This window comes from Chiloscyllium punctatum, chromosome 36, assembly GCF_047496795.1.
Source record: "Chiloscyllium punctatum isolate Juve2018m chromosome 36, sChiPun1.3, whole genome shotgun sequence".
NCBI lineage: Eukaryota > Metazoa > Chordata > Chondrichthyes > Orectolobiformes > Hemiscylliidae > Chiloscyllium > Chiloscyllium punctatum.
The window spans coordinates 2,895,561-2,967,649 of record NC_092774.1 but is presented as its reverse complement, the minus strand read 5'-3'; the positions used below and the strand labels follow the sequence as shown (position 1 = coordinate 2,967,649).

Here is a 72,089-nt window from a genome sequence, read left to right as displayed (position 1 = left end):
ACACTTGTTCCTCCTGTTTACATGTGGAGGTACGTCATCTCTAGGAGCTCCTCTTCCCGAGGGGTATCGTGGAGTACCAATTTCATTGGGGGTCTTCCGTGGTGACACTCGCTGCTGACACAGTCAGTAGCACCTTACAGCAGAGCTTTAAACACCCAAGGCCCACACAGAATACCAGTAAGTGTGCAATGAGGAGAACTATCCCGTGTGCCAAATTGGGTACCCAAGATTTACCTATCAACCAATTTAGCCAGCTGTCTGTAATTGTGGCTCCCTGTCGAAAATGTTCGAGCTGGAGTCGGATATTCTTGATGGTTTCTGTAATGTTCTAAGAGGCATCAATAACATGGGTGATACATTGTCACCAATAATTGTACAAGCTCTCCCTTGCTGTGCTAGTTGATAATCCAGCGTGTGACTTGTCTGCTGTGTGTAGATCTGAGTTCAGCCAGCTCTGTATTAATTGTTACCAGAATGTTTGAGCTATTATTGCCTAAGATAATGAGGCCACATACAAGGTAATTTCGGTTTTTAGCGCTGACGACCCCTGTTGTGCCCCCAAAGATAGAGATCCCAACAATCAATATCCCAATGATGACCCCAAAGTGGTGGGGACCTGCCAGTCAGCACAGAAATCCTTCTCCGAACATGTCCCCTCTGGGGAATGGTACAGTAAGGGGTGCAATTGTCCCCATCGTGAACAGGTTTGGGAGGTGTGGGGTGTCTGTCGCATAAGTCCCCTTAAATAGAAAAGCAAAACCCTTCACCGTTCGGTAACATACATTGTCCTGTCTTTCCGTCTGTCTGTCCAACATATCGCCCCTGGTTCCTTGGGTGCCCCCCCCAGCTGGTGAGTGTCGAACGGGTATGTCCATGTGGCAGAGCTGACATGGGTGCCATTGCACCGACCACATACGAATAGTCTGACCACGGTCACAATCAAGCATGCCTGCTCACTGCAGGTGCAGGCAAACTGTCCCCTGGTGACTGTACAGTGCTGATAAGTGCACTGTGTCTGGACACATGAGTTATCTTTAGGAACCGGGGCATAAACACATCCTCATCCCTGCCCTATGAAACAGAGTGGGTAATCACCGGATTTTAAACTGGCTCTTCCCTTCCCTAGGCTGGGGGACCCAGTCCCATGGGCCAGTAGTCCTGCCCAGCTGCACACATCTACCCTGGAGTCCCCTTACTGCCCCTTACACAGCGCTCCTGATGTGTCTACTGTATACAGGTCACAAGGGGTCCACACTGGGGTGGCCACAAACAGGGATTCTACTGATCGCACCAGTGGGTAGCAGACAGTTCAGTTCCCATGTAAACTTAGGTGGGTTTTCTACAAGAGGTTATCTTCAAATCCTGACAGGCTCCCGACAGTCGCGACACTTAAACACATTAAAATATGTACAGGTATTAATATTTAGCAGTAAAACGAAAATTATCAGTCAAAGTCTTTGTTTTTGTCAGGAGGTGCAGTCGTGCTTCTGTGTGGTTTGTTCTATTGTGTTTTCGGTATTCCCCCAGGAATGACCGTCTTGTCCGCCATTCCTGTCTGTACCTGGGGAATGGTCAATGACATTACTTTGGTCGTAGGAATCTTTAACGGTTTTAGTTGGGTCCAGTGCTTCCATGTGCCTTTTCCTTTAATACCTACACAGATACAGGTGTCCCCACTTATTACCACGTTTCCGTTTTGGTGCAAAGCTTGGTTTGTCGAGCAGTACCCAGGACACAGCTTCCTGCTGCTGGGACCTCAGGGAAGATTTGAAATTCCCCCGCCTTGTTCTTTTTATCCTGTTTATCAATTACAGATTTCCACATCCCTTTCAAGTGGGCACTTAATTCTATTACATACGGCTGAATTTTGTCTTTTAGTGGACGCACACCAGTGCCACCTGTTATTATTGTCTCTGGGAATTGTGTTGCTTGCCCGGTCATTAATTCATTTGGTGTTGGCCCGGTTGCCTGATTTGTGGTGGCTCTTAATTTCATTAGTCTGGCTGGCAGGACATCAGCCCATGTTCTGTCTGAGGTTTGCATAGTCTTAGCTGAAGTATTTTTGAGCGTTTTATTCATTCTCTCCACCTTCCCTGAGCTCTGGGGGTGATAGGGAATGTGAAATTATTGTCTAATGCCAAGTAATTTGCAGACAGTCTTCATGACCTTGCCTGTAAAATGCATCCCTTGGTCGGAGATGCTCTTGAGGGATACCTCCTACCTCCTACCTCGGGATTACCCCTTCCGCTAATATTCTGGTTACATTGGTCAATTTGCAGCTTTTGGTCAGGAATACCTCTACCCACCGGGTAAATTGGTCTGTGATGACCAGGCAGTATGTTTTTCCACGGGCATGTGGTTGTGGCCCTATCTGAAGGTCTCCCCAGGGTCCCCAAGGTCTGGGCTGGTGTCCCATCTTAACGTTTATGGGTCTCCCTGAGTTTCCATTGCTCGCTCTCTTTCTGCGGGGTGTCCTCCTGTAGCTGCTGAATTTGGATAGCGTCTTTTGCTAATTCAGTAGTGAGTATTGCAGCCTTGACAATGGCTTCTTGTTTTAGGGCTTTCTGAGCTTCTCAGTCTGCTGCCTGGTTTCCTTTGAATTTTAGCCAACCAGGACTCGCTTTTGCTGGCTCCTTTTGTTGGGCTTTTATTTTTATAACTGCAGCCTCTTCAGGTTGTTCACTGGCACGTAATAGTGCCTGAATTCTGAACTGGTGTCTGATAGGGGTTCTCCTACGGTGGTGAACCCTCTGCTACCTCATGCCACCATGTAGTCATGGGCTACACAGAAGGCACATTGATTGTCCATATGTATATTCACGATTTTTCCTTTTGCTAGTTCCAGTGCTTTGGTGAGTGCTATCAGTTCTGCTACCTGCGCTGACTGACTTCCATCAATCCTTCTGGAAATAACTGTTTCTAACTTACCATTTACCACAGCCCATCCTATTTGGGGCGACCCTGCTACATATTTTCATGACCTGTCCACAAAGAGGGTCTCCCCCACTCTGTCTCGGGGGGTGGGGGGGTATCCTTTATTCTCCCCCTATCTTCATCCCCATCTATATCCCCACAGTTGTGCAGTTTCCCGATGTCGAGAATTCCCTCAGCTGGGTTTTCTCCCATATCCCTAAGTGTTACCACGGACTGACTTGGGGATAAAAGAACTGCCTCCCACTTTGCCCCTCTCATATTGGAGACGGCCCTCAGTTTCCCTGTGTTCAGCATCTCTACTAGGGTGTGTTTGGTGTGGAGGATGACATTCCCTGTCATTACGATGGGCTCACTTACCCTAATGGCCCAAGCAGCACAGTCGAAGGCTGCTATGCATCTGGGCAACTCGGTGACTGCTGGCCCTTCTGTATTTGAGTAATACCTGTTGTATGTATTGTTTATTTCTACGAGGGTAGTGTTACTTAGGTAAGCTGGTGTTTTATCCCCTCCTACCCCATTTTATTTGTGTGGGGTAAGGGTAAATTTGTGATGGATGCATCCGCTCCTGTGTCTTCTAGCATTTCATATTTCCTCCCTCCTATTACTGCAGGTACGTAAATATTCCCCTCTCCCTTCTCCTCACAAATAGGGGCAGCTGGTTGTCAGCTCTGCTGACCTCGGAATCCCCATGGTTCTGCAGTGTTTTGGATGGTGTTTGGGGGTGTCCCATTCTTTTCCTAGCACATTGCTGCTATGTGTCCTTTTCTGTTGCAGTGGCTGCAGTATTTTACATTATTCCCTGCTCTATTCCCTACTCGTGCGACCCTACATTCTTGAGCAAAGTGACCCTGTTGACCACAGTTGTGGCAGGATAGTTTTATTCTGCTCTTGCCTCCATTCCTGTCAGCTGCTTTGTCAGGTGTTGCCTTTATCATGAGCTTCTGCCTCCTGCACCCTGCTCGCCCACTCAACTAGATCGTCATAATCCTAGGACATTATTACTCCCATTTTCAGGGAGTGGGGTGGACGTCGAGACCCTATCTCTAAAAGCTTCGATGAATACCTGGGCCCCCCGATCTGAGTTTGCTTGCCCTGAGCATTCCTGATAGACCTTAAATAATCATTCCTCATATTCAGAGACTCCTTCCCCTTTAAATTGCTCAGTGTTCGTGATCTTGCTCCAGTTTGTGGGAGCATTTCCTCGCACCCTCTGGATTTCTTTATTAAAATTGGCGAAGAGGCCTGCTGGGCATCTACATCAGCTGTAAGGGAAGTGGCATGTGCCCACCATCTTCCCCTAAAGTCTCAGGCTGCTGTGGCATCAGGTCCAACAGTTACCTGACTCCACTTGTCTGCTGGGCAAGTTGTCCAGACCTGTTGGTGTATTTCTCTCAGTTGTAGTTGGTGCCCTACCCATACACTATCCAGCTCATCTCAGAACCTGGTGTTTGTGCTCCAGGGTTGTAAGTTGCCTTGGGAGGCCATAATTTGCTGCCTCTCCCCTGGAGTGAAGGGTTTATAATTCGCTTTGGGCTGTGAGTCTGTTCATCCTCTGGTAACGGGCACTAAGTTATACTCTTGCATGGTTCACCCAAAAGAGGGAGCAGTTGGTCCCTGCTGGATGGTTTTGTAGGAGGGGATAGAGTCAATCTCCCTTTCCTCCCGTACTCTTTCTAATCTTTGTTCTAGCTCCTTTATCCTGTCCTCCAGATCCTCAATTCGTTCTTGGCCTTTTCTCCACCTGCGAGTGAAGGCATCTACTTGTTCAATTAGGCCTGGAATTGGTACACTAACATTTCCTCTATCTTTTTAGTTTTATTTCGTTTCTGTTTATCTATCTATCCACTCTCTCTGTTATCCTAATGTTTGGGATGGATCCCAAACCCTTTTCTTCATTTGCTCTGTCAAACCCTTGTCTCTCTGCCTTGTATTTCTCAATAAGTGAAACTGCAGTATCCCCCTTAAAACTTTGATCTGCCATTTAGCAGATTGTGTAGCCCAGATAACACCAACAGTGAAGTGTTCCTAACCAGTGGGGACTTCTCTACCCCGTGGCCGATAATACTGTCCCAGTGCCGTCCGTACGCCTGTAACAGCCTCCTAACAAGGTGTGCTCCCTATTGGTGGGACTCTTTACCCTCCCAGGCACCGTCACTATTCAAGCTCTGTTGTTCTACCATGGACTGACAGAGTATCATAGTTACTCAGAGTATCCATGTTCCTCAGCTTGGTAACATGGGCTCCACTGAGATTTGGCTCTTGGTCAGAGTGATCAGCTCCTCTTCCTCACCACATTAGAAATTGCAAATATAAACAGCACCCAACTTTTAACTTAAACTCTAACTGGACTCTGCGTTGTTCGCCCCTACAGAGTCCAATGTTACCTGGATTTGCCACTTCTGCTTCACAACTCTGAGTACCTTTGACGCTACAATTCCCACTTCAAATCCCAAACTTCGTGTGGGGGAGGCTAGCCCTCTTAACTGGTTTAGGACGGGGTTTTTGAGACAGGCACTACCTTGTCCTCTGGCTGTTTCAGCACAAGCAGCAGGTTCTTATAACAGTTAATACAGTTACCACTTATTCTCCACAGACATGCACTTAATTTTGTTTTAACTCAATACTGTAGCAAGATAGACATTGCAGTTGGTATACGTTTTAAACTGTGTCCTTGGCCCGGTCAGACTCTTCCTGTTTGCAGGTACAAATTGGTTCTTACCCTGGCTCCCTGATCATGGCCTTTGACCAAGGCACCTGCTTGCAGCGCCCATTATTGTGGGGAAAATCACCAGCCTCAGAGTCAGAGTCAGGGTTCAACGACAGAGTTTATTGTACAAGGAAATACAGGAGCTCTGGGGATAGAAAGACACCAACAGCACAGTGGTCAGCTGTGAGTCTTCTCTCAACCTGGAGTACATGTCAAGATACTTTTATATATTTTGTAAGATAATAGGTCAGTGATGAGGTCCTTGTCTCTGGAACATAGTTTGTTTATTGTAAACATTGCAGAATCGTTGTCAGTTTCAGTACAGACATTGTCAGTTTCAATGTCCGAGCAGAAGTCCATTGCTGTAGTAATTGACACTAATTGCTCTTCCTGAGAAGGACAATTACTGCAGCCCTGGCTATTAGCACTTTGTCTTGAGTCTGTATCAAGCTGTTAGCATTTCCGTCAAAGATGTTGGTGGACCCAGACACTTTGGCGGGCACTATGCGCTACTCATGTGTATTCTGTCCCCCACCTGCCTTAAACTAATCAGAGAGGTTGTGAGTGCATTGTGCTGGCATTCTGGTGGCTCCAGGCAGTGTCTGTGTTTGCTCTGCTGCCTCTCGCCATATTGTGGTTTAGCGGCCATCTTGTGTGTCAAGTGGCCAATTTATGGCTCAGCGGCCATCTTGTGTGTCCGTGTGCCTATTGTCACACTGCACCATGCCACCTCCCACTTCACTTTTTATCCTGTTCCCAATGATAATCCCATTTCAGAATGTTTGTGTAACATAACCAATTCTTCTTCATATGATCAGGATTATTTATCCAATCAATTACTTTCCTAATCCTCTGAACATTTTTATATGAACCACAGAATTTTGTTTTCAGTTGTTCATTTTGTAACAGCATCAATGCTAAGCCTTCGCTATCCTTGAAACATTCCAATTGCTGAATGTTTCCTTGGCCATTCTTTCATTTTCACCTGTCAAACATTCAAATGCCTTTGTGCTACCCTACATGCTCTTGGGAGTCTTCCTTGAACCATAGACACATTAACCATTACTGAGGAATCATCTTATTTGTTCAAGAATTTCTCCCAATTAACTTCAATGGACCTCTAATCTCATGACCAGAAACCAACCCAAACCAATTCAAAACCAGTGGATTGATCTGTGACCCTCTGGGAGCAAATAGCAAGAATCTAATTCTTTATCCTACTCCTGTGGGTATCCATGACAGTATGCCTTGATTATGCTTTTGAGGGTCTGATGATCCCTCTCCAGAGCTCACTGTGTTTACAGATAATACACAAATGACTTCAATTATTTTATTCCCAAACTGTTCATGATTTGCTGGAAAGGTTGAGACAGAGAGTCATAGAGTCGTTGAGATGAACAGCACGGAAACAGACCCTTTGATCCAGCTCGTCCATGTCAACCAGTTATCTGAACGTAACTTAGTCCCATTTGCCAACACTTGGCCCATATCTATCTAAACCTTTCCTATTCATATGCCCGTCCAGATGCCTTTCAAATGCTGCATTTGTACCAGCCTCCATCACTTCCTTTGGCAGCTCATTCCATACACGCACATTGATCTGCCGGAAAAAGTTGCCCATCTTGGTCCTTTTTATATCTTTTTCCTCTCACCCTAAACCTATGCCCTTTAGTTCTGGACTCCCCCACTCCAGGGAAAAGACTTTGTCTATTTACCCTATCCATACCCCTCATGAATTTATGAACCTCTATACGGTCACCCCTCAGCCTCCAGGGAAAACAGCCCCAGCCTACTCAGCCTCTCCTCATAGCTCAAATCTTCCAACCCTGGCAACATCCTTGTAAATCTTTTCTGACCCCTTTCAAGTTTCACAACATCCTTCGCATAGGAAGGAGACAAGAATTAACTCAGAACCTTGACTAGACTATGATAGTAATCATCCTACACAATCTATTGACACTTTATTGAAGTTCATCAAAATTGGTACAGGTATCAAAGGCACTGCTGAGATTTTCCTACCGTCTGACATATGAGACATGTTTTACAAAACTGCATTATGTCTTTCTGAAGTCCTGGTCATGTAAAATACCTGATTATTGATACCTGTGCTTTCCATATTCCTCTATGCCATGCCATAAGAACTCCATGTACTATTCACAATATCTCCTCGTGATACCTGGGCAGTGCCATTATTTGATGAAGAACCATCAATTCTTCATCTGCAGGTCTGGTCATCAAACCTCTACTTTTAATACAATAATTCTCTTGAACTTCTTCAGCCTCAGCTACAGCAACAGCAGTGGAATATCTGTTTACATTTCCATCGGCATCTCAATCTTCTTATATATCTCTTTCTTTGCCCTTTTCTGTCATCTCTCGTTTCTTCATTCTGTTCTGATGCTCCAGCCACTGTAACTGAATATGTCCTGATACCAGTGTTTGATTGTGCAAAATACCCCACCTCCTCTGTATTTCCTTTCAACCTAAGAGCTTTTTGAGTACCTGAATTTTTCTGCCATTCTTGCTCTGTCAAGTATTACGACCTCCAACGGATCCATCAGGTCAATCAACCTGGCTTTTGAAAGTCCCACAGACACTGCCGGGGCATGTCTGCCACCTGCTGGACATTCTTTGCCATTTCCAGTGCCCTGTCTGAAACACAGGCACAGAAACTGCTGTTTTCCTTCATCTTTCTATCTACCGATATCACACCCAAATCCTCATTGCACAGTTTTAATTCCAGTCATGGCCAAGAGCCCTCAAACTTTATCACAACTCACTGTAGTGATGTACTAGAAACCAACGCCCCGCCATTTTCAGAAATCGCTGCTGCAACAGTTGTTAAAGAGAAGATAAACTAGGTTTCTTGATGTTTCAAGTGGTTTACTGCACAGAAATGAGAGAAGGAACTCCTGATTGCTACAGACCTGGTAGTTTTCCTCCTGATCTGAACCAACTTCTCTCTGTCTTGTTCATAGTCCCAGTATGTTCAGCTAACGGACAACCAATCACATTGAGTCACAGTGAGTCATAGAGATGTACAGCATCGAAACAGATACTTTAGTCCAACATGTCTGTGCTGACCAGATATGCGAAATTAATCTTGTCCCATTTGCCAACACTTGGCCCATACCCCTCTAAAACTTCCTATTCATATATCCATTCAAGTGCATTTTAAATGTCATCTTTCTCAATTGATTCACTAACCATGTGGTTTCTGACTTTCCCTCTCTCTTCCTCCTTTTTAAAAAGCTGCTGTTTGATCTTTTTTGCCCCAAAGTTCCAAAGCAACACAACAGCTTATAGAATTGTAATTACTGCTCCTGGAATGTGAGGAAATCAGCTCCAACACTGAAAATACCTGAAAAAATGAACAGCTTCTGCAGCCACAATTTTTTTTCCCATCCTCCATCTTGGATTACCCAGAATCTGAAATTGGCTGGCAGAGGGCCTTTGTTACTCATCCATAATCCAGTCAGCTTCACTTGGGAACAAGTCCCTGGCTCCAGTTCATCTACACATTCCTGTAACCCACAGCTGCACAAACATGGTTCACAACTGATAGCAAATTACTTGCTTTCAAAACATGCAGCTTCCTCGTGGATGCCCTTATTAGATCTCAGCTGAAGTATTGTGTGCATCTTTGAGCACAATATTAGCATATACCATATGTTTTCAATGGAAACTCATTTTATGGAATGACGTTTCATTGTCTTCAGGGTTGAAACCTGGAAGCCTGTAAAGACCATGTCTATTTTAATTTGTGTCTCTTTAATAACCATGGAGTGAAATGATCAAGAATTGTTCCAAAAACTAGGAATCACAGAATCAGAGATATGTTACTGTGCAGAACGAGGTCATTCAGTCCTTCATGCCTGCACCAGCTCACAAAATGATGATCATGCTCAAGTGCCAATCTCCTGCTATTTTTCCCATTCCTTCCACATTATATCTTTCCAATAAGTTACTCATTTCTCCCTTCAATGCCTCAATTTTCCCACACATGCAGCAAGTACATTCTATTCCCCAACTACTTCCTGAGCGAAAGAAACTTCTCCTCACTTCACTTTTGCCTCGTTTGCAGATCTTTTTAATCTGTGCCCTTTCCCTTTTCTTGTCCCTTTTGCAAACTGGAACTTGTTCTCCCTATCTACTCTGTTAAGCTCATTCATGATTTTGAAATGCTCGACCTGATTTCCTCTAAACTTTCTTCTCTCGAAGGAGAACAGTCTCCTGAATCTATCCCCATAACTGAAGTTCCTCATCCCTGGAACCATTCTTGTAAAGATGCATTCTCTCCAATGTGCTCACATCTGTCCACACATGTGGCACACAGATCTGCATGTAGATCTCCAGCTGAGCTTTAAGAAGTGTCTTATACACTTTGAAGATCACTTCCTTCCTCATGTACACAATATCCCTATTAATAAAGCGAAGGATGATGCCTCCTGTCCTTTCTACTCTCTCCACCTGAGCTGCACTTTCAGTCTTCAGTGCATACATATACGCTGAGGTAATCCTGCTTCTGCACCCCCACAGAACTGTATCCCCGATTTTGTGTTGTCTTTTAATGTTCTTGCTTCAGCTTACACTTCTCTGCATTGAAAGTCATCTGCCACCCATCTGCCCACTCCACTGACCTTTCCACGTCCTTTTCAAGTTCTACACTGTCCCCTTCACAGTTTATAATTCTTTCAGGTTTTGTGTTCTCTACAACCTTTGAAATTGCCCCCTGCACACCAAGATCTAGATCATTAATATATGTCAGGGAAAGCAAGTGTTCAAAATCAGACCCCTGGAAGATTCTATTACAAACATCCTCCAGCCTGAAACACATCTATTGACCATGACTCTCAGTTCCCTGTCACTCAGGCAAACATTGTCTCCGTGTTGTTCCTGACAATTTTATTGCATGACCTATAACTTTACTCATAGATCTGTCGTGTGTCACTGTATGAACTATCTTCCGAAAGAAAAATATAGAAATTGTTGGGAAAGCTCAGAAGGTCTGGCAGCATTTGTGGAGAGAAATCAGAGCTAATGTTTCAGGTTGAGTGTCCCTTCCACAGAAGTGATAGTCGCGAGGAAAATGTTGGTTTATATGGCAAGGATAGAGTGGAGGGAGGGGGTAAGGAGTGTGCAATAAGTGGGTAGAGCGCCCAAAGAGAGAGAAGAACTGTAAGCCAGACAAAGGAGTTGATAATGATCTGGCTCGGAGGGTTTGTTCGTGGTTAACAATGGGTGGTGTGTAATAACAGGCTGTGTGATAAGGACATGGGAGAGTTAAAGCTGTAAATTTATTGAACACAATATTGAGTCGAGAAGGCTGCTGGGTCCCCATGTTCTTCTAACTTGCAGTGAGTTTAGCTGGAGCACTGCAGCAAGCCTGAGACAGAAATGTTGGCAATGCTACAGGGTGGTGTGTTGAAGTGGTTGGGTCTTTTTTGCAAGTAAAACGCCAGTATTCTTCAAAGCAGTCAGCTAGTCTATGCTTCACTCCCCCAAGACAGAGGAGACCACATTGTGATCAGTGAATGCAGTAGACTAGATTGTGTGAACTGCTGGTAAAGTGCTGCTTCAGCTGGAAGGTGTGTTTGAGCCTTTGGATACTGAGGAGGGAGGAAGTAAACCGACAGATATTACAGCTTCTGTGGATGCAGCAGAAGATGCCATGAGGCTGTGGAGGTGTGGTGGGAGTTTAAGAAGAGTAAACCAGGGTATCCCAGAGGGAACAGTCCCTGCAGAAAGCTGACAAGGGAGGGGAGGTGTGTATGTGTCTAAAACTCTCTTCTAAAAGTCTACGTACATCACATCAACAGCATTACCCTTATCAAATCTTTCTGTTCCCTTTCCAAAACCTTTCCCTTCAGCAAGATAGTTAAACAGGATTTTCCCTATGGGAATCCATGTTGACTGTTCTGGTCAACCCATGTTTTTCCATGTTTATTCCATTTTCCCAAATATCTCTCTTTTGGGAAATTAGCTCTTTCATTTAACCAACTTGTCCATGCTGCCCAGTTTTCACATTTCAACAAGTCCCATTTACTTGCTTTTGGTCCACATCCCTCCTTGCCTATCCCTTCCATGTCCTTGTCTAAATGTTTCTTAAATGATGAAATTGTATTCACTTCCACCACTATCTCTGGCAGCCCATTCCAAACACTCACCACCCTCCCTGTGAAAAAACTGTCCCTCTGGAGCCATGTGTATCCCTCCTCTCTCAGCTTAAACCTTAGCTCTCTAGTTTTAGACTCATGTATCCTGGGGAAATGCTGCTAGCTCTCTACCTTATCTGTGCATCTCATGATTTTCTCGACCACTACAAGGTCAGCCATCAGTCTTCTATGCCCCAGGGAAAATGTGTCCCAGACTATCCAACCTGTCCTTTTAACTCAAACCTTCCAGTCCAGGTAGCATCTGTGTAAATCTTATCTTCACTCTTTCGAGTTCAATAATATCCTTTCAATAGTAAGGTGACCAGAACTGCATGCAGTACTCCAAATGTGGCCTCACCAATGTTTGTACAGCTGCAACAAGATGTCCCAACCCCTACACTCAGTGCTCTGACCAATGAAAGCAAGCATACTGAGAGACTTCTTCACCACCCTATCTGCTTGTGACTCCACCATCAAGGAGTTATGAACCTGTACCCCAGATCTCTTTGTGCTATAATACGGCCCATGATATCTATTTCTTGATTATGTTCCTCCTGTCACACATAGATGAGATTTTCCCAGATTTTCTTCTGTTCCATAATGCCTACCAATACATGGCCTTGAATTGGGTGCCACAGACATCCAGATCTTGAGTCTAACTATCTGGACCAGACTAACTATCAGGACTCCATACAATCTAGTCGACTGTATTCGCTACTCACAATGTGGTCTACTCTACACTGGGGAAACAAAGCATAGACTGGGTGACTGCTTTGCAATACACCTGAGTCCTGTTGGTGAAAAACACCCTGATACTGGATTCTTTTTCCCTGAGTTCATAGCTTTCCTGGTTCTCATTCTACCCTTAATTCTAGTGCCTGCCATGATAGGATTCAAACCCATATCCTCAGATATGGATTCTGGCTTAATACTCCAACGATAATACCACCGGGACAATACCTTCCCTCCTCATCAGCCATCTTCAACCTTCACTCCCTTCAGAACCAACACACAGTGGCAGCAGTGTGTCCCATCTACAAGAACCATTGTGGCAACCCACCAAGGCTCCTTTGACAGTTCCTTGTAAACTCACAACCTCTACCAGCTATAGGTAAAAAGGCAGCAGAAGCATGGCAGCGTCATCACCTGCAATGCAGTGACCAAGGTGCACACCATCCTGATTTGGAGTCAAAGCACCTTTCCTTTACCGTCACTTTGTCCAAAACCTGGAACCGACTTACGAACAGCCCTGATACTCAAAGAATTGCAGTGATTCAAGACGATAATTCTCCAGAGCAATTAGTTCGGCAAAAAACACCGACCGAGTCAGCATCACACATACCCCATTAACAAATGAATGAAGAATTCACCAAATATCTATTTCTGGGATATAACACTCCTGTGGTTATAAAGCTGTGGTATTCCCATAGCTTTTCTTAATAGGGGTTTCCCGCCAATATCTTGCCCTGGTTGTGTGAGCTTGTTTACTGCATTAGACACAAACCCTCAGTCTGTCACCTACACTGTAGAATATTCACTCCTTCATCAGTTTGTGGATCTCCGATATCTGGTTCTGGGGACTGTGTCCCTCAATAACTGGGGTATTTGCTCATACACGGGGTTTCAGTTCTCCTCCAACATCAAGTCCTTGGATATATTTGCCCAGTGACTGTAGTCATTCAGTCCAGTACTTATTTCATTTCACCTTTCATTTTTATTGATTTCATTTCACATCAAAACTTTTACATCAATGAAAAGACTTTTTAAAAAGCTGCAGGCCGTAATCTGAATAACTTTTATTTCTACAATATTTTTCACAGGACCCAAGGGATCAGTCCTCCACCATCCATCCCATTCTTCCACTCCATCCTGATTCACCTTCCACTCTTCCCCCATTCCTCATTCCATGCTCCCAATCCCCATTCCCTCACCTTATCGTCAACTCTCCTATTTTCTCCCAATTCCCCTTTCAATTCTCCTGAGTCCATTGAAGTTTTATCTCCCTGAATGAGCTGTTGCAGTGCAGTAGCTGAGTATTTTCCATTGAAAGTTGGAAAGCACCATTCTCAGACATGACAATGACATTTCTGGACTATTCACATCTTGAATTTGTCTGAATGTGAGTCTTATCCATCTGTTGGTCATTGCTGAACCTGTAATACAGACAGTAGGGTAAGGTACAATTGTATTACACAGGCAGTCTGAGCCAAAAATACAGATAGACACAAAAACACAGGTGGACTTTCCTTACTGTGGGACACAGACCCCAAAAGTGAGATAGTCATTCCTTATTCTGGGAGATTGTCCCTAAAGGGACAGGTGGTCTTTCCTTATTCTGGGAGATGGACAAATTAGCCCACAAAAGGTTAGGTCATAAAATAAGTGCCCATCATGTTGGAGATAGTTGTGCTGGGACCACAACTGTTGACAATATATATTCATGACTTGGAGGGAGAAAGCAAATGTAATGTCGCAAAATTTGCAGGTGACACAAAAATGGGGAGAAAGGCAGGTTGCAAGGGGGTTACAAATAGTTTAAAGAAAAGTATTGATCAGTTAGGTAAATGGGCAAATAGAGTATGATCTGACAAAATGTGAAGTTATTGTTTTGGAAGGGACAACAAAAGATCAAGCAAATGGAGAAAAACTGCAGAAAGCTGCAACAGTGAGGGACTTGGGGATATTTATGCATGAAACACAGAAAGCTAACACAGTCACTCCTGATGAAAGATCCCAACCCGAAACATCATCTCCCCTGCTCCTCCAATGCTGCCTGACCTGCTGTGCCTTTCCAACTCCACATTTCATTGACTCTGACTTCCAGCATCTGCAGTCCTTACTATCTCCAAACCACCACATAGGGTTCAGCAGGTAATCAGGATGGCAAATGAAATATTGGCCCTTATTTCAGGAGGGGGGGGGTTAAAGTGTAAGGGTAGGGGCGTCTTACTGCAACTGTACATGGTGCTGCTGAGGTCGCATCGGGAGTAGTTTGAATGGTTTTACTCTCCTTATTGAAGTAAAGAGATTATTTCATTGGAGGCCGTTCAGAGAAGGTTCACTTGGATGATTCTCTTCTGAGTAAAGTTTAAACAGTTGGGACTCTACTCGCAGGAGTTTAGAAGATTCAGAGGTGATCTTATTGAAACATGTCGCATTCTTCCGGGGCTTGACAGGGTAAATACTAAGAAGATATTTCCCCTTATGGGACAGTCTGGAAGCAGTGGACACAGTCTCAGATTAAAGTAATGCCAATTCAAGACTGAGATGAAGAGTAAATTCTTCTGTCAGAGGGTTGTATGTCTTTGGAACTCCTTACTGCAGACAGCTATGGGGCCAGAGTCCATGTATGTACTTAAGGCTGAGACCGATAGATTCTTGATCAATTGGGGAATTGAGGATTACGAGGAAAGGGCAGGAAAGTCAATGTGAGGGGTGTTGGATCAACTGTGATCATGTTGAACGGCAGAGCAGGTTTGAGGGACCAAATCTCTCGAGTTCACTAATGCTCTTTAGGAAAAGAAACTAGTATCCTGACCGGGTCTGGTATTAAAGTGAGTACAGGCCCACAGCATTGTGGTTGATATTTAAGTGCCCTCTGGGCATTTAGGAATAGTCTAGCCAGCGATGATCGGATCCATGAATTTTTTTAAAAATGTCTGTCATTTCAAGAATTTGATGGATAAATTTGAGGCCATCTGCCCTTATCCGAAGAGATGATGGCTACAGATTAAGTTCTTGGTTGTGATCAGGGCCATAGTTATGCAGGACTCTGTTGTTCAGGTACATAACTGCTGACTTATCTTTCAGATGATGGAATATGCTGTGTAACCCAACAGAACAAGCTGTCCTTATTCTCAGAGATGGGTTCTTTAGGTCAGATCATCTGACCTTATTGTGGGAGATAGACTTAAGTGCTTTGATGTCTGAGCTTATTCTGGAACACAAGACCTATGGGCCTGACCCCCTTCTATGGGGGGATGAAGACCCACAGACCCAGTGATGAGAAAAACTTCAAAGTATGAAAGGATCAACATTCAACTCTGAGTTTGTTTCTAATGTGTGAGCTCGAATCTCAGAGTCAGGTGAGATATTATGGTGATAAACTGAACATAAACCTTACACATATAGGCAGGATATGTTATTGTTCATTTGGTAGTGAAAGTTCCAATTACCTTAACAACAGTAACAAAGGTGCTGTAGAGAAAACTTAGAATAAAGAGAATGGCAAAGGCAGCAACTGTTAGTGCGTTGTCATCTCCCTCCATATCTTCCACTTCTTCCTTCCCTTCTTCTCCTTTCACATCGGGAGGGACTGCTAAAACAGAGAGATATTGTGGCTGTTAAAGTTGACTGTGAACATTTCATTAAGGTCACCAGCATCTCAATAATCTGAGGATAATACAATTAAGGAGGAAACCATGGTAGAGCTACACTAGGAGCAGGAAACTTTTAGAAAAGCTTTCTCTCATTCTCAATCTGTCTGATTTTGTCTCGACCATTGCCCCTATCTTCCTCCCTCTTTCACTGCCTTCCAACTGGCCTTCGCTGATTCTCTCCCTTCTTTGTTTCATTGTCACTCTCATTGTTTCTCTCTCTCTCTCTTCATCACATTCATTGTTTGTCCCAAAGGAATGCAGAAACAAACAACATGAACATTAAATTGTTTCCAAAATCTTAATCTTTCCAACTCTGTCAGTTCTCGGTTTCTCTGGTGCATTATCTAATCTACAGGCTGTAACACTCAAGTTTCTGCCTCCTTGGCACTAATAACACACAATGACCAGCAAACAAACAAGTCTCTTGTGCAGCACTCTGAGATTATCCCCACAGTCAGGATGATATCCTTTATAACTTCAAATACGTCTTTCTTTTTGATTCGAGAGAATGTTTTATTTGACCTAATATTATACGAGACACAAAACTACCTTGTAATATCAATTGTAGAATAGAACATCTGCTCAATGACACAAAGACTTGTCGGTGGTGATGTGAGGGATGAAATGAGTCTGAAAGCCTACAATTCATGAATCACCGTGATGTGGTTTGGTCGTGAGCACTTTTGCTTGTGGGTGACAGGACCGTGGGTTCAAGTTTCATCACTGATCCTTGTGATCCTCAGCTAAGTTGACACTCCAATGTAAGATTGAGAAAGTGTTGCGAGTGGAGAAGAAGGTACCTCCTGATGAGGTTGATGTCTATGATCTCATGGCCATTTCAAAAGAGTTGGGCGATTCTCTTCAGTGTCTCAGCCAGTCATCATTTATCTCTCAGCCAACAGCAAAAAGCAGATGATCTGGTTATTATCAAGCTTTTATTGTAGAAACTTACTGTCTGCAATTTGAAATGGAGAAATCAAGAGACCAAAGGCAAGTACTGCTATGACATGATGATAATCAAAGTGTGGACGAATCACAGCAATTGATCACATCAATTTGTCTAAAATCAACCAAGATGGAAGGCAAGGAAATCACAGTGGAGTGGGAGAGCTTTGTCAAGTAAAGATTCAAAAATACCTTTCACTCTGAACATGCTGCATTCACCACAGCTCATGTCCCAAGTTATTGATTTATTTTCTCCCAAACCCATCAACAATGATCACTCTAAACTAACACTGAAACTTTTCATGTCAGGTTTATTGAAATTTGATCAGTACATTGACATACAATTAACATTCTGCGGAGTTTCACACATATTTCATACATAATCAGGGCAGCACACAAAACATTTCAAAAAACCTGAGGATCTCAGGTATTTGGAGAAAACAATGTTGGCTGATTTAAAGATTTATTTTTACTCTCAAGTTCTGAGCAATGTTGGAATTTGTTCATGTTTGAAGCACATTGCTCCCAGAAGAGAGGTTTCAAAGTGCTCACAACAGTTTTCTGGTTGTGTTAACCATCCATTTACAGGGATTATATAAATGGGTGATTGTATAAATCAGCAGATGTTATGAACAGGAGTTATAGCTATCAGTTAGAACAAGTGAGACATTAACCAGGTTGGGTTTACTGTGAGATTTATTAATGCTTCTGAACACATTTGCTGTAACTGACTCGTGTCCCACCACACAGGAATACGTGGTGCCGCTGTTCCACTCCTCTGCAGAGACCGTCAAGTGACTGCCTGAATTCCAGCCACCTCTGCCGTCCTCAGTCACTGGCTGATGCATGAACCCTGTCTTCAGAAGGGTATCATTGGCCATCCAAACCAGGTCGATCTCTGCGGGAGAGAATCCAGTGACCAGGCAAACCAGGGTCGCAGTGTGAGCAGTCTCCATCTCATCCAGTGAAGGGGGCAGGAGAAAGACTTGAGGCTGAGTCTTAACATCAACTGTAAACAGAGAAAATGGAGGTTAGACTTCATATTTCACTCAGTCTCTATTTACCTGACACGTTTGTCTATTAACACAAAACTAAGCAACTTCTGCATCCCCAGGAATTCCTCTGAGATCAGGAACTAAAAGCATTTCTTTTCCTGTTGATTTTTCGGGGAGGTTGTGCAAGGATGGGATCTTCAATCTTGTTCATTGTCTCACCATGAGTGAGGATCACCTTTTCAGAAAGAGTGTCCGAATCATTAATGGAGCTGTGCTGTTCTTCAAATTAATTAAATTCCTTCAAATCATGAGTGATTTAAATGGATTAAACATGGAGAAACTGTTTCCAGTGACAAGCGAGTCAGAACAGACATTGCAGAGGAATGGCAAATGAACTGGTGGGGTATTAATTGAATTTGATTTGTTCTGTTCTTTATGATAACTTGGAATGCACAATGTGAAAGAGGGTACAAGCAAATTAAAGAGTAATATTCACCAGGGAATTGGACATAAAATTGAAAAGTAGACAATGGTAAGGTTGCTGAGATGGGGCTGATGATTCATGGGATCATTTGAAGTGCTATTTCAAAGAGCTGGCAGTGACAAGATAGACCAAATGGCATCTTTTCAAAGTGTACTGTTTCTGAGATAAACCATGGAGAACCACTTCCTGAGGTCAACAGGGAGCTTACAGGCATTATTCTCATGTGGTGCTCTCTGCTCTTTCTCCTTTTCCTCAACGTGGATTCGCTCAGATCCAGCCTACACCTCAGACTGACCAATCTCCCTTACAATCCAGTGTTGGATTGATGGGATGTTAATGTTGAAAATGCTGATTATCCCTCTCTGTGTATCCTATTGCCATCAATCCATTCCCTAGGAGCTAGTGTGATTCACACCAAGGCTGCTGTGGTGATTTCAGGTTTCATCTGTTCAGTTTCTTGATGGGGCTCACACACATCGCTGGGCTTGTAACATAGTCTGACAACCTGTCTAAGGCTGCTCAACATTCTGGAATTAAATCACTTCATTTACTAGGATTAGATGCACAGTTCCATGTACACGTACCTTGGGCTTTCCTGATTGACCTCTTCTCTGGCGTTGGCAAACTTCTGTCCTCCACCAAACACATACACTCTACCCCACTCTCCCACTCTGCAGCAGGGACTGTAAGTCTACTGAAGATGATCTCTTTATGTCCATTCTTCTTGGGACTCTGGGTCTTCACTCCATCTTGTCTCATGATTCCATCAACTTTCCAGGTTACCCTGACTCCCTCTAAATCAGTGTGAAGTACCTCACAAAGAATGGTTGCTGTTCTGTTCCTCCAGATCTCTTCAAATGGAGGCTTGCTTATGGTGACCGAGATTCTGGAATCCAAACATTCATCTGGGAGGAGAACGACAATTATTATCCTCACTCCCCAGTGGGATGTGTGTGCCACTTGTAAAGATGACAATTCATGCTCACCACCAGACATACAACTAATAACTTCCTCAACTCTTTCAGAGGGCAGTTATGAATCAGTGACATTGTTGTGTACATTTTACCTTTCTTGTCCTTTTAAAATCTCTCTCCTCTCATCTTAAATATACACCACACTCTTGAAATCCCCCATTATTGGGAAAAGATAACTATCATTAACTCTGTCTGTTCCCCTCATTATTTTATGAACTTCTATCAGGTCGCCTCTCAACCTCCGACAGTGGAAAAAGTTCCTGCTGATCCAGTCTTCTTTGTAACTCAAATCTTCCAGACGCAGCAATATCCTGGTATATCTCTTCTGAACCCTCTCCAGCTGAATAATACCCTTCCTCTAACTGGGCAACCAGAACTGGACAGGTATTTCACAAGTGGTCTCATGAATGTCCTATACAACCTCAACATGGCTTCCCAACTCTGAGACTCAAAGGGCTGAGTAATGAAGGCAAGTATGCTAAATATCTTTTTAACCAACCTGTCTCATGTGACGCAAACATCAAAGAATTATGTACCTGGACTCTTCAGTTCTTCTTTTCTACAACATTACCCAAGGCCCTCCCATTCATTGCATCAGCCCTACCATTATTTGTTGTACCAAAGTGTAATAGCTCGTATTTATCCACATTGAACTCCAGCCATTTTTTCAGCCCATTGACCTATTTGATAAAGATCCCTTTGAAACCTTAGCAAACCTTCTTCACTGTCTGATGTACTACTAATTTTACTAACCATGCTTTCCATATTCTCATCTCGATCTTTTATGTAAATGTCAAACAGAAGAGGACTCAGAACCGGTGCCCTTGGGAACACCGATGGTGACAGGCCTCCTACAGGGCTGAAGTAGTAAGAACAGCTAATATCTGTCTCTAAAGAAAGAACTACAAACCAATTCGGTTTTTCTCAAATTCCCACAGCTTCACGGTTAATTTTTCTAATTCTGACATTTTATTTCCAATTTTTAGTTGAATTCAAATTCTGAAACTGCCTGAAATTTGAACCATATTCTCTGGATTACTAACTGTACTTATTGGATTAGTGGTGCTGGAAAAGCACAGCAGTTCAGGCAGCATCCAATGAGCAGCGAAATCGACGTTTCGGGCTGTACTTGTCTACCTTTGATCATTGTCAGGGATTTCTCCTTTCTCAACAAAGGTTTTATTTTCAAACCCCACTCAAAAGACCTGAGCTCATCATCCTGACAGGTCTCCCCAATACCAGTCCTGAGGGAATGTTGTGCTGCCAGACATGCCGTCTTTTACACAAAACATTAAACAGAAGGCCCCTCATCACACATACCAAAGAGATCCCCTGGCTGCAAGTTCAGACAAGAGAAAGGGAGATCTCCTCTGTGGCCACTCTCCCCCCCATCTCTGGTTATTATTATATTGCTGTTTGTGGGCCCTTATTGTGCAGAAATTAGTTCATATATTTCTTACATTGGAACAATAACTGCACTGCTAAAAACACATTTGATCAACAGTGAAGTATTTTGGAACATATTGACTTTGTGAAAGGCACAACAAAGCCAGTATGACTATGACATGTACATTGTTCATGTTGAAGCTGAATGATCCTAATAGAGTTTACAGCAGTGAGGATAAATGATTTCCATGTTGGAATTACGCCCAACACCCTACCTTCGATGTTCTTCAGTGTGGCACTGATGGTGGAGTTGGAGGGGGGATGAAACACTGTACAGACGACAGCTGAGCCTTTCCTCCACTCCTCTGCACTCACAGTCAGGTAATGCCTGACACGAAATGTCTGTGCCTGTTCTAGAGCAGTCAGTCCAGCGCTGGTGTTGGAGGAGATCAGAGTGCTGTCTTTCTCCCAGGAGACGTATACGAGGTCTGGGTAGAACTCAGTGATCACACACTCAAATGTGACTGTGTTTTTATTCTTGCTCTCTTGCGGTGGTACAAGCAGCAGTCTGACCTTGGGACTTTTTGGCTCAACTGGAACAGATGGGCAAACGAGAAAGCTATTTCATCATTTCTCACGGGATTAACAAGTTCAGGTATTTAAGTTCTGATCTGATTGCCTACCTTTTACTCCACGTATTTGCTTTGACATCGGTGAGGATGAGGGAGCACTTTGGGCAGAGCAGACAAAATCGACCCCACTCTCCCACTCCTCAACACTGGTTTGGAGTTGACTGATGACCGTGGGTAAGCTTCCTTCTTGTATAAGCCGCTGAGTCTTAATCCCTTCATGTCTCTTCTTACCGCTCACTTCCCAGGAGATCTGAACCTGGCTTGGATCAGAACAGACCACTGCACACTCCACAGTAGCAGTCTTATTGATCCAAATCTCCACAATAGAAGGATTTCGGATAAATATAGACATTTCTGGGAATAAGAAAGGAAAAACCTCAGAAGAATGGCTATTGGTTGTTGTCAGTAACCCTCACAATTTTATTTAAGACACTTTTGCATTAATCATGATCAAGATGAAGTAAGGACAAGACGGAATTTAAGTTTGAATCCTTTTTAACCTGTAAAATCTCCCGCTGATATTGAATGAAGCTACACTGCAGCTAGAACGTTAAAAATAGAAACTTGGAGCAGGAACATGCCATTTGGTTCATTCAGTCTGATCATGCTGATCCTCTATCTCAATGCCATTTCCCTTCTCTCTTCCCATTCCCATTTATACCCTTAACCTTTATTTTCTGGTTAACTATGTTCAGTGACACGACCTCCCCAGCTTTCTGAGGATTCTGAGAACTCCACAGGTTCACCAGCCTCTGAAGAAAGTTCTTCTCAGTTCAGTCCAAAATGGCCTACCCTGTATGCTGAGACCATGACCCCTTGCTCTCCTACGATTCAGCAGTGGGTGTGAGTAACTTTTCGAACCTACACTCCAAGGTCTCTTTGTTCAGCAACACTCCCTAGGACCTTACCATTAAGTGTATAAGTCCTGCTAAGTTTTGTTTTCCCAAAATGCAGCACCTCACATTTATCTAAATTAAATTCCATCTGCCACTTCTCAGTCCATTAGCCCATCTGGTCAAGATCCCGTTGTATTCTGAGGAAACCTTCTTTGCTGTCCACTACACCTCCAATTTTGGTGTCTTCTGTAAACGTACTAACCGTACCTTCTTATGCTCACATCCAAATGACTTATATAAATGAAGAAAGGTTGTGGACCCAGCACCAATCCTTGTGGCACTCCACTAGTCACAGGCCTCCAGTCTGAAAAGCAACCTTGCACCACCTCCCTCTGTCTTCTACCTTTGAGCCAGTTCTGTATCCAAATGGCTAGTTCTTTCTGTATTCCATGAGATCTAACCTTGCTCTCCAGTCTCCCATGAGGAACCTTGTTGGACGCCTTCCTGAAGTCCATCTCGATCACATCTACCGTTCTGCCCTCATCAATCCTCTTTGTTAAATCTTCAAAAAACTCAATCAAGTTTGTGAGGCATGAATTCCCACGCACAAAATCATGTTGACTATCCCTAATCAGTCCTTGCCTATCCAAAAATATGTACATCATGTCCCCCAGGATTCCATCCAACAACTTGCCCACCAACAAAGTCATGCTCACCGGTCTATAGTTCCCTGGCTTGTCCTTACCACCTTTCTTAAATAGTCGCACCACGTTAACCAACCTCCAATCTTCCAGCACCTCACCTGTGACTATCGATCATATAACACCTGATCAGGTCCTGGGGATTTATCCATTTTATGCATTTCAAGACATCCAGCACTTCCTCCTCTTAATATTGACATTTTTCAATATGTCACCATCTATTTTCCTACATTCTATGTCTTCTGTGTCCTTTTCTACAATGAACACTGATGCAAAATACTCGTTTAATATCTCCCATATCTCCTGCGACTCCACACAAAGGCTGACTTGCTGATCTTTGAGAGGTCCCATTGTCTCCCTTGTTACCCTTTTGTCCTTAATGTATTCATAAAAACCCCTTGGATTCTCCTTAAACCTCTTTGCCAAAGCTATCTCATATCCCCTTTTTGACCTCCTGATTTCCCTCTTTAGTATACTCCAACTGCCTTTCTATTCATCTGAGGATTCACTCGATCTATCCTGTCTATACCTGACATACGTTTCCTTCTTTTTCTCAACCAAACCCTGAATCCAGCATTCCCTACATCTACCAGCCTTGCCTTTTACCCTAACAGGAATATACTGTTTCTGGACTCTTGTGATCTCATTTCTGAAGGCTTCCCATTTTCCAGCCATCCCTTTACCTTTGAACATCTGCCCCAATCAGCTTTTGAAAGTTCTTGCCTAATACCATCAAAATTAGCTTTCCTCCATTTTAGAACTTCAACTTCTTTACCCTTTTCCATCACAATTTTAAAACTAATAGAATTATCGCCGCTGGCCCCAAAGTGCTCCCCCACTGACACCTCAGTCACCTGCCCTACCTTATTTCCTAAGAGTAGGTCAAGTTTTGCACCTTCTCTCGTTGATACATCTACATACTGAATCAGAAGATTTTCTTGTACACACTTAATAAATTCTTCTCCATCTCAACCCTTAAAACAATGGCAGTTCCAGTCTTTGTTTGGAAAGTTAAAATCCCCTACCATAACCACCCTATTATTCTTAAGATAACTGAGATCTCCTTACAAATTTGTTTCTCAATTTACTGCTAACTATGAGGGGTTCCATAATACAATCCCAATATGGTGATCATCCCTTTCTTATTTCTCAGTTCAATCCAATTAACTTCCCAGGATGTAGTTATGGGAATATCCACCCGCAGTACAGCTGTAATGCTATCCCTTATCAAAAACGCCACTCCCCCTCCTCTCTTGCCTCCCTTTCGGTCCTTTCTATAATGTTTTTATCCTGGAATGTGAAGCTGCCAGTCCTGTCCATCCCTGAGCCATGTTTCTGTAATTGCTATGATATCCCAGTCCCATGTTCCTAACCATGCCCGGAGTTCATCTGCCTTCCCTATTCGGCCTCTTCCATTGAAATAAATGCAGTTTAATTTATCAGTCCTACCTTGTTCTCTGCTTTGTCCCTGCCTGCCCTTACTGTTTGACTCGCTTCTGTTCTCAACTGTACCAATCTCAGATTGATCTGTTTTCTCACTATCTCCCTGGGTCCCAACTCCCACCTTACTAGTTTAAATCCGCCCAAGAAGCTCTAGCAAATCACCCTGCCAGTATATTATCCCCCTTCCAATTCAGGTTTAATCCGTCCTTCTTGTACAGGTCACTTCTTCCTCAGAAGAGATTACAATGTCCCAAATATGTGACTCCTTCTCCCATGCACCAGCTCTTCAGCCAAGCATTCATCTGCTCTATCCTCCTATTCCTATCCTCACTTGCTCATAGCACAGAAGTAATCCAGATATTACTACTCTTGAGGACCTCCTTTTTACGTTCCTGCCTAACTCTCTATATTCTCTCTTCAGAATTTCATCCATTTCCCTTCCTATGTCGTTGGTTCCAATGTGTACAATGATCTCCTACTGGGCCCTCTCCCCCTTAAGAACATTCTGCATCCTCCCTGAGACATCCTTGATCCTGGCACCAGGGAGGCAACGCACCATTCTGATGTTTTGCTACTGGCCACAGAAACATCTGTCTGAGCCTCAGACTAGAGAATCCCCGAACACAATCGATCGCTTGGAACCCGACGTACCCCTCATTGCATTAGAGCCAGTCTCAATACCAGAAACTTGCTGTTTGTGCTACAATCCCCTGAAAATCCATCACCCCTTACATTTTCCAAAACAGCATACTTATTTGAAATGGGGATAGCCACAAAAGACCCATGCATTACCTGCCTACCTTTCCTGGAGTTAACCCATCTATGTGACTGTATTTGCAACTTTTCTCCCTTCCTATAACGGCTAACCATCACACCCTCTTGCTCTTGTTAATTCCTCATTGCCTCTAACTGTCTCTCCAACCGATCCATTCGATCTGATACGATTTGCAACCAACAGCATTTATTGCAGATATAATCCTCAGTAACACGTAAACTCTCCGTAAACTCCCACATCCGACAAGAAAAGCACATCACTCTACCAAAGGCCATTTTTGCTTTTTTCTATCTACAGATCCAGAGAATAACTTTGTCTTATTCCTCTACAAAACACTGCTCCAGGCTAACTTAATACTTTTGGCTTCTATGTTTAAGTTTAATCAAGAGACATATCTCAATAAAACATATAATCAAGAAAGAACCCACTCTTACTCACAACTGCAGACTTACTGTAAGACCACACTTAAATCTATTTACTTACCTGTTTCTGTGCTGTCACCTCTCCCAAACAGGTTCCTCCAAGATCAGTTGTACATCTCACTGTTTGTTAATTCAAACAGCAAAGACAGTAACTGCGCATTTTCACTGCTGTCTCACGGAGTGGTGTGGGTTTCTCTCTCTATCTCTCTCTCTCTCTCTCTCTCTCTCTCTCTCTCTCTCTCCTGCACTGCCTTACCATGTGCTGCCTTTGTCTTTTCCTCCCCTTTGAAAACTGCTGTTGTTTTGACTTTTCTTCTCCAAAGTTCCAAAACAATCCAACAGCATATCAAACAGCCACTGCTGCTACTGGAATTCGAGGAAATCACCTCTAACACCTGAAACACCTCAAAAAAGGAGCAGCCTGTTACAGCCAGAAATTTTTCCCATCCTCCATCTTGGATGCTGAATCAATGTGCATGTCTCTTTTCCAGGTACTGGGATTACTTCAATTTTAAATGTGGTATCCTTGTTCAAATGTCTCTGTAGTCTCACGTCCTTCTATCTCTGTAACCTTTGCCAGACCTAAAACACTCTCTTTTTCCTAGTCAGTGATGTTAATTGTAAATAGCTGCAGCCAACTGGTATTTCTCTTATCCCTGCACCTTGCTTCCTGTCCATTCAACAATGCCTTTTGTATACAGAACACACTGCTGACACTGTGTCTTGGTCCAACATTTTTATCCTCTCTTATTGAAATGAAGCATTTTGCTAAACTTCATTCTATTCAAGGCACTATTTAAATGCAAACTCAAGCTTTCACGCCTTGAGCAGAATAGTCAGACGAGAGGACTTGCCCTGGATGTGGGTCAGGGGTCAATTCAGAACTAAAATGGGGAACCAATATTTTGATGAGTGGTCAACTTTTGGAGCAGGTTCTCATGGGAAATTACAAAAGCAGATCATGGCAACAATGTAAGTAGATGCTGAAAGATTTCTTGCACAAGTCAACATTTTGGAGGCAAAGAAAGGAACAAGTAGCAGCTGACTTGAACTTTGGACACTATCATGTGCTGCTACAGTTTCATACCATGACCCATTTCCTGCAGTCACAGAGAGTCTAGTCACGTAAGAGTTAAAGTAAACTTCCCAGTCTATTTTACTGATGTCAACTTTTTCATTTCCAAACTTAATATGAATTCAGATTGTCAAAATGTCTTGGAGAGCATTCATATCAGTTCTCTGGATTATTAGCTGAACATTTCAGCTTTAACTCCTTGGTCGGACGTTCTCATCCAGATTATTAGGTTATATGTGTCCAAAGACCACTCTCAATCTGTACAACACATCGGTGTCAATACTAAGGCAATGCTGCACTGCTGGATGTGGCAATGCTATGTCTGCCCAATCAAGTGGAACAAGAAGATCCCACAACCACTAACTTGAAGACAAGAACTGGGAGATCTCATCCATATCTTAGATAATACAACACTCTTCAAACAAAAGCAATAAAGCTGTCTTTCCTGATTGTCTGAACATTGTTGGGTGCAAAGTAATTGACTGTACCATGCATGAGAAGAGTCATTATACTTCCAAAGTACCAGGATTGGCTGGATTGTCAAGTGCTTTGGAGTTCTGAACTTGTGGAAGGAGTTAGACAAAGAGCAATTGTGTTTTTCTTTCTTCAGTTGCCCTGATCTTAAGATTAGTTTCCCATTCACATAACTACAATAATGTACATCATTACTGTTAGCATTAAACATGACTGGCCCAATTACAGGTTATAGTAATGAAGAGACAAGTGTGTCAATGTTGGAGTCAGGTCCAGCACCTACCTTGAACATTCTTCACCTCCTTCCTGCTGTTAAAGTTGGAGGGTGGATGACTCACTGCACAGGTGAAGACTGAGCCTTTCCACCACTCCTCTGTGCTCACACTCAGGTAGTGCCTGACACTGAATGTCTCTGTCTGCTCCAGAGCAGTGAGGCCAGCACGGGTGTTGGAGGAGATCAGGCTGCCATCCTTCTCCCAGGAGACCTGTATGCTGTCTGGGTAAAATCCAGTGATCACACACTCCAGTGTAACTCTGCTGTGATTCTTGATCTCTTGGGCTGAAGGAGGCAGCAGTCTGACTTTGGGACTTTTTGGTGGAGCTGGAACCAACAGACAAAAGAAGGTATTAAACTCTTTCCTTTGAGGTTGACCAGGTCATCGTATTTTTTTTAGTCTCTTACTGACCTTTTAAGCTCCTTGTTCGTTTTGACACAGTGGAGGAGGAGGGAGCACTTTGGGCAGAGCACACAAAATCGACCCCACTCTCCCACTCCTCAACACTGGTTTGGAGTTGACTGATGACCGTGGGTAAGCTTCCTTCTTGTATTAGCCGCTGAGTCTTAATCACTTCATGTCTTTTCTCACCGCTCACTTCCCAGGAGATCTGAACCTGGCTTGGATCAGAACAGACCACTGCACACTCCACAGTAGCAGTCTTATTGATCCAAATCTCCACAATAGAAGGATTTTGGATAAATATAGACATTTCTGGGAATAAGAAAGGAAAAACCTCAGAAGAATGGCTATTGGTTGTTCTCAGTAACCCTCACAATTTTACTTAAGACAGTTTTGCATTGATCATGATCAATATGAAGTAAGGACAAGACGGAATTTAATTTTGAATCCTTTTTAACCTGTAAAATCTCCAGCTGATATTGAATGAATCTGTACTGAACCTGAAATATAAGAAATAGAAACTTGGAGCAGAATCAGGCCATTTTGGTCATTCAGTCTGATCATGCTGATCCTCTATCTCAATGTCATTCCCCTTCTCTTCTAATACCCATTTACACCTTTAGCCCCCAGAAATCTATCTATTTCCTTTTTAACTGTATTCAGTGACAATGACCTCTCCAATCTTTGGGGCAGAGAATTCCACAGGTCTCCCTCCCTCTGAGGAAAGTTCTTCTGATCTCAGTCCAAAATGGCCGACCCTGTATCCTGAGACCATGACCCTTTGGTCTCCTTCAGAACAGTTCATCCCAGACTGGAAACATTAATTCTGTTTCTCTCTCTGCGGTTGCTGCCTGAATTACAGAGTTGCTCCAGAATTCTCTGTCCAGCTTGTCTGAATTGTATACGTTGCAATGAGATCATTCTTCGTGGGAGTAAATCAACATTAAAAATTCCCAGGACAGTTGAAACATTATCTTGCATTTCTTTGATTTTACATCTTGATCAAGAAAATATTGTGCAGGCAAAAAGAACACGGCAGAAATCATTGTAATCTGTTCCCTGTAAGTACGGTCAGTGCATTCACAGTGGGGACTGCAATTGAGCTGTGGGTGTGAGTAACTTTTTGATGTGACGATGTTAATACAAGGCATCTGTGATTTATGAAGGGCAGTAAGAGAGACAGATATGAACTCATTAGATAAAGGAACAATTGAATCAAGACTTGTTTGAAGGGCTTATGCCCAAAACGTCGATGCTCCTCAGATCGTGCCTGACCTGCTGTGCTTTTCTAGCACCACACTCTTGACTCTGATCTCCAGGGTCTGCAGTCCTCACTTTCTCCTTGTTTATTCACAGGCTTCTTATGATTCTGTGCATCATGTTGTGACGTGGAACATACTGAATCAATGTCTCTTTTCCAGTCGCACTGAGCTAGGATTGCCTCAATTTTATATGGTGTAGCTTTGTTCAAATGTCTCTGTTGTCTCACATCCTCCTATCTCGGTAATCTTTAGCAGGCCTACAACTCTCTCTTCGTCTATGTCAGTGATACAGATCGTGAATAGCTGCAGCCACCTGGTTTTTCTCTTATCCCTTTGCTTTCTGTCCATTAACCACACCTCCATCCATGCTGGTATATGAGAGTGCTTTTTCAGCATTTGCTTCCCATCCTTAACTGTCCTGGAAGGTGTGGTGGTAAGCTGCAGTACATCTGGGGTAGGTCGAGCTCTAGTCTAGTTGTTATGAAATGAGTTCCTGAATTGTGACTGTGCAACATTTATGAAGTTTCAATGTAGTTGGAGGTCAGACGGTGTGTGGCTGGGAGGGGAATTGACGGGGCACTGCTCTTTGGCCTTCCAGCTGGGAGACATTTCTGGGATGGAGGCTTGTTGAGATGTTGCAGTGTACTTTGGACACAGAACACACTGCTGTCACTGCGTCGTGACCTAACATTTTTCTTCTGTAGGTTTGAAGTGAAGCAGATTGATACACTTCACTGTATTCAAGGCACTATCTAAATACAATTCATACTTGGGTCTGGGCCAAAACCATCAGGGAACACTGGGATCCACTGGATTTCCTCAGTTGATGTTCAGCACACAGTGTCAGCCTGACAGGAATAAGCACGTTTTGAATTTACAAGGTTCTTGCTTCTCCCCCTGGCCTTTTATTAAAACAGATGGTGAACACTTATTGGTTCAGAAGATATTTATAAGGATGTTGCCAGGGTTGGAGGGTTTGAGCTATAGGGAGCGGCTGAATGGGCTGGGGCCGTTTTCAGTGGAGCTTCAGAGGCTTATGGAGGTTGATAAAATCATGAGGGGCATGGATAGAGTCAATAGTCAAGTCTTTTCCCTGGGGTGGGGGAGTACAGAACTAGAGGGAAAATATTCAAAAGGGATCTGAGTGGTAACTTTTTCACGGAGAGGGTGGTGCTTGTATGGAATGAGCTTCCAGAGGAATTGGTGGAGACTGGTACAATTACAACATTTAAAAAGCAACTGGATGGTCATATGTGCAAGAAGGCTGCTCACAATTACCAAGGACAATTAGGATTAAGCTACAAAGGCTGGCTTTAACAAGCAATGGTCGCATCCTGTCATAGAATAAAAACTAATTTCCTTTCAACTGACTGATGGATTGAGATTGATTGTGTTCAGGCCTGTCATAGGATATCGTCAAAAGTTTTAAAAACATATTTTGATGTGCAGTCAATGATTTTAGACTGAATTTTGTTTTGCACTGTGTTGAATTCAAACATTCCCATGTTTATGAGTTGCTCATTCCTACCTTCCACTATGGCCATGTCTGAACATTTCACAGTCCCCCCATTACAGGTTACCTCCAATAATAAAGCCTCAATGAGTGAAATTGAGAAATGCTGATATTATTGGGTGATTGCAACTAATTCAATATATCATTCCTAAAAATTATTTTAAAAAAGGATTCCACCGGCATCTTTCTTGTGGACACGGAATGCCCTGTCATGGACTAATATTGTTCCAAGAGACGGACAAACGATATTATTTTCATTTCTACTACACAGGAATCTCACTCTACTTGCTGAATTTGAATTTCTGTGTTCTGCTTCTTTAACCTTTCTCAGCACCACATCAGTGAAAGGGTTGAACCTACTGGTTCAATTGAAGATATCTGGCTGCTGTATCCCTGTCCATCCCTTTCACCCATTTCCAATTCTGCAGTCTTTCTGAGTCAGATGATACATTGTAAGTCTTGGCTACTAGAATCAGACCAGAGAGGTAATGGTCAAGCTGTGAGGCTGAATCCAATCCAAACTGGCCTGGTCAAGGTTACAAAACAAAATGACTGTATCGAAAAGGATTGGATTGGTTGGGAGAATTTCAGATAGGTCTGTATCTCTTCCATGTTTGCATACTTTAATTAAGACAGTCACCACAGACTGATTTGCAACCCAAACAATTTGCAATAAAATTCAACGGACCATTTGATTCATGATCAATCACTTTATTTCACAGATTTGTTGGTGGCATTTATATTGGTGTTGTGCACCATCAGGGAGTGTCAGGTTTAAATTAGTCTGAAACAGGAACCTTGGCATACACCCAGAACAAGAGCAAGGAGGGCAAGAGCAAGCAGCATTTCCACCTGGAACGGGAAGATTTATATTTCCACCTGGAACAGGAAGAGTTGCAGATTTAAGATTTGTACATTTTCACCTCCCAATCCCTGTGCTGGGAATGTGGGAGCTCCACCCAGCCCCTGAATTCTGCAACACCCTGTTTATTTAGGAAATTCAAGGCACACCACCATGTAAACCATGGCAAGCTTTTGGACCTTGACCAGAATAGTCAGATTAGAGGAGATGCCCTGCACTTTACGTGGGTCAGGGGTCAATTCAGAACTAAAATGGGGAACCAATATTTCACTGAGAAATCAAACTGTGGAGCTGGTTCTCTCGGGAGGCTGTGGAAGCAGATCAGGGCAGTTCAATGAAATGCAATATTCACAAATCAATATTTGGAAGGCATGAGAAAAGGAACAAGTAGGAGCTGAGTTAAACTTTAGACACTCCCCATATGGCACCACAGTTTTAGGCCATGCCCCATTACCTTTCCTGCAGTCACAAAGGGTCTTGGTAGGTAAGAGTTCAAGTAAACTTCCCAGTCCCTTTCACTGATGTTAACTTTTTATTTCCAGACTTGATATAAAGCCAGACTATCAAAGTACTTTGGAGGGAGTTGATCTCAGTTCTGTGGCTAATTAGCTAACATTTCAGCTTTACCTTCTTGGTGGGACTTTCTCATCTAGATCAGAAAGTTGTGTGTGTCCAAAACCCACTCTGTGTCATTGAGTGTATAATCAATGCAACACATCAGTGTCAACACTGAGGCAGTGCTGTTGGATGTGACAATGTCCTGTCTGTCATGTCAAGTGAAACAAGAAGATCCCACAGCCACTAACTTGAAGATGACAACTGGGAGATCCCATTTATGCCCTGGATAATACTACAGCAGTAAAACTCCCTTTCCTGTTCATCTGAACATTGTGTGTGCAATTAATTGGCAGGTATCATGCACCACAATAGTCATTAAACTTCAAAAAATTCCTTGTTGGCTGCATTGTAAAGTCCTTTGGAATCGGAAATTGTGGAAGGAGTTACACAAAGAACAATTGTGTTTTTCTTTCTTCAGTTGCCCTGATCTTAAGATTAGTTTCCCATTCACATAACTACAATAATGTACATCATTACTGTTAGCATTAAACATGACTGGCCCAATTACAGGTTATAGTAATGAAGGTTATAGTAATGAAGAGACAAGTGTGTCAATGTTGGAGTCAGGTCCAGCACCTACCTTGAACATTCTTCACCTCCTTCCTGCTGTTAAAGTTGGAGGGTGGATGACTCACTGCACAGGTGAAGACTGAGCCTTTCCACCACTCCTCTGTGCTCACACTCAGGTAGTGCCTGACACTGAATGTCTCTGTCTGCTCCAGAGCAGTGGGGCCAGCACGGGTGTTGGAGGAGATCAGGCTGCCATCCTTCTCCCAGGAGACCTGTATGCTGTCTGGGTAAAATCCAGTGATCACACACTCGAGTGTAACTCTGCTGTGATTCTTGATCTCTTGGGCTGAAGGAGGCAGCAGTCTGACTTTGGGACTTTTTGGCTGAACTGGAACCAATGAACAAAACAAAGATGGTGTTAAACATTTTCCTTTGAGGTTGGCAATGTCAGTGATATAATTTTTCATTCTCTTGCCTACCTTTTATGCTCCTTGTTCGTTTTGACGTGGGAGAAGAGGAGGAACCACTTTGAGCAGAGCACACAAACTCCACCCCACTCTCCCACTCCTCTGCTGTGGTTTGGAGATGGCTGATGACCATGTATTGGGTGCCTTCCTCTTTCTGCTGCTGTGTCGTGATTCCTTCACTTCTCTGCTTCCCATTCACATTCCAGGTGATGCGGACCTGGCTGGGATCAGAACAGACTGCTGTACACAACACAGTAGCAGTCCGGTTGATCCAAACCTCTTCCTTAGAAGGATTGCGAATAAAAACTGATATTTCTGGGAATGGGAAAGGAAAAGTTCAGAAGAATTGAAATTGTTTTGTGTCGGGAGTGACATGCCAGGACAGCAAATGTGGTAGGAGACTGACAGGACAGGAGGTGTCAGGAGGATTCAGAATGTTAATAGAGATATTGTTGTTGATGAGAAATGGTGACAGATCAGCACAGAGGAGAATTTTGTCTTCAGTACTTTATACTGTGCAAAATCATCAGCTGATACTGGATGAAATCACACGCCAGTTAATCTCACATTGAATTGAACATTAGATAATCTCAAGATTGTTTAAACGTTGTCACATAGTCCTTGGCTTGCACTCTGACTGCGAAAACATAATCAGAGCATCAAGATCCTGCTCCGTCCTCTTTGAATGCATTTGCTGTGACTATGACCAATAGATTCACAATGAGGACTGTGATTGAGTTGTGGGTTTGGACAACATGTAACTGTCACAATGTTAATAAAATGGAAACTCTGTGAAATGCAGTGAGATAAATGCAGATGCTTCGCAAAAGATACAACGGAAAAATGGCTTATTCACTGAAAGCACCTCCAGCCCAGTCCCTGATTTGTGACATTGAGCAGATTGAAGCAATGAGGACCTCTCACCTCTTTTCGAACCAGCCTTGGAATGTCTCAATTTTAAAATGCTTATCCTTGTGTTTATGCCTTTCCTTAGTCTCCCATCTCCTTATGTCTGTCACACTTATCAGCTGCACATGTGTCAATGAACTCTCCATTCCTGCAAATCTGACCCTTTCTACATCTCCCACGCCTTTCACTCCAGTACTGGCAGATGTTCCTTCAGGCACCGAGGTCCTGACTTCTAGAAATCCATCCCTGAATCATGAGTACATGTCCAACTCTCAGTCCTGTAAGGTGCTCCTTAAAAAACTATTCCTTCTCCCTGATATCTGCTCCATTGGCTGAGTGTCAATTTCCGATTGATAACTCTCCAGTGCAACACCTTAGGATCTTTTCCTGAATGGCAGCTTATTGTAGGTAACACTCTGTGAAGGAAGATGATTAATTTGGAACAAACAGAACAGCCCACAAACTCAGAGGGAGTGTCAAAGATCCCCCTTTTGCTACTGTTTGGGAGTCATTTGGGTAAAGCATGTACATCCTGCCCCACACTGGCATGTCTGAGTTGTGGCAGTAGGAAGTGGATGGTTTACCAAACACTTCACACATTTTCCCCATTGCTACTAAATTTCCAAACGCTCGTTGTCATTTCAGATATCCCACACTCAGCACGTGTTCTGAACACTTTCCAGGCACATTGCACCCAAAAATCACAACTCCCTTATATATTATGATGTTAACTGTTGAATGCAATGTAAAACATAACTGTTATTTCATCAAGATGAAGTCCTTAATGACCTTTGAGAATCAACTCCCCGGCTGCATTTTCGAATGATATTCAACACACAGTGTCCAACAAGAACATGATTTTTATTCCCTTGAGATGGCTTTGTTTTCTCTCCCCTCCTCACTTTTTACGTATGATACTGAACAGTTCCAAGTCAAAAATATAGACAAATTGCGAGATTGATTACATTGAAGTTAATCACAGTCTGTTGTCAGTAAGTTGTAATCATTGGTTTAATGTACACAATCCATAGGCAGTGTGTATAAACATTGGGTGTGGTCAGCAATTTGACAGCTTGGATTTAATATTCACATTGGTAATGAGAAATATTCTGATATTTGTAAACTGCTTAACCCTGCCTTCATAAATGACCAAATGTCACCATCTAACCATCCCTAATGATCAGTGATCTCTCAGCATATAAGCTCTCAGAGTAGTGGAGAACACGCCTTATTGTTGTAAAATCCTGATACTGTTCAGCAAACGAGGTTCAATTTCATTTGCTCCTCAAAACCCATAAACTTTCTGAGTTGGCTATTTTGTGAGGATTGAAGTGTAATGGACTGTGGTCAATAACTGGGTAATGGGGTACATCGGCAAGATGGCAGCAGAGTGGACACTCCAGCTGGAGCTCCTCTGCTCCACCAGTTCCTTTTCTCTTTCCCTTCTCTTTGCTGCAGTTTTTGTTTCTTCCAAAACGTTTAACTTCTAAACTTCCCCAGAGGAATGGAGAAGATGATTCCCAGACTGGAGGGCGTCGTTGGCAAGACCTGGAGGTGAGTTTGAGACCAGGACCGCACAGGGGAAGAGTCTGAGACCAGGACGGCACGGGAAGCAAGTCCTTCTGTGAGTTCTAGACCAGAGGTCATCACGCGAAGGTGACTCCTGGACTGGAGGCTGTCATGGGGAGATGAGTCCTGTACTGGAGGGAGTCATGGGGGAGATGAGTCCTGGACTGGAGGGCATCATGGGGAGATGAGTCCTGGACTGGAGGGCATCATGGGGAGATGAGTCCTGGACTGGAGGCCATCATGGGGAGATGAATCCTGGACTGGATGCCATCATGGGGAGATGAGTCCTGGACTGGAGGGCATCATGGGGAGATGAGTCCTGGACTGGGGGGCATCATGGGGAGATGAGTCCTGGACTGGAGACCATCATGGGGAGATGAGTCCTGGACTGGAGGGCATCATGGGGAGATGAGTCCTGGACTGGAGGGCATCATGGGGAGATGAATCCTGGACTGGATGCCATCATGGGGAGATGAGTCCTGGACTGGAGACCATCATGGGGAGATGAGTCCTGGACTGGAGGGGATCATGGGGAGGTGAGTCCTGGACTGGATGCCATCATGGGGAGATGAGTCCTGGACTGGATGCCATCATGGGGAGATGAGTTCTGGACTGGAGGCCATCATGGGGAGATGAGTCCTGACTGGAGGGCATCATGGGGAGATGAGTCCTGACTGGAGGGCATCACGGGGAGATGAGTCCTGGAATGGAGGCCATCATGGGGAGATGAATCCTGGACTGGAGGCTGTCATGGGGAGATGAGTCCTGGACTGGAGGGCATCATGGGGAGATGGGTCCTGGACTGGAGGGCATCATGGGGAGATGAGTCCTGACTGGAGGGCATCATGGGGAGATGAGTCCTGGACTGGAGGGCATCATGGGGAGATGAGTCCTGGAATGGAGGCCATCATGGGGAGATGAATCCTGGACTGGAGGCTGTCATGGGGAGATGAGTCCTGGACTGGAGGGCATCATGGGGAGATGAGTCCTGGACTGGAGGGCATCATGGGGAGATGAGTCCTGGACTGGAGGGCCATCATGGGGAGATGAGTCCTGGACTGGGGGGCATCATGGGGAGATGAGTCCTGGACTGGAGGCTGTCATGGGGAGATGAGTCCTGGACTGGGGGCCATCATGGGGAGATGAGTCCTGGACTGGAGGGCGTCATGGGGAGATGAGTCCTGGACTGGAGGGCATCATGGGGAGATGAGTCCTGGACTGGAGGGCATCATGGGGAGATGAGTCCTGGACTGGAGACCATCATGGGGAGATGAGTCCTGGACTGGAGGCCATCATGGGGAGATGAGTCCTGGACTGGAGGGCATCATGGGGAGATGAGTCCTGGACTGGAGGGCATCATGGGGAGATGAGTCCTGGACTGGAGGCCATCATGGGGAGATGAGTCCTGACCGGAGGCCAAGAGTACTGGACGCAGGTCCCAGGGGCAAGCCCTAGATTGGAGACCAGAGGGAGAAGGCAAGTCCCACGAGCAAGTCCTGGACTGTCACCACCTGGGGTCGGGGGGTGGGAGGGGCGAAGGGGGAGGCCCTTGCAGACTGGAAGCAAACCCTCGAGTTCTGAAGCCTAGTGTGGTCTGGAGTCTGACTTGGAGAAACGTAGCTTGGGTACTTAAAAAAACATTTTATTCTTATGCTGGACATTGAGTAATTCGAGTATTTTTCAGAACAGAGAACAGAATATTACAATACAGTACAGGCCTTTTGGCCCTCAATGTTGTGCTGGTCTGTGAGACCCATCTGAAGCCCCTCTAACCTCCACTATTCCATTCTCAAAACCTTTCCCTTCCTCTGGTAGACTTTATTTATTCATCTTTCAATTCTATAACAAAGACTTAAGTATCTGTACCTAGGTCTCCTGTATCTAAGATGGCGGCATAAGCAACTACATTGCAAATTTTTCACTGTACTCATTCGAGTGCACGTGTCAATAAAACCAACTCGAATTCTCATTCCAATTTGAATAGAATACTTCACATTTCAACAGTCAAACTGTTCTCAAAGTTTACTTGGCCGTATTGGGACCAGTAGATTTCTCGTGTTCTCTCTCAGCAATTCCACTGACAACCAACATCTTTACAATAGAACAACCGTCTTTTACCAGATCAATGTGATTCATTCACAACCAACCCATCAATGGATTCCAGACATTTGTTGGTCACATTTATATTGCCTTCAGAGAGAGTGATGTCAAAGTTAGCTTCACACAGGAACCTCACCATGTCGTGAGAACAAATGCAGGAAGGGTCCTGTTCCTAAATCAAACTGGAAGACTTAACGATTTAGGTGGCATACATTTTCACCGTCATTGCCCTGCGATGGGAAATATGGAACTACACCCAGGGACAGAATTTGGTCTTTTTGAACTGGCAGAAGGAGAGTTTGTATGAGGATGAATTATGTCAATCTTGGCATCAGCTGAGGTCTTACCTTGAACATTCTTCACCTCCTTCCTGCTGTTAAAGTTGGAGGGTGGATGACTCACTGCACAGGTGAAGACTGAGCCCTTCCACCACTCCTCTGTGCTCACACTCAGGTAGTGCCTGACACTGAATGTCTCTGTCTGCTCCAGAGCAGTGAGGCCAGCACGGGTGTTGGAGGAGATTAGGCTGCCATCCTTCTCCCAGGAGACCTGTATGCTGTCTGGGTAAAATCCAGTGATCACACACTCGAGTGTAACTCTGCTGTGATTCTTGATCTCTTGGGCTGAAGGAGGCAGCAGTCTGACTTTGGGACTTTTTGGCTGAACTGGAACCAATGAACAAAACAAAGATGGTGTTAAACATTTTCCTTTGAGGTTGGCAATGTCAGTGATATAACTTTTCATTCACTTGCCTACCTTTTATGCTCCTTGTTCGTTTTGACACGGAAGAAGAGGAGGAACCACTTTGAGCAGAGCACACAACCTCCACCCCACTCTCCCACTCCTCTGCTGTTGTTCGGAGATGGCTGATGACTATGTATTGGGCACCTTCCTCTCTCTGTGGTTGAGCTCTAACCTCTTCACTTCTCTGCTTCCCATTCACATTCCAGGTGATCCGGACCTGGCTGGGATCAGAACAGACTGCTGTACACACCAGGGTGGCAGTCTTGTTGATCCAAACCTCTTGCATGGAAGGATTTTGGAGAAATAGAGACACTTCTGGGAAAGGGAAAGGAAAAATTTCAGAAGAATTGGCATTTTCTGGTATCAGCAGGTGTCAAATGTTCATGGAAGGCTTTGTTGGCATTAGAATCAATGAAACATGGAGACAGAAGTGGCCTGGAACTGCAATCGTTTTTAATCCAGAATTTCTAGAGCAAATACCTGACCATTGGAAAATCGAAGGGCTATTTAAAGCATGTTTTACAAGTTTTCACCAAGAAAGTACAATCAGTGCATTAAGAAAGAGCCAGATCCAGTTTGAATGTGTTTACTAAGTCTGTGATCAAGAATCCACTGCGAGGACTGTAATTGAGTTGTGGGCTGAGCAGTTTTCAGAGACAACACTGTTAATAAATGTAATCTCTGATTTGTGAAATGGAGTGAGACAGAGATACAAACTGCTCAGCAAAATGAACAACTGAACAAATTTGTTTTCACTGGGTGTGACAGTGGATTGATTCCCGATGTCGCGTACACCAAATCAAAAAGAAGCTCATTTCTTTCAACCAAACACTGTTGCTGCAACCTCTGTGTTGGCATTGTTGGCTCATATCCCACTTGGGTACAAATCTCAAAGCTGGCAGTTCAGGGCAGACCAGAGGGAGTGCTGCACTGTCAGAGGTGTTGTCTTTGGATGAGAAATGAAAATGAGGTCCTGACTGCTGTGTCAAGTGGAAGGTACATATGGCAGAGCACTATTCTGCAGAAAACCAGGAGATCTATTACCAATGTCCTGGCCAATTTTATCACTCACTTATCATCACAAAAGGCAGATTACTAGGTCATTCTTGGATTGACTTTTGTGGGAGCTCGGTCTGTGCAGGTTGGTTACAATGCTTCCTACACTACAAGAGTCACTTCACGTTTAAATACCAATTAAGTGAAGCAGTTTAGGATGTCTGATACTTTTTAACCTCATTGGAGTCAGCACCGGAAGCCTCTGTTTTATGACTCTTATCCCAATGTTTTATTGCCTTGGGCTTCCCTCGCTCCGTTATCTTGGTTTGCAAATCCATTGGTGGCCAGGTCTGAATCTATGGAATTCACTGCCTACCGCTCAGTGACCTGTTTTCCCTCTCTTTCTCTCTCCTCCTCCAAGACACTGTTAATAACCACCTTATTGGCCAAACTTTTGGTCACATCCTTGTCTTACCATTTTTAGACTCAGTTTCAATTCCTCTCTGATTTTTCACCATCTTGGGATGTTCTATCACATTTCAGAAACTCTATAAATGCAAGATGTCATTGATGTTACCACCTGCTGAGGAAGTTGATTCATTTTTACATTGGAAGAGCAACCCTGATGTAATGAAAGCCCTCTGTTGTTGCAGGTTGGAGATCATTTGTATAGAATATTTCCCCACCCCCTCCAACTTCGTTCACAGCCATCAGACTGGGAGGGTAATGATTCATTGAATTTGTCATATGCTCTTCTTTTTTCTTGACTCTTGAAGAATCATCATCACTTCAGATATCCTGCAGTGCCCTGTGTTCTGTACGCAATTTGCATACCAACACATTCACTGTGCAAACCACGACTAAAGTGTCTGCTTTGATCCACACTGATTGCTTACTGTCCAAATCATATTGAGTTAATATTTACAGAGAGAATGATGACTCTGTCTGTGTCCTGGTCAAAACCATTCATGAACACCGTGTACCGACTCCTCTGGCTGCAGTTTGAGCTGATGTTCAGGACAGTGTCTGACAGGGTCACGCCTGTTATTAGCTTCAGATGTTCTGCTTCCATCACCTGCCATTCAGACAGGATGATGAGCAATTTCCTTCCGGATTAACATTGATGATTATATTAGTAACCAAGACTTAATCTTTGCTCTCCCACAATCAATCCTCACAGGGTCAGAAGCACTCCCCATACCATTGTAAAGTGGTGAAATCACAGGGTTAGGGACAGTTCACTCCATATCCTCTCATGGAGACATTAAAAAGAACTTGGTCAATTTGAATTCCTTGTGAACATTAAGTACCTTTCATTGGCTGTTGTCAGTATTCAGGATTGAAGGGAACTTCTCCAATTTTACTGTCGTATGTTTCTATCCAAAACCAACAGATTGTACAAGGCACTAGATAAGACCTTATGTCCTGAATTACCAACTTGTCTCAGAACCAGCATTATTGAAGATAAAGACCAAGTCCTACTTTATTAGATCAAGTTGATAGCCCCAATGGGTGACAAATAATCTTCAAATTCTTGTCAATTCAAGTCAGAGCCAAGAAGCAAGGGTCAAACATTGAGATTGGGACCTTGCAACCCAGCCTGGTTCAGGCAACCAAAAAGTGACCACTTCAAGAAGGAGTAGATTTAGCTGGGAACCATAGACTAGAGTCATAGATAGAGTCATAGAGATGTACAGCATGGAAACAGACCCTTCGGTCCAACCTGTCCATGCCGACCAGATATCCTAACCCAATCTTTTCCCACCTGCCAGCACCCTGCCCATATCCCTCCAAACTCTTCCTACTCATATACCCATTCAAATGCCTCTTAAATTTTGCATTCGTACCAGCCTCCACCACATCCTTTAGCAGCACATTCCATATACATACCACCCTCTGCGTGAAAAAGTCACCCCTTAGGTCTCTTCTATATCTTTCCCCTCTCACCCTAAACCTATGCCCTCTAGTTCTGGACTCCCCGATCCCAGGGAAAAGACTTTGTCTATTTATCCTGTCCATGCCCCTCATAATTTTGTCAACCTCTATAGGGTCACCCCTCAGTCTCCGATGCACCAGGGAAAACAGCCCCAGCCTGTTCAACCTCTCCCTATAGCTCAGATCCTCCAACCCTGGCAACATCCTTGTAAATCTTTTCTGAACCCTTTCAAGTTTCATAACATCTTTCCGATAGGAAGGAGACCAGAATTGCATGCAATATTCCAACAGTGGCCTAACCAATGTCCTGTACAGCCGCAACATGACCTCCCGACTCCTGTACTCAATACTCTGACCAATAAAGGAAAGCATATCAAACGCCTTCTTCACTATCCTATCGACCTGCGACTCTACTTTCAAGGAGCTATGAACCTGCACTCCCAGGTCTCTTTGTTCAGCAACACTCCCTCGGACCTTACCATTAAGTGTATAAGTCCTGCTAAGATTTGCTTTCCCAAAATGCAGCACCTCGCATTTATCTGAATTAAACTCCTTCTCAGCCCATTGGCCCATCTGGTCCAGATCCTGTTGTAATCTGAGGTAACCCTCTTTGCTGTCCACTACACCTCCAATTTTGGTGTCATCTGCAAACTTACTAACTGTACCTCTTATGCTTGCACCCAAATCATTTATGTAAATGACAAAAAGTAGAGGACCCAGCATCGATCCTTGTGGCACTCCACTGGTCACAGGCCTCCAGTCTGAAAAACAACCCTCCACCACCATCCTCTGTCTTCTACCTTTGAGCCAGATCTGTATCCAAATGGCTGGTTCTCCCTGTATTCCATGAGATCTAACCTTGCTAATCAGTCTCCCATGGGGAACCTTGTCGAATGCCTTACTGAAGTCCATATAGATCACATCTACCGCTCTGCTCTCATCAATCTTCTTTGTTACTTCTTAAAAAACCTCAATCAGGTTTGTGAGACATGATTTCCCACGCACAAAGCCATGTTGACTATCCCTAATTACTTCTCACAGTATTTATATTGTCATTCTGGCAAGACACCATGGGCTGGGGATTTGAACCTGCCGGGTGACTTGTAATGAAATTCGAAAGCCAACTCCATTCATAAAGAATTCACAACTTTATTTGACACTTTTGTTGGGCACATTTATATTGGTACTTTTCACCATTTCTGAGGGTCACATTAAGGGTGGTATGGTAGAGCAGTTCTGGTGTAAATGAACAAGGAGGACAAGTGCTTGCAGGATTTCGACATGGACTTTCACCTGGAATTAGAAGAGTTACGAATTTATATGTTATACATTTTTACCTCTCCTTCCCTGTGCTGGGAAATTGGGAGCACAACCACACAGCCTTGAAACTCTGCTCTATCGTATTTATATAAAATCTTAAATGAACCAGATCACATTTTCCAGATGGTAAGATTAAAGAAAAAGACTTGAGCTTGAAGAGAGCAGGAGTATCATTTCAAAACAAATGTTCGGCTATCAATTGATCAATCTCTGGATCAGCCACTGTCCAGAGATAGTGAAGCAGATCTAGGCAATTCTTTCAAATGCCAAGCTGTAAAGGATCCTTCCCCAAGACAGCACTTTGGTAAAGGGAAGATAAGGAGGCGAGTTGAACTGTGAATGGAATCAGTTGGGATATCCAAACAACACGGACAGAGAGTATTTTGTTCAGATAATCGAATGTCAGATATTTAAATGTCAGATAACATAGTTTGGCCAAGCATCAGGACCTTGTGATATCGTTTGGATAATCCAAAATTTGGATAATTGACGTTCGAATAATCGAGTTTCCTCTGTATTAGATGAGCCATTCAAACACCCAGCCTCACTATCCTCCTTATTGGATTCACACAGAGTCAAACTGAGCAAGGGTGAATAGCTAATTCACTGCTGGCTGTTTCCCTGTCCAATGGACTGTCTTTTCAATATTGGTTCCCTATCAAAACACAAAATACTGAGCATTACGTCTTTCCCAATAGCTGCAATATTAGAGACATGTCTCATAGACTGAGGGGAGGCATTAACATGTTAAATTAACTCAGGATATCTTTCTCCCACGCAGATCCACTTACCCTGTTGGTATTTCATGTTGATCAGCTTCTTGAAATTCGAAGGTGGGTGCAAGACTTCACAAGTGTATTCATCGCCTTCCTTCCAATTCACCATGGATACAGTCAGGTAAGAGATTGTTTCGAAGGTAGTGTCATCTCTCCGTTGGGAAGAGAGAAGAACACCACTTTGGTCTGCTTGGCCTTTCTTCCAGGAAACCTGGATATTGTCAGGAGCAAACCCGGATATAACACAGCCCAGGACAGCATTTTGATTGGAGATAAAATCCGCAGGTGGGACAAGGCTGGTGATGTTTGGCTCTTGAACTGTAACACATTGCAATGTTGCAGATCACACAATGGTTTTGCAACTGGAAAGATTTTCTCTATTCCTTCTATATTTAGAGAAAGGCTTTTAGTGTCAACCCCCTTCACAAATTCCTCTTGACTTCTCTTGAAATCCTTGGTTCCTGATAGTGCTAGGTGCTGACCAATGGGCCAAAGCTTTTTAATATTTTACCTTGAGCCAATTGCTGGAGAATTTCCTGTTTGTACTTTAAAATCCTGCAGTGCCGATTAACAGTTTGAGATTAACACCTTTATGGCAGCACTTTATAAAATTGTTGTTGACCCTTTCGGGATCAGGTAGAATTATCAATTCTCCATAACAATTGAGAGAAGATTAGTTATTCCCCCCTGCATTAGCCCAATTCAATGCTATAGAAATTAATCTGAGAGGGGCATGGTGTAACTCTAAGTCGACATCACTAAAATAGCAGCCTCTTACTTACTTACCATCCATCCATCTTCAATGCCCATTGACTTTAATGGTGGAATGAAAGCATTGTTATAAATTAAATTCGCTAATTCTATATGGGATGCAGGAATTGACAAAACTGGAGTTGCAAATCAAAAATATTTAAGGGTTCCCAGATAAGTTGTTAAGTCTGCTTCTAAAATACCAAAGAATGTGGTGCTGGAAAAACACAGCTGGTCAGGCAGTATCTGAGGAGCAGGAGAATCGACGTTTTGGGCATAAGCCCTTCATCAGGAATCAAGAGGAATGACATATATCCACAACGTTGATTCTTCTGCTGCTTGGATGCTGCCTGACCGGCTGTGTTTTTCCAGCACCACACTCTTTGACTCTGATCTCCAGCATCTGCTGTTCTCACTTTCTCCAGCTTTGGAAATACCAAATGCTTTCTGAGTTGTATTAATAAAGGGCAGAGCAGCAAGGAATTTAGTCATAAACCATTGTAAATCACTGATCAGGCGTTAAATCGGGGTTTTGTCTCCTGTTCTAGGTACCACACTTCAGAAAGGGTGGAAATAGTGCAGTGGATATTTCGTGGAATGTTCCAGGGATGGAATAATTCAGTTATACTGTGTGGATTGGAGATAGTAGGCTAGTTCTCCTTAAGTCAAGCAGAGAAGGTTCAGGTGAGAGTAAGTGGATGGGTTCAAATTTATGTGGGTTTTGATGGAGTAGATGGGCAGAAATTGTTCCCAAGCCCAGATAGAGGACATAGATCTAAAAAAAAAGGCAAAAATGGAAGCGAGAGTGTAGAAGAGGAGGATTTTTAAAAATAGAAACATGATAATGGGCAATTTGAAAGGAAATGATGGAGGCAGATTCAGTGTTACTTTTCAAAACAGAATTGGATAACTGCTTGAACCTATGAGGAAAGGACAGTAGAACTGGGACTAATTTGGCACCTCTTTCAAAGAGCAGACAGGCACAATGACCATCCCCACATGAATCTGTACCAATATCTGATTGAGAGGAGGGCTCTAAAATTAGGCACAAAATGGACTGAATTGTGCCAAATACACTTTGCCCAATATTCACTTTCATTGACTTCTCTCGAACTGAATATTGAGTGAGTGGTATCACAGGTAACAGCAGTTCACCCTGCCATGACCATGGATTGCAGGATTCCTCTGTACATGTTTATCTTATTACTGCCAGCACTGCTGGTGTACAGGGATAAAATCCACAGGCACAACAATTTCGGGGGTTCTGTTGTGCAATAATCTCCTATATCTGGTAATGAAGGTTTCTTTTCCAAATTAATCTTGTGATATCAACAGTTAAATAATGACAGTTACTAACTTTTCGGTGTTTCAAACTGACGTTTCTCCATGTTGTTTGAGTTGTAGCCTGCCTGGCAGTAGTAGAATCGATTGGTTTTCCAATCTGCTGCAGAGACTTTGAGCACACTGCTCATTGTGTACTTCTTATCATTCCCCTGGACTGCAGGATACTTGCTGATTCCAGTGGTAATGACCCCACTGTCACTGGACCATGTCTGACGAATACTCCTGGGATGAAAGTCCTTGACCAGACAGAGGAGGCTGATCTCAGCTTGGTTTGAGTTCATGCCACAGGAAGGATTGGGGATGTAGACCAATGGTGCAGACTGGGCAACTGAAATATAAATATTTGCACACAGATTAGAGCAACAACAAATGCAGTTTGGTCAGGCAGAGCTCAAGAGATTTTCTGATGTATAAAACCAGCCGATTTCTAAATGAATTACAAACAACATGGAGGAAATGAAGGGTAAATTGAAGGACAGCAGTGAGTAATTTTAACCTGCAACAGAGAGAGGCAAGTACAATGGATTGGGTGGAATATAAATTTTACTCTCATTAAAATGTTATTCACTATCAGCATCAATCAACTCTGATATTGAGTGGGATGTGAAACCAGCTTTGCACCAAGTTTGGTCAGTTTCCCAATGGCAGGATAAGCAAAAAGTTTCAGCAGAAAGTCAAAAACGTACAAGAGTCCTGCAGAGCAGGAACACTGACTGAAAAAACAGCAAATGTCAGGATAAACTGGAGCAAGTGAGGAACGAATATGTGAAAATAAGACAATCAACAATGACACCCAGGCATAAAGCGAAAGGAGGTGGGTGCTTAAAACTGTGAAGAAAAGGGAACCTAATCTTTGCTGTCAAATGATTAGTAGAATAATCATATATTTACTTTGCAAGTTATAAATAACTTGTTGAAACCTTGTTTTCAAGTATAAGATATGATTAAACAAAGCAGTTAACATTTACAGCTAAATTGTTAAATATCCCTTTCACAATTTAGACAGTTTGCCAAGAAAGTTACAGTGGTCATAAAGTGCATGTGAGTTAGAGAGAGAACTGAGGGCAGAAGAGGAAAATTGTGTCTGTTCAATATTGCATCAAAATTACTGAGGCGAAATCTGAAGCTATAAATTCAAAAAGTACTTCTAACCACTGGTGAAACAGATTCTATAAAACAGCTACAAACCAATCCGTGTTGAGGGGAAAGTTTCACAGGACAGAACCATTTAATATGGTCCTGGATTGACAGACTGGAAACACACAGTATCCATTGATGTGTTTCCAGGTTTAACTTGGCTGATGAAAGGGATACTCAGTTACTGATCTTCCAAAATCTTGCTATTTATTATTGACATGAAAGGCTTTGGAATGTTGAACATCCTAGTCCACAACAAAAGACCAACAACAATTGAGGTGACCTGCTCCCGTCCTGGGAGATAGCATCAAGGTCAAAAGTGACATGTTCCTCCCAAGCACACTACACTCACCATATATTGCATCTCAGATAGCACATTGGTTCTCTCTCAAACAGTTTTCCAAAAGAAACACCCGAAAGCTGTGAATTATAGAAGGAATGAAGTTTTTCTTATTTATTCACGGGATGAGGGCATCACTGGCTAGTTGTAACAGGTCGCTTTTTTCAGAAAATAGTGAAACAAAATCAATCAGCTGTAGGCATTAGAAATCAGAGTAAAAACACTTGATAGAGAATTAATTCTATTTCTCCCTCCACAGATGCTGATGGAGCTGCTGAACTTTTCCAGTGTGGGTGACAGGATCATATCAGTCAACATCGTTTCCAGGTGACAGTCTTTCACATCCTGCAACCAGTGGGCAGTAAGTCTAGTTCATGATGGATCAGTGGATCAAACAGTGTTGGGAAGTGGGGGTCAGGAGATGGATCTGGGGATAACTTTGATAAATTCCTGAGACTGTCAGCATTGTGCTGAAGGACAGCAGTAATGAGGAGAATGATGAGCGTAACTGTATCGGCTGCAGAGAGCTGGAATTGATAAAATTCAGGGTGAACCTGGCCTTGAGTGATTCTGGTGAGAGTGAATCTCAGCCCAGGTTACAATCTGCCCTGGTCTCTTTCTGACTGTACTCAATGGGATTGAAAATCTGAGCAGCTGGAAAACACACAGATGATTCACTGGAACCTGATGTGTTCTACAGCCAAGACCAAATTCACCCTCAGTGTATCCTCGGTGATACCTCATGTCAGGTCTGTGGGTAATTCTGACTCAGCCAGAGGCAAAGGACTCTCTGGTCCATGAGAGCTCAAGGTGCAACAGATCCAGGATGGTTCAGAGTTTTAGGAAATCAAGTGGGGGGGAGATTAAGCAGCCTGGGGTTATTTTCTTTGGAAGAGTTGATTACGGTAATGTTCCCTTATGGCCCTGGTATAATGCAGACAATAGCTGTTCACTCAGCAGTGGCTCAGTGGTCACAGTCTCACTTTAAACCTGAAGGTTGAGGGTTTAAGCTGATTCTTGGAGCACAACATCCAGGTTGATATTACTGAGGGAGTGCTACAGTGTTGGAGGGGCTGGTCTTTTAGATCAGACATTAAACTGACTTCTCAAAGTGTCGTCCAGTATTTATCCCCCCTCTAACATCATTAAAAACTGTCAGTATCTTATTGGTCATGGGGTCCTGGTTTAATGACGTATTCACTGCTTCCCAAAACTGACAGCACTTCAAATCTATTCAAAAGCTATAAACTGGTCAGGTATGTCCTGAACTCATGGAAGGTGCAATAAAAATACAAGTTATTTCCTTCGCAACTACTTTGAGCACATGACAATGAGTATTGGCTAATATAATAAAGGAGCTTTGATAGCTAGACAGAATATGCAGCACAGGATGTGTCCATTCAGCCCAACCAGTCCATGCTGGTATTTCTGGTCCACTCAAGCCTCCTTTTATTGTATTCATTCCTGGAGTGAGGGGGTCACTGTCTGAGGCAGCATTAATTACCTCTCCCTAATTGCCCCAGAGAACATGAGGGTGAGATGTTTCTTGAACCCCTGCTGACCATTTAGTATATGGACACCCATGCATGTTCGAAAAGGTGTTGCAGCATTTGAGGCCAGTGACAGTAAAGATCCAATAATATAGCTCCAGGTCAAGATGCTGTGTGGATTGGAAGGGAACATGTAGGTGGAGATGTTCCAAAGTATTTGCTGCCGTTGTCCTTCTAGATGGTGATGGTTGTAGGTTTGCAAGGTGCTATTGAAGGAACCTTAGTGAGTTGTTGCAGTAGATAGTACACACTGCTGTCACTAAGCATTGATGGTGGAGGGAGCAGATGTTGAGGGGTTGGATGGGATGCTAATCAGTTCTGTCATATTTCCTCATCTGAACCATCATAGCCATCCATTCCCTTTCTCCTCACAGCCTTGTCTAGCTTCCCTTTAAATCCATCTCCACTCTTCACTTCAATGACTCCATCCTTTAACAATTTCACATTCTCACCACTCTTCGGCTGAAGAGGTTCCAATTGGATTCCTTGGGAACAGTCTTATACTGATGGCCTCAAGATATGCCGTTTAAGATAAAGATGAGGAGAAATTTTGTCTCATAGATTAGATTCCCTACAGTGTAGAAACAGGCCATTTGACCCAACAAGTGCACACCGACCGTCCGAAGAGGAACCCACCCAGACTCATTTCCCTCTGACTATGCACCTAAGACTATGGGCAATTTGCCAATCCACCTGACCTGCAAATCTTTGGATTGTGGGAGGAAACCGGAGCACCCGGAGGAAACCCAAGCAGACATGGGGAGAGTGTGCAAACTCCACACAGACAGTTGCCCAAGAATGAAATCGAACCCGGGTCCCTGGCGCTGTGAGGCTGCAGTGTTAACCATTGAGCCACAATGCCGCCAAGAAGGTAGTGAATCTGTGAAATGTTTTCCTGCAAAGGACTGTCGAGGGTCTGTCATTACGTATATTCAATATTGGCATAGACAGATTTTTAATCACAAAGGGAATCAAGGATTATGGAAAAAAGGTAGGAAAATGGAGTGGAGGATGATCAGATCAGTCATGATCTCATTGAATGGTGGAACAGAATCAATGGGCTGAATGGTCTACTCTGTCTTAGATCTTCCCCACAAGGTGAAACATTCTCCTTCTACTCCATTCGATCAAAACCTTTCAGAACATTAACAATCTTGATTTAGTCACCCCTCAGCCTTCTCTATCCAAGAGAGAAGACACCCGGTGGCCTGTCAATCCTTTCATTGTGTGTCACTCACACACAGGAACATAGGAACAGGAGTGGGCTACTGAGTCTCTCAAGCCTGACCTGCCATTCTAGATCATGGCTGACCATCCCCTCAATTCCATTCTCCTGCTTTATCTCCATTTCCCGTAACGTCATCAGTCTCCAGATCCATACTGATTTCTGTCTTGAACCTGATCAATGATCGTACTTCCACAGCCCTCTGGGTAGAGAGTTCCAAAAGATTCACCATCCTCTGAAAGAGGAAATTCCTCCTCATCTCAATTGGAAATGGCCTGCCTCTCATCCTAAGTCTTTTGGTTCCCCCGACTCTAATCGCCAGCCAAGGGAAACATCCTGTTCACATCAGCCCCTGTAAGAATTTTGTATATTCAGTCAGATCACCTCTCATTCTTCAAACTCCAAAAAATACAGACACAGTTTCCACAGTTTCCTCAATCCCTCTTTATTAAACAACCCTGCCAGGGATTAGTCTGGTAAACAACCATTGCACTGCCTGCACAGCAAGTATTATCTGTTCTTGGATAAGGAGACCAAAACTGTACACAATGTTCTGGGTGTGGTCTCACCAAGGCCCTATACAACTGCAGTAAGGCACCTTTCCTTGTGGACTCATATCCCCATGTAATTAATCCCAACATCCTGTTTGCTTTCTTTGGTAATTGTGGCACCCACCTGCTAGGTTTGAGTGACTCATGAACAAGGACACCCAGATCCCTTTGGACACTCGCACTTCCAAATCAGACTTTCTGTTTTTTCCTGTCAAAGTGAATAACTTCAGACTTCTATATAATATATTTTAAAAGCCCAATTCTAGCCCATTCACAAAGCCAGTCCAAATCTTCCTGAAGCCTGTTTGCACCCTCCTCACAAATAATGTTCCCAGCCAGTTTGATGTCATCAGCAAATTTATAAACATCCCCATTGGTCCCCACATCCATGTCATTTATACGGATTGTGAGCATTTATGGAACTAGCATTGACCCTTGGAGTATCTCACCAGTAACAGTCTGCTGTCCTGAGAATGATCAATTTATTCCAACTCTCTGCTTCTGTCTAGTCACTGATTCTCCATTCAGACTTATATATTCCCCCAAGTCTAATTTATTATCCCCAGTATGGGAATTTAAAGGCAGAGAGTCACAGAGATGTCCCGCACAGAAACAGACCTTTTGGTCCAACTCGTTCATGCCAACCAGATATCCTAAACTAATCTCATCTCTGACATTCCGGGAAAACAGCCCCAGTCTCTTCAGCCTCTCCCTGTAGATCAAATCCTTCAACCTTGGCAATATCCTTGTAATTTTTTTCTGAACTTTATCAAATTTCACAACATTCTTCTGATCGGAGGGAGACCAAAATTGCACACAGTATTCCACAACTGGCCGAACCAATGTCCTGTACAGCCGCAGCATGACCTCTCAACTCCGAAACTGGATGCTTTCACCAATTGCCTTCTTCACTATCTTACCTACTTTCAACTCCACTTTAAAGGAGCTCTTAACATGCACCCCAAAGTCTCTTTGTTCAGCAACTCTCCCCAGGCCCTTACCATTAAGTGGATAAGTCCTGCCCTGATTGGCCTTTCCAAAATGCTCTCAAAAGTTTTCTGAAAATCCAGATGCCACATCCACTGGCACCCCTCTGTCTATGCTGCGTGTATCAGTGTATGGTGGCTCTTTGGTGGAACAAACCACTCAATCTACCCCCCTGTTACTGTCCCAGAGGGCTGTCAAATGTTTTCCTTTCAATATTAATCTGATGTTGATCTTTACAATAGAATCTGATTCTTCTGTCCTTTCAGCCAGAATATAACAGATCACAGGAACTCCCTGAGTAAATGAGGTTGCCTTAAATTTTATCCTGAATTACTAACTGTAAAAATTTCCTCAACTCCACCATCAGACTGACTGGACTGTGTCAGTGATAGGTTTGCTTTTAATTTATTCCCTTATATCCTGCATCCACTTTCTCAGTGTCATTGAGAATTTTAAACACCTTTTCCCACCACTGAGCCAATCAGATTAAAAGCTCCGAGATCCTCAATAATAAATGCTGAGAGATTTGAAATGTCTGTTCAATGCTGACAGGATCTCACACCATACAGTGTACTGGGTCTCATCCAGTATATTACAGTCCAGTATCAACATCCTACTGCAGACCTCACCCCCTCACACTGAACTGATCCTTTCAGCATCTTTCCAGAATGTTCCAGCTTTAACCCCATTGATGGGGGGAGTGGGGGAGGGGGCACTGTTCCATTGGCATTGTAGGTCACAGAGGGAGAGAGAGAGAGAGGAGAAAGGTAAAGGTTATGGAATGAAAGCGGGAGAAGAAGAGAAATAGAGACCAAAGAAAAGGGAAGGAACTGACAACAAAGGAAGAAAAGGTAGTGGAATACAAAAAGAAAGATGAGAAAGGAGGTAGAGCTCACTCAGTGAGTAAATTCAGACAAGAGTTTGAACAACGACAACTGCAGAAACACACCTAAAATTACCCAAGTACAAGAAATATTTGTTCAGTGTTTTATATTTTCCTGAGGACGAAGAATGGGAATTACACAGACCGCAGTGTTTCACTCCAGTTAAACTGACCCCTCACTCAGTGTTTGTGATCAGGGATGTTTCCACATACAATCTACACTGCAGCCAAGAACTTCCTTCTGGGAAGGTAAGAGAAAACTGGGGTATTCAGATCGCCTGCCTGTTCCACACAGTGCCTGGTATTCAATTCCAGGTCAGTCCCTGAAATTCAGGATCAGGCTTTGGGCAGGAGGAGTGACAAGTCGGAAACTGCCTGATCCGTCTCACTCCCCGGGAGGAATTTCTCTCCCAGTGAATCCAGGGAGATCGAGGAAACTTTACTGTGTGCTTTTTGTAAAATTCATCTTTTTAGGTAAATGTCCTCAGGGGGACATGTTGAAATCATCATTGTCCTTCCTGTTAATTTAGTTAACGATGTTATTAAAATAAATTCATTTTAAAAGAATGAAGAAAACTCATTGTAAAAAGCACACTGGAGAATATCATCGTGCTCAGGAATAATGATAGAATCAGTTTCCTTCACAAAACTCTTGTTCCACAGGAAAGTTGTGAAATATCAATTCAAGCTCCTTGATCTCGAGTGGATATAAACCTGTCCCTGAAAAAGGATCATCCCCTTCCTTTCCCATAAGCCTTACTTCCATTTGAGGGACCATCTCCATTAAAAGGAGCAGTGGTCAGAACTGGCTGAATATTAATAACCTTGTTCCACTGACACTAAACCCTTTGGACTTAGACTCACGGTGAGATTTAATCACCGTCCAGCTCATATATTAGGGTGAAGCTTCCTTGTCAAATGTTTTAATCCAATGATTGTAAACGTTGAAACAGCGAAGAGGAAAAATATGCTATCCATGAATTTAAAAATAATCAATTCCATGCTATTATTGCCCAAGAACGATTTCAACCAAGCAGAAACTCTTCTGTTCTCAACCTTTCAGCGTGGGTCTAGTTAGAGATTTCAGCGTGAGAGAGGGTTTAAAATCTCACAGCTAATGAAACCATTCATGTCAAAGCACACCCTAAATCCTGTCTCAATCAGACACAACTTCATTCCACACCCACAGCCTGTTTGCTGTCTGTCTGGACTGCTCAGTGGAATATGCTGCAAATTTGTTGGGATGAGGGATTTTTAATAAACACTCATCCCTGTATCTCACTCTGTTCAAATTATTTCTCTCAGTTCGCAAAATTATCAAGTAAAATCAGGAACTTAACACTTTTAAAACTGTTCAACAAGGTATGAACTATAAAAAAAACAAAAATGGAAAAGACTGTAACACCAATTTTACATCACAACAGAATTGGATCCTGTCTTTTAACTGAGATTATAACAAAATCCCAACCTGCCTCCAAATATCCAACAGTCGAAAATCATTAAACCTACCCCAATCCAGCAAGTATCCTAAATAATGTAATCTGGATCAAGCTGAGCATGTTAAACAGATTCCAGAACCTTCATTAGGTTTTCTGAGGTTTAATATTAACGATTGAGAATAAATCTAGTCTCAGGTTTCAGCTCCAGTTACTGGGTATATTCTTGACTCTGCAGAAATTCACCTCTCTGGGATGGAATCATGTAATTGTCCAAAATATCTCACTGATTTTACTGAATTATCAAATTCACTAAACACACATTAAATACAATAAATAGTCGAAAATAGTAGAATTGAGAAGCTTGTCTTACCTGAAGTCACTTCCAGGAAGGTTCCGCTCCCCCAGTAGTACCACTGTGCTCTGTCTCTTCATTCACCAATACAATAACTGACCCTGAGCTCAATATATAATAATCCCCAGGGAATTAAACATAAACTGTGTTTTAACCCGGAGCAGCCACTTCCTGTATTTTCATCTGAAATTCCATCCTGATCCTGTCCCAAATGTATCGAAAAATGAGGTGTTTTTACAGTTTTCCTGTCTGTGGTACACCAACTCCTGCAAGTTATCCATAAAAAGAATCACCTCCTTTTTGTCTTGTTTTCTCCCAGGAATCGACATTTTCCCTGACAATCCCAGTCAGTGTTTAGATATTTCACTCTGGGAAACAGGAATGTGAAATCCATGGATACACACTGTCATTAGGAGCGTGGCAGTTTGTGTCAGGTTTTGTGCTGCTGTGGTAGTATATCCATCACAGTGTTTCAGCCGGGCTCAGAAACCACAGCTACAGGATCCAGCCCGAAATCAAATGTCCCAAACAACTCCCCAGTCTGTGTCCGAGTATCTCCCACACTCCAGGAGTCAATGCCAGGGTTTTCAGGATTGTATGGGAAGCTGGGGGAATCCACAAGGAGTTTTCATTCTCCATCATCCTCTCTCTGTTCCTCACTGTTCTGTCCATCTTTCAAATGATATCTTCACAGAAAGTTGTTCCCATACCCAGATTATTGAATTGGATCTGATTTATTTCCACAGCTCAGGAAGTAAAGCCAGTGATAGCACCCGGAGAGAGCAGTTTAAATAGATTTCCAGTGGCAGGTTTTTGAATGGGGAGACCCCCATCTCGCTCACTGTGTCACTCCAGTATGTATGCACTGTGATAGGGAGCCGTACATGAACCTCCTCCCCTTTCCCTGACACTGAGTCCGGTCAGATTTCACATTTAACCCGATCACACTGACACTGCTCCAAGTGAGCAATGCTGTTCTGATTCTCCCTGCCCAGGGACTGCCCTTTCCTGTTTCAGTCCAGAGAGATCTTTGTTCATGTCCCGAACTCCTTTTCTCATCATATCACCCGTGCCAGGAATCAGCAGTGAATAAACCCATTTCCCCATTCCCAGTACCAGCAGATCCCAACACAGTCAGGATGGGAATGAAGCTGTGCTGGTAGCTGGGGGGTGTGTGTGTGATAGTTCCTCCCTTTTCACTGATTCCCCTGACTGTCGATTCTCTCAGTGAGTTTTTGTCCCAGTCCAGCCCCATTTCCTCTCACTGTGTCTCTCGCACAGTAATACATGGCGGTGTCATCCACTCTCAGATTTGTCACCTGTAGATAAGATGTGGTCGTGTCCTTGGAAGGGGTGAATCGGCCTTGAACTCCTGGTGCGTAGTACTTGCTACTTTCTGAATAATAGTACAGCAGCCATTCCAGCCCTTTTCCAGGGACCTGTCTCACCCAGTGCATGCCGTAGCTGCTGAGGCTGAACCCACTCACTGTACAGGTCAGTCTGACAGACCCCCCCGGCTTTTTCACAACTGACTCAGGCTGTGTCAGCACGATCTGAGAGCGGACACCTGTGAATAACAGAGAAACAGAAGAGAGCTCACTTTAATAAACTGGTCAGATAAACAGAGAGTCCCAGAATCTGAGAAGAAGCAGCCTCACTGTGTGGGGAGAAAGCCCCGGGAACTCTCACCTGTCAGACAGAGCAGAAGGACACAGAGATAAGGAGTAATCCCCATCGCCGTGTGGAAGCAGAGACAGAGTTAGACACTCCAGAGATCCGGCTGCTTCAGGGCACCTTTGTCTGGAGCTGGAGTCAGTGCTGTTTAAGTAGGGGAGTGAAGTGAGTGAAGGTTCACCAACTTCCCCACCAGCTCCACCCACTGAACCAGAAACAGAGCTTCCTGTCCACGCCTCCAGCAGAGATTTCACTTCTCTCCAACAGGCAACAGATCCACAGCAATAATCAGGTTAAAGATCCTGTCACACATTGTCCTGGTTCATTATTTCAAAATTAAAGAGCTTGTGAACAACAAACAAACTGAGAGGCACCAGTCAGTGTACAGATATCTTCCTGAGAGAGAGAGGGGGGGAGCTGAGAGACACCAGTCAGTATTCACATATCTCCCTGTGAGAGAGAGGGGGCTGAGAGACACCAGTCAGTGTACAGATATCTCCCTGAGAGAGAGAGAGGGGACTGAGAGACACCAGTCAATGTACAGATATCTCCCTGAGAGAGAGGGGGGACTGAGAGACACCAGTCAGTGTACAGATATCTCCCTGAGAGAGAGGGGGGACTGAGTGACACCAGTCAGTGCACAGATATCCCGCAGAGAGAGAGAGAGAGAGAGAGGGGGGGGACTGAGGGACACCAGTCAGTGTACAGATATCTCCCTGACAGAGAGAGAGGACTGAGGGACACCAGTCAGTGTACAGATATACCCCTGAGAGAGAGGGGACTGAGAGACACCAGTCAGTGTACAGATATCTCCCTGACAGAGAGAGAGGACTGAGGGACACCAGTCACTGTATAGATATCTCCCTGAGAGAGGTGGGGGTGGGGGGGGGGGGGGGTGGAGGGAGCTGAGAGACACCAGTCAGTGTTCAAATATCTCCCTGAGAGAGAGAGGGGACTGAGAGACACCAGTCAGTGTACAGATATCTCCCTAAGAGAGAGAGGGGACTGAGAGACACCAGTCAGTGTACAGATATCTCCCTGAGAGAGAGGGAGGGGGAACTGAGGGACACCAGTCAGTGTACAGATATCTCCCTGAGAGAGAGAGGGGACTGAGAGACACCAGTCAGTGTACAGATATCTCCCTGAGAGAGAGGGAGGGGGAACTGAGGGACAACAGTCAGCTGCAGATATTTCCCTGAGAGGGGGTTGGGGTGACTAAGAGATACCAGTCAGTGTACAGGTATCTCCCTGAGAGAGAGAGGGGACTGAGAGGCACCAGTTAGTACACCGATATCTCCGTGAAAGAGAAGGGTCTGAGAGACACAAGTCAGTGTCCTGGTATCTTCCTGAGAGAGAGAGGACTGAGCGACGCCAGTTCGTGTACAAATAACTCCTTTATGAAGCTTGGCACCATCCAGGACAAAGCTGCTGGGTTGTTTGGCACCTATCCACCACCATTAATATTCAACACATCCACAATGGCAGCAGTGTGTACCATTCACAAGATCAACTGTATCAATTCATCAAGGCTCATTCGACAGCCCCTTCTCAACCCTTGACCCCTACCACATGGATGGACAGGGGCCGCTTCTGTATGGGATCACCATCACCTACAAGTTCCCCCGGTAACTCACTCACCATCCTGAGTTGGAATGACATCACTGTTCCTGCATCATCACTGAGTTAAAATGCTGCAAGTCTCTCCCTAATAGTTTCGACTGCAGCAGTTCAAAAAGACAGATCACCCCACTTTCTCAAGGGCAATTTTGCTTATGAACAATAGTCCAGCTGATGATGCTCACATTCCATGACCAAGCAGTAAAATATAGAGCAATAATCACAAATTGTCTTTCCTGGAATCTAGACAATAAAGTGTTATATTTCTGGGCAATGGGAAAGACCCCTCTCTCCATGCCATTAAAATAATCCCTTTTTGATTTCTGACAGTTTGTGAGAGGCAGATCTGTTGATGCTGAGCTTTCAGGAACAGAACACAGACACTAATAGAGGCAATCGGGAGTTTGGAACCTGACAGCTGCTCAGTCAGACAGGCAGGTCAATGATGTAGGAAATACAGCTCTGGGCACTGCACCCCAGGGAAAAGATGACTATCACAGACAGGGATCAGGGGAGGGTGACCAGAAATGGGGGACTTCAGTTATGATGAAGGAAGAAATGTTTGGATTTGATACTTTGGAATCTCCTTTCACCTCTCCACCCCTTCCTCCTCCTTTAAGATTCTCTTTAAACACAACTATTTGACCAAACCATTGGTCATCTATCTGATATCTCCCAACTGATGCTGGGGTCAGTTTATATTTTATATTCTCCCATGCAGTGCCTTGGCATGGTTTTCAATCTTGAAGGTACTATTTACGTACAAGCTGCTGGAATAGAGTAGGTTAAAATCTAACATAATAGCTGGTGAAAGGTTTCAGGAGGATCGGATAAAGATTGTCTCTGGTGAGTGAGCCAGTGATGTGAGGACATAGGAATTTATTATAACAGCAGAGAGAATAGTAAACCTGAAGGTTGAGTGGCGAATAGAATTCAGGGGATGGTCACCGAATCATTGATAAAGAAAAAGAAAACTGATAAAGAGATGAAAATAGGAACAAACATATGAGATTGTGAAAACTTATGAAGGATGTAAGAAGAAAGAAATTAGTGAGAGTAAACATGGGTCCCTGAGAGACTGAAACAGAGAAAATCCCAACGGGGAATGAGGAATTGACAGAAGTACGAAAGAAGACCCCAAAAAAACCATTCCAGATGGAGGAAAGGATCAAAGATCTGGGTGAAAATGGGGAACTTGGGTATATTATAATGTGCAGTGATGTTGTGTTGGAGAGATTAATGCAGCTTAGTGTCAGAATCTATGATTAGGGATGCAGCAGAGTGAACTGAGAGAATTGCTGACACTGAGTCTAAAAGGAAATCTATTGGCAGATTGGATTATAATGAAGAATATGTGAAAATGATAAAATAAGCAATGATCAAATAAGCAAGGTGAACATCAATCGTCTGTTCCCATTGGCGGGAGTGCATGTACCATTGTAATACGCCAAAGTGTTTCAGTGAATGTCTGGCTTCAATAACACGAACAGATGTGTCAAAATAATTCACTGACACCAGTAACACAGTCTGGAGTATTTGTACTGTACCTGTATCAGGAACAGCACTGACTGACTCTGTATCCTCACCACCTTGTTACCCTCTCTAATAACACTGTACTGACATCACTAACAGTACTGAGTGTCTGTATATCACCCTCACCAGTAACACTGTCTGAACTATTAGGACTGACCTTGTATGAGTGAATCAATCTGTGTGTCAATATCTCTGTCTTTTCCTTTCTATGCATTTACAAATGTATATATACATCCATGAATGAATTCACAACATGTGAACTTGTTTATTTCTATCTCAATCAATATATACAATATATGTGTCTTTACTTTGGCTTAATCATGATGGTGAACATTCCCAATTTCAGCTTCACAGTTGAATGGCCAATCCTTGTTTATGATTTGCAGAGCTGAGCAGTGGATGAGGCCAGAGCGATCATCTACTTTTTACTGACCACCCCCTCCCCCATACCCCACAACCCCATTCCCAACCCAACACCCACCCAACACAGGTCTGTGGGTTGCTCACAAAAACGGCCCACTGCTACACTCGAGTTAAAAAACGGAAATGGATTTTTAGACTGAGCCCTTATCAACAAGAAGCAGTGTTACACACACCCAAAAGTAATCTCACTTCGTCAGCAATGATTGATGGAAACCACACTCGAAATGTTTCACTGACTGTGTCAGATCCACATGCAGCAAATTGTTTCTGAGCTGAGAACGTTGTCCAACCTTGAATGTCCCCCTCCTGTATTTTCCCTCCTGTTTTCTCCTTCACTGTTTACCCCTCAGACCTCACTCTGTAAGACCCTGTTGTGAACCCTCACCCAGGGCTCACCAAGGCCACACTGACCTTGACTGACTCAGTCACTCATGGGATTGAAGGAGTGTGGGAGTGTTGTTCAGTCACTGATGGGATTGAAGGAGTGTGAGGGAGTTGTTCAGTCACTGATGGGATTGAAGGAGTGTGAGGGAGTTGTTCAGTCTCTGATGGGATTGAAGGAGTGTGGGGGAATTGTTCAGTCACTGATGGGATTGAAGGAGTGTGGGGGAGTTGTTCAGTGACTGATGGGATTGAAGGAGTGTGAGGGAGTTGTTCAGTTACTGATGGGATTGAAGGGGTGTGGGGGTGTTGTTCAGTCACTGATGGGATTGAAGGAGTGTGAGGGAGATGTTCAGTCTCTGATGGGATTGAAGGAGTGAGAGGGAGTTGTTCAGTCACTGATGGGATTGAAGGATTGTAGGGGAGTTGTTCAGTCACTGATGGGATTCAAGGAGTGGGAGGGAGTTGTTCAGTCACTGATGGGATTGAAGGAGTGTGAGGGAGTTGTTAAGTCATTGATGGGATTGAAGGAGTGTGAGGGAGTTGTTCAGTCACTGATGGGATTGAAGGAGTGTGAGGGAGTTGTTCAGTCACTGATGGGATTGAAGGATTGTGGGGTCGTTGTTCAGTCACTGATGGGATTGAAGGATTGTGGGGGAGTTGTTCAGTCACTGATGGGATTGAAGGAGTGAGAGGGAGTTGTTCAGTCACTGATTGGACCGAAGGAGTGTGGGGGAGTTGTTCAGTCACTGATGGGATTGAAGGAGTGTGGGGGAGTTGTTCAGTCACTGATGGGATTGAAGGAGTGTGGGGGAGTTGTTCAGTCACTGTTGGGATTGAAGGAGTGTGAGGGAGTTGTTCAGTCACTGATGGGATTGAAGGAGTGTGGGGGAGTTGTTCACTCACTGATGGGATTGAAGGAGTGAGAGGGAGTTGTTCAGTCACTGATGGGATTGAAGGAGTGTGGGGGAGTTGTTCAGTCACTGATGGGATGGAAGGAGTGTAGGGGAGTTGTTCAGTCACTGATGGGATCGAAGGAGTGTGGGGGAGTTGTTCAGTCACTGATGGGATGGAATGAGTGTGGGGGAGTTGTTCAGTCACTGATGGGATGGAAGGAGTGTAGGGGAGTTGTTCAGTCACTGATGGGATCGAAGGAGTGTGGGGGAGTTGTTCAGTCACTGATGGGATTGAAGGAGTGTGAGGGAGTTGTTCAGTCACTGATGGGATTGAAGGAGTGTGAGGGAGTTGTTCAGTGACTGATGGGATTGAAGGAGTATGGGGGAGTTGTTCAGTCACTGATGGGATTGAAGGAGTGTGAGGGAGTTGTTCAGTCACTGATGGGATTGAAGGAGTGTGAGGGAGTTGTTCAGTCACTGATGGGATTGAAGGTGTGTGGGGGAGTTGTTCAGTCACTGATGGGATTGAAGGAGTGTGGGGGAGTTGTTCAGTCACTGATGGGATTGAAGGAGTGTGAGGGAGTTGTTCAGTCACTGATGGGATGGAAGGAGTGTAGGGGAGTTGTTCAGTCACTGATGGGATCGAAGGAGTGTGGGGGAGTTGTTCAGTCACTGATGGGATTGAAGGAGTGTGAGGGCGTTGTTCAGTTACTGATGGGATTGAAGGATTGTAGGGGAGGTGTTCAGTCACTGATGGGATTGAAGGAGTGTGAGGGAGTTGTTCAGTCACTGATGGGATTGAAGGAGTGTGGGGGAGTTGTTCAGTCACTGATGGGATTGAAGGAGTGTGAGGGAGTTGTTCAGTTACTGATGGGATTGAAGGAGTGTGGGGGAGTTGTTCAGTCACTGATGGGATTGAAGGAGTGTGAGGGTGTTGTTCAGTTACTGATGGGATTGAAGGAGTGTGACGGTGTTGTTCAGTTACTGATGGGATTGAAGGAGTGTGGGGGAGTTGTTCAGTCACTGATGGGATTGAAGGAGTGTGGGGGAGTTGTTCAGTCACTGATGGGATTGAAGGAGTGTGAGGGTGTTGTTCAGTTACTGATGGGATTGAAGGAGTGTGACGGTGTTGTTCAGTCACTGATGGGATGGAAGGAGTGTGGGGGAGTTGTTCAGTCACTGATGGGATTGAAGGAGTGAGAGGGAGTTGTTCAGTCACTGATGGGATGGAAGGAGTGTGGGGGAGTTGTTCAGTCACTGATGGGATTGAAGGAGTGTGGGGGAGTTGTTCAGTCACTAATGGGATTGAGGGAGTGTGAGGGAGTTGTTCAGTCACTGATGGGATTGAAGGAGTGTGGGGGAGTTGTTCAGTCACTGATGGGATTGAAGGAGTGTGGGGGAGTTGTTCAGTCACTGATGGGATTGAGGGAGTGTGAGGGAGTTGTTCAGTCACTGATGGGATTGAAGGAGTGTGAGGGAGTTGTTCATTCACTGATGGGATTGAAGGAGTGTGGGGGAGTTGTTCAGTCACTGATGGGATTGAAGGAGTGTGGGGGAGTTGTTCAGTCACTGATGGGACTGAGGGAGTGTGAGGGAGTTGTTCAGTCACTGATGGGATTGAAGGAGTGAGAGGGTGGTGTTCAGTCACTGATGGGATTGAAGGATTGCGAGGGAGATGTTTAGTCTCTGATGGGATTGAAGGAGTGAGAGGGAGTTGTTCAGTCACTGATGGGATTGAAGGATTGTAGGGGAGTTGTTCAGTCACTGATGGGATTGAAGGAGTGTGGGGGAGTTGTTCAGTCACTGATGGGATTGAGGGAGTGTGAGGGAGTTGTTCAGTCACTGATGGGATTGAAGGAGTGTGAGGGAGTTGTTCAGTCACTGATGGGATTGAAGGAGTGTGGGGGAGTTGTTCAGTCACTGGTGGGATTGAAGGAGTGTGAGGGAGTTGTTCAGTCACTGATGTGATTGAAGGAGTGTGAGGGAGTTGTTCAGTTACTGATGGGATTGAAGGAGTGTGGGGGAGTTGTTCAGTCACTGATGGGATTGAAGGAGTGTGCGGGAGTTGTTCAGTCACTGATGTAATTGAAGGAGTGTGGAGGCATTGTTCAGTCACTGATGGGATTGAAGGAGTGTGGGGGAGTTGTTCAGTCACTGATGGGATTGAAGGAGTGTGAGGGAGTTGTTCAGTCACTGATGGGATTGAAGGAGTGTGGGGGAGTTGTTCAGTCACTGGTGGGATTGAAGGAGTGTGAGGGAGTTGTTCAGTCACTGATGGGATTGAAGGAGTGTGAGGGAGTTGTTCAGTTACTGATGTGATTGAAGGAGTGTGGGGGAGTTGTTCAGTCTCTGATGGGATTGAAGGAGTGTGGGGGAGTTGTTCAGTCACTGATGGGATTGAAGGAGTGTGGGGGAGTTGTTCAGTCACTGATGGGATTGAAGGAATGTGGGGGAGTTGTTCAGTCACTGATGGGATTGAAGGAGTGTGGGGGAGTTGTTTAGTCACTGATGGGATTGAAGGAGTGTGGGGGAGTTGTTCAGTCACTGATGGGATTGAAGGAGTGTGAGGGAGTTGTTCAGTCACTGATGGGATTGAAGGAGTTTGGGGGAGTTGTTCAGTCACTGATGGGATTGACAGAGTGTGGGGGAGTGGTTCAGTGACCACTCTTTCCCAAGTATGTTTCCCACGATTACATCCTGTTGAACAATCTCCCTGACAGCGAGACACAGTGATGGAGGGGTTCTGTTCCTGCACTCACAATCCAGAATCCTGGATTCACAAATCCCACCAGTTTGAGAACTTGAAATCCATTTCACAACATCAGCATTTAAAAGTAATCAACCGAGTCAGGAAGGAATCCAGTTGTCCTTTCCTGGTTTGCACATTGGTTCAGAGCAGGTTCTAATCGAGAGAATCAATACTACAGGGGATAGAATGGTAGGGTGGGGGATCCAGGCATAGTCTTGTTGATGGAGATGTGAGCATTGATAAAAATTCAGGAGATTTCTTCACTTGTGTTTCATATCCAGAGAGTATTCCCCAATAGATTTTCCTCAGGAGATTAAATGGAGTTGATAAACTTGTTGGATAAGGGAGTGTGTCCATAAAATGTGGAAGGAGATTAAATGGTGGTAATCCCAGGACAGTGTGGGTTGTAAATGGGCTGTGAATGACCCAGAGTTATTGGTTGTCTGATGATTCAATTGTTCTCCATCACAAGGTTAATTCACTTTGTTGTTCACCAGTTAATCACCATCCCCAATCTGAGACAAACTCTGGTTTATTGGAACATAGAATATAGAACAATACAGCGCAGAACAGGCCCTTCAGCCCTTGACGTTGCACTGACCTGTGTACTAATCTCAGTCTATCCCCCTCCACTATCCCATCATCATCCATGTGCTTATCCAAGGATTGTTAAATCTCCCTAATGTGGCTGAGTTCACTACATTGGCAGGCAGGGCATTCCATGCCCTTACCACTCTCTGAGTAAAGAAACTCATTTGGTGTCTTTGTTTAAAATCTTGATCAAGGTCTTCAAGTTTAGGGTGAAGATTATCTACTTTAGAGACAATTTTGTCTGATATGGAAGGTGCTAGCTATGAAGAGAGGTCGAGTAGGTTAAGATTATTTTCATTAGCAAAGCGGAGATTGGGGGGGTCTTGATTGAGGTCTACAAAATCATGAAGGGTATTGACAGGGTAGATAGAGATAAGCTTTTTCCCAGGGTGAGGGATTCAATAACGAGAGGTCATGCGTTCAAGGTGAGAGCTGAAAAGTTTAAGGGGGATACACGCAGAAAGTACTTTCCACAGATGGTGGTAGGAGCCTGGAACGCGTTTCCAGCAGAGCTAGTAGAGGCAGACATGGTAGATTCATTTAAGATGCAACTGAACAGACGCATGAGTATGTGGGGAACAGAGGGATACAGCTGCTTAGGAATTGGGCGATAGGTTTAGACAATGGATTTGGATCGGCTCAGGCTTGGAGGGCTGAAGGGCCTGTTCCTGGGCTGTAAATTATCTTTGTTCTTTGTGCTGTTTCTGTCCAAGGGATAGATTGTTCTTCACTCATACAGGGAGATTCATTTTTGACCCTCTTTACCCTTCACATTCTCAGACCTCTTTTCAGTAAATATAAGAATGAAGAATTGGTGTCAGTCACTAAATCAGAACCTTATTTCCATATGTAAAACACGGTGCTTATTCTTTTTAGTAACTTTATTCCCTCTGGGAGGGCCCCTGTTCAGTTTCAGTGGTGCTGCCTACTCCTACAGGAAACGTTAAGAGAAGGAAATAGCCCTGAGGTTGTTGCCAAGTTTCACACATCTGACAGCTCTGAATTAAAATATCAAACCTGTTTCTCATAAAACGACAGCTGCACACTGTGAGATTCTGTTCAAATACAGAGGAAAATCAGACCTGGAGGAGACCGTTCAGCTCCTCGATGCTGTTCCATTATTCACAGGTAGATCATAGCTGAGGTGTACTGACCTGTCTCAGTTCTAGATCCTTCAATGCTTCTTTCAGAAAATTGCTGTCAGTCTCAATGTTGAATTTTTCACTTGATTCTCCGGCTTCATCAGCTTCTCAGGGGAGAGAGTTTGAGATTTCCCCCACCCTTTGTGTGGAGAAATATTTAATAGCATCCCTGAATGACCTGGTTTGAATTTAAAGATCTGCACCCCCACCACCACTGGAGAAATCATTTCCCTGTATTTATCCTATTGAATCTTTAATCAGCTTGAACCTCTCAATTCAATCACTCTTTCATCTCCTAAATTCCACATTTGAGGGAATATAAGTCAAATCAATGTAAATGCCACCTTGTTGTAACCCTGTTAGCTGGTATCATTCTGGTAAATCTCCACAGCTCCCTCTCCAATGTCAATCCATCCTTCCTGAGCTTCATTCCTGATATCAAGTGACATTCTCCTCGAATGATGGAACCAGAACTCTATTCAATTCCAGCATCAATTCCCCGTCTTTGTATTCCAATATTTATCATCAACTGCTGAACATTGAGAGATTCTATAAAAATGTGTTTGACAGATTAATTCAATCTCAAACGTAGTAGTTGTCTGTCACACATGAAGGAAACCTTCTGCCTTTACATTCATATCCTGCAGGATTGGTCATTCCACTTGTGGGATATTTATTTCAATGATCTGTATGATTGATGTAAATGATGAACTCTGTGTCTATGACCACAGTGCACTCTCCCTTCACATCCTCATCCTGCAGCCTTTCACACACTTGATCACCCAGTGTCCAGTGTCCTTCTCCAGTGTCCAGCAGAGTGGGACTGTCCTCACTGGTTCCACACTTATCTGTCCAGTCATAGCCAGGGATTTTTAATATTCTTTCAAGGGATGTGAGTGTCATAGGCAAGGGCAGCATTTATTGCCCATCCCTAATTCCTCGAAAGTGAGGGCTTGCTGGACCAGTTCAGAGGGCAGTTGTGTGTCAATTATATTGCTGTGGGTTTGGAGTCACAAGGCAAAAACCTTCATACACTTGTGATGCCAAAATATATAGGCTATGGGCCAAGTGATGGAAAATGGGGTTCGAACAGAGAACATTACAGTGCAGTACATCGCAGGCATTCGATGTTGCACCGAACTGTGAAACCAAACTGAAGCCCATTTAACCTACACTATTCCATTCTCATCTATATCCAGTGACCATTTAAATGCCCTTAAAGTTGGCGAGTCTACTCCGATTGCAGGCAGTGTGTTCCATGCCCCTATCACTCTCTGAATAAAGAAACTATCTCTGATATCTGTCCTATATCTATTACCCCTTGTGCTAGCCATCGCCGTCCGCTCTACCTAACCCTCTGATTATCTTATATGTCTCAATTAAGTCACCTCCCAACCTTCTTCTCTCCGATGAAAACAGCCTCAAGTCCCTCAGCCTTTCCTCATCAGACCTTCCCTCCAAACCAGGCAACATTCTAGTAAATCTCCTCTGAACCCTTTCCAAACCTTCCACATCCTTCCTATAATGCGATGACCACAACTGTGCACAATACTCCAAGTGCGGCTGCACCTGAGTTTTGTCCAGCTGCAGCATGATCTCATTGTTCCAAAACTCAATACCTCCACGAATGAAAGCTAACACACCATATGCCTCCTTCACAGCCCTATCAACATGGGTGGCAAGTTTCAAGGATTTATGTACATGGACACCGAGATCCCTCTGCTCATCTGCACTTCCAAGAATCTTATCATAAGCCCAGTACTCTGCATTCCTGTTCCTCCTTCCATAGTGAATCACCTTACACTTTTCCGCAATAAACTCCATTTACGACCTCTCCGCCCAGCTCTGCAGCTTATCACTGTCTCTCTGTAACCTACAACATCCTTCATCACTATCCACGACTCTATTGACCTTAGTGTCACCCATAAATTTACTAACCCAACCTTCTGTGGCTCATGCAGGTCATTTATAAAAATGACAAACAGCAGTGGACCCAAAACAGATCCTTGTGGTAGACCATTAGTAACTGAACTCCAGGATGAATATTTCCCATCAACCACCACCTTCTGCCTTCTTTCAGCTCACCAATTTCTGATCTAAACCGCTTAATCACCTTCAGTTCCATGCCTCTGTATTTTGTGCAATAGTCTACCGTGGGAAACCTTGTCAAACGCTTTACTGAAATCCATATACACCACATCGACCGCTTTAACCTTATCTACCTGTTTGGTCACCTTCTCAAAGAACTCAATAAGGTTTGTGAGGCACAGCCTACCCTTCACAAAACTGTGTTGACTGTCCCTGATCAACTTATTCCTCTCCAGATGATTACAAACTCTGTGTCTTATAACCCTTTCCAAAACTTTACCCATAACCGAAGGAAGGCTCACTGGTCTATAATTACCCAGGGTTGTCTCTACTTCCCTTCTTGAACAAGGGGAGAACATTTGCTATCCTCCAGTCTTCTGGCACTATTCCTGTCGACAATGATGACAGAAAGATCAAAGCCAAAGGCTGGGCAATCTCCTCCCGGGCTTTCTAGAGAATCCGAGGATAAATCCCTCCCAGCACAGGGGACTTATCTATTTTTACACTTTCCAGAATTGCTAACATCTCCTCCTTGTGAACCTCAATCCCATCAAGTCTAGTAGCCTGTATCTCAGTATTGTCCTCTACAACATTGTCTTTCTCTAGTGTGAATACTGAAGCAGAGTATTCATTTCACTTCCCCTGTTAGGGGTGGTGGAGTGGTGCAGCGGGAGTACGCTGGGCCCATAATCCAGAGGTCGATGGATCAATACCGTCCTCTGCTATTGCTCAATGTCTCCTTGAGCAGCTTTCCTTTCTAACGGTGTTCTTTTAATGCTACTGGCTGTGAATCTTATCAGATCGAATGGATTGGTTGGGGAGACAGTTAGAAGCAATGAGGAATTTGCAACAGCAACAGTGTATGATGGATAACATTTTTGGATGGGGGGAAACTCTCAGATACAGTCACCTAGATGGGTTAACTCCAGGAAAGATAAGAGAGGTAGGCAGCTAGTGCAGGAGTCTTTTGTGGGAAAAACCCATTTCAAACAGGTATGCTGTTTTGGAAAATGTCAGGGGTGATGGATTCTCAGGGGAACGTAGCACGAACAGCCAAGTTGCTGGTATTGAGACTGGCTCGAATGCAACGAGGGGTATGTCAGGTTCCAAGAGATCAATTATGTTCAGGGATTCTCTAGTTCGAGGTACAGACAGACGTTTCTGTGGCCAGCAGCAAAAAAGCAGAATGGTGTGTTACTTCCCTGGTGCCAGGATCAAGGATGTCTCAGAGAGGGCGCAGAATGTTCTCGCGGGGGAGAGGGACCAGCAAGAGGTCATTGTCCACATTGGAACCAATGGCATTGGAAGAGAAAAGGTTGAGATTCTGAAGGGAGATTACGGAGAGTTCGGCAGAAATTTAAAAAGGAGGCCCTCGGGAGTAGGAATATCTGGATTACTCCTGATGCTACGAGCTAGTGAGGGCAGGAATAGGAGGATAGAGTAGATGAATGCATGGCTGAGGAGCTGGTGTATGGGGGAAGGATTCACATTTTTGGATCATTGGAATCCCTTTTGGAGTAGAAGTGACCTGTAGAAGAAGGACAGTTTGCACCTAAATTGGAAGGGGACCAATATACAGGAGGGGAGATTTGCTCGAGCTGCTCGGGAGGATTTAAATTAGTAAGGTGGGGTGATGGGACCCAGGGAGGTAGTGAGGAAAGAGATCAATCTGAGACTGGTACAGTTGAGAACAGAAGTGACTCAACCAGTCAGAGGAGGCAGGGACAAGGTAGGACTAATAAATTAAACTGCATTTATTTCAATGCAAGGGGCCTAACAGGGAAGACAGATGAACTCAGGGCACGGTTAGGGACATGGGACTGGGATATCATAGCAATTACAGAAACATGGCTCTGTGATGGGCAGGACTGGCAGCTTAATGTTCCAGGATACAAATGCTACAGGAAGGATAGAAAGGGAGGCGAGAGAGGAGAGGGGGTGACATTTTAGATGAGGGATAGCATTACAGCTGTGCTGAGGGAGGATATTCCCGTAAATACATCCAGGGAAGTTATTTGAGTGGAACTGAGAAATAAGAAATGGATGATAACCTTATTGGGATTGTATTATAGACCCCCTAATAGTCAGAGGGAAATTGAGAAACAAACTTGTAAGGAGATCTCAGCTATCTGTAAGATTAATAGGGTGGTTATGGTAGGGGATTTTAACTTTCCAAACATAGACTGGAACTGCCATAGTGTCAAAGGTTTAGATGGAGAGGAATTTGTTAAGTGTGTACAAGACAATTTTCTGATTCAGTATGTGGATGTACCTACTAGAGAAGGTGCAAAACTTGACCTACTCTTGGGAAATAAGGCAGGGCAGGTGACTGAGGTGTCAGTGGGGGAGCACTTTGGAGCCAGCGACCATAATTCTATTAGATTTTAAATAATGATGGAAAAGGATAGACCAGATCTAAAAGTTGAAGTTCTAAATTGGAGAAAGACCAATTTTGACGGTATTAGGCAAGAACTTTCGAAACCTGAATGGAGGCAGATGTTCGCAGGTAAAGTGACGGTTGGAAAATAGGAAGCCTTCAGAAATGAGATAACGAGAATCCAGAGAAAGTATATTCCTGTTAGGGTGAAAGGAAAGGTTGGTAGATACAGGGAATGCTGGATGACGAAAGAAATTGAGGGTTTGGTTAAGAAAAAGAAGGAAGCATATGTCAGGTGTAGACAGGATAGATCGAGTGAATCCTTCGAAGAGTATAAAGAAAGTAGGAATATATTTAAGAAGGAAATCAGGACGGCAAAAAGGGAACATGAGATAGCTTTGGCAAATAGAATTAAGGAGAATCGAAAGAGTTTTTACGAAGACATTAAAGACAAAACAGTAACGAGGGAGAGAATAGAGCCTTTCAAAGACCAGCAAGACTTGCGGCCTTTGTGTGGAGCCGCAGAAAATGGGGGAGATACTAAATGAGTGTTTTGCATCAGTATTTACTGTGGAAAAGGATATGGAAGATATAGACTATAGGGAAATAGATGGTGACATCTTGCAAAATGTCCATAACACAGAGGAGTAAGTGCTGGATGTCTTGAAACGCATAAAAGATAAAAGTCGATAAATCCCCAGGACCTGATCAGGTGTATCCTAGAACTCTGTGGGAAACTGGAGAAGTGATTGCTGGGCCTCTTGCTGAGATATTTGTATCATCGATAGTCACAGGTGAGGTGCCAGAAGACTGGAGGTTGGCTAACGTGTTGCCACTGTTTAAGAAGGGCGGTAAGGACAAGCCAGGGAACTATAGACCAGTGAGTCTGAACTCGGTGGTGGGCAAGTTGTTGGAGGGAATCCTGAGGGACAGGATGTATATGTATTTGGAAAGGCTAGGGCTGATTAGGGATAGTCAACATGACTTTGTGCGTGGGAAATCATATCTCACAAACTTGAAGCTCGAGTTTCCCCATTTCATTTTCTTGTTCAAGCTGCTCCATCAGGAACTGAAGCCTTGGTAATTCAGTTGACTCACCTCTTGTATCAGTTTGCTTCTTTTCCAGTTTTAAATGCTCTGCTATTACCCCAATTGTGTCGACTTTACTTGTCCCTGCTTTGAATCCTAACTTCCACGTCCTCACCAATTCTAACAGCCTGGCTTTGGTTACTTTTTGTCAATCACTCAGGGATAAAATGGCCCTCTTCAGGAACGTTTCTGTAACTGCCAAAGGCATTTATCCTTTTTCCAGTTCTTATTCCCTTACTTCCACTGACATGTTTGTAGCATCAGGTATCCCACAGTGAGCCTCCTGTTTTATGTTATGACTGAGATGAGAAAAGTGCACTGTCTTTCTGATCCCACTTCTCCATGGGTCAGGAAGGATGTGGAAGCATTGGAAAAGGTGCAGAGGAGATTTCCCAGGATGTTGCCTGGTCTGGAGGGAAGGTCTTATGAGGAAAGGCTGAGAGACTTGTGTCTGTTCTCATTGGAAAGAAGGAGGTGAAGGGGGGATTTGATAGAGACATACAAGATGATCAGAGGATTAGATAGGATAGACAGTGAAAGACCTTTTCCTTGGGTGATGATGTCAGCTTGTACGAGAGGGCATAACCACTGATTAGCTCCTATATCTCTCCAAATTGTAACATCTTTCCCGTCTCCCCACCCCCCAACTGTTTTTCCTGAGTAAACTTTACCCACAGAGATGAAGTCTTTATAGCGATCAGGCACTAACTCAATAACCAGCCCCTGCCTTGGGGCTGTGCACTCTTCTGCAGCTCCTCAACTTTTCTTGGTATTTCCTTTACGACTGTCATTAATCCCACTGGCTTAGCCTCTTTCACCACACCTTTTCCCACAGTGCCTTTCTTCAACGACCAGCACTGTGATCTTATGTGTCCCACCTTCTGGCAGTGAAAACACCTTTTCCCAGTGCCTTTCTTAAACCCCAGGCATTGTAATTTTATGTATCCCAGTCCATTCCTGTGAAAACACCTTTCATCTCCTTTCCACCCCCTTGGGCTTCTTTTTAAACCTGTGTAAACTATTCCCACTGTGCTCTATTCTTTGTTTTGTAGTAAAGGCTCTCCCCTTCTCCCAATTTCTATCCCACACAGGATGAAATTCCTTTCGGAAGCTAAATTTCACCTTGTGCACTCTTGTACACTCATCTGCCATCTCTGCCAGTCTTCTCACTTCTTCAACTTTCTGTTCATCCTCGTGAATTCTTATCATCTCTGGAAGTGAGTTTTTAAACTCCTCAGGCAGCATAACCTCTCTTAGTGCCTCCCATATCTTATCTATTTTTAAGGTCCACACCCATCTAAAATTACTATGTTTAAATCTTTCAAATCAACACAAGTCTGACCTGGTTCCTTCTTTATGTTTCTGAACCACTGTCTATATGCTTCTGGAACCAATT

General features: G+C 43.9%; 2 protein-coding genes across 2 annotated transcripts; both read right to left on the bottom strand.

The window, feature by feature from the left end:
* Positions 1-17,414: 17,414 nt before the first annotated feature.
* On the bottom strand, positions 17,415-55,926 carry LOC140461074 (uncharacterized). The gene is made up of 12 exons (XM_072555857.1): positions 55,823-55,926; positions 55,334-55,700; positions 40,508-40,650; positions 38,561-38,863; positions 38,152-38,469; positions 33,239-33,541; positions 32,830-33,147; positions 28,004-28,363; positions 27,601-27,918; positions 21,643-21,945; positions 21,235-21,552; positions 17,415-18,129 (listed from the first exon to the last, which is right to left on the bottom strand). The coding sequence occupies exons 1-12, from the start codon at positions 55,866-55,868 to the stop codon at positions 17,747-17,749; spliced, it is 3,480 nt and encodes a 1,159-aa protein (XP_072411958.1). The 5' UTR covers positions 55,869-55,926; the 3' UTR covers positions 17,415-17,746.
* Positions 42,519-55,329, bottom strand: LOC140460177 (splenic IgW, short secretory form-like). The gene is made up of 4 exons (XM_072554566.1): positions 54,152-55,329; positions 45,683-45,997; positions 43,591-43,893; positions 42,519-42,772 (listed from the first exon to the last, which is right to left on the bottom strand). Exons 2-4 carry the CDS (start codon positions 45,948-45,950, stop codon positions 42,621-42,623), a joined length of 723 nt encoding a protein of 240 aa, XP_072410667.1. The 5' UTR covers positions 45,951-45,997; positions 54,152-55,329; the 3' UTR covers positions 42,519-42,620.
* Positions 55,927-72,089: the final 16,163 nt, after the last annotated feature.

Coding starts and splice junctions, on each gene's coding strand:
- LOC140460177 (XM_072554566.1), bottom strand. CDS start 45,950: ATGAACTCAAACCAAGCTGAGATCAGCCTCCTCTGTCTGGTCAAGGAC. Junction 43,894..45,682: donor TCAGTTTGAAACACCGAAAA/GTTAGTAACTGT, acceptor AATGTGTTACAG/TTCAAGAGCCAAACATCACC. Junction 42,773..43,590: donor CAACATGAAATACCAACAGG/GTAAGTGGATCT, acceptor TTCTAATTCCAG/GTGAAAGTCCATGTCGAAAT.
- LOC140461074 (XM_072555857.1), bottom strand. CDS start 55,868: ATGGGGATTACTCCTTATCTCTGTGTCCTTCTGCTCTGTCTGACAG. Junction 55,701..55,822: donor CCTTCTGCTCTGTCTGACAG/GTGAGAGTTCCC, acceptor TGTTATTCACAG/GTGTCCGCTCTCAGATCGTG. Junction 40,651..55,333: donor ATCGACAGTCAGGGGAATCA/GTGAAAAGGGAG, acceptor TTAATCCGGAAG/GAAATTGCTCATCATCCTGT.